At 27.5% G+C, this 72,089-nt stretch overlaps 1 protein-coding gene across 5 annotated transcripts; it reads left to right on the top strand.

Annotated features, from left to right (window-relative positions):
* The first annotated feature begins 20,980 nt into the window (after positions 1-20,980).
* On the top strand, positions 20,981-51,448 carry LOC107070131 (uncharacterized). 5 transcript variants are annotated; one of them, XM_089178766.1, is made up of 4 exons: positions 20,981-21,138; positions 21,874-21,999; positions 23,273-23,424; positions 45,835-51,448. In XM_089178766.1, exons 3-4 carry the CDS (start codon positions 23,320-23,322, stop codon positions 47,218-47,220), a joined length of 1,491 nt encoding a protein of 496 aa, XP_089034892.1. In that variant the 5' UTR covers positions 20,981-21,138; positions 21,874-21,999; positions 23,273-23,319; the 3' UTR covers positions 47,221-51,448. The 5 variants fall into 5 exon arrangements, with proteins under 5 accessions (XP_089034892.1, XP_089034893.1, XP_015183522.1 ...); XM_089178767.1 differs by having other exon boundaries at positions 20,989-21,138; positions 21,868-21,999; XM_015328036.2 differs by having other exon boundaries at positions 21,004-21,138; positions 21,877-21,999.
* Positions 51,449-72,089: the final 20,641 nt, after the last annotated feature.

The following is a 72,089-nucleotide window of genomic DNA, read 5'->3' as shown; positions in this document are numbered from 1 at the left end:
GTGCACAAGTAATGCAACTCGACATATGTGTATATACATGTATGTATGTGTATTTATATGAACTAGTAAGAGTGCAATACATCTATCTCATTCTTTCTACATCCATATATGAGTATATGTGTATATATATGTACACGAGCGGGTAAAAGCGTGTAGAAATGTGCAACTGCATATGTGAACGAGTGTTATGTGAGTGTGAGTACATGTGAGCGAATAAGAGCGTGCAGAAACGTGCAACTCGATTGTCGGTGCATATATCTATCTCTTTCTTTCTGCACACGTGTATGCACATGTGTAGATGTGTGTGTGTGTTTGTGTGTAAACGTGTGAACGAGTAAGAGCATGCACGAGCGTGCAAAAGCGTGCAAGTTGATTGTCGGTACATATATCTATCTCTTTCTCTCTCTTTCTCTTTCTATGTTTCTTTATATATATATATATATGTGTGTGTGTGTGTATATATGTGAGTATGTGATTATGTTAGTACGAGCGTGTAACTCGACGAAGCGAGACGGCACGACTTTGGCGTCGTCTAGTCTGCTGAGATCGCCAAGTCCACCGACCGGATATGCGAGCTTCGCCGATATATTCGCGTTTGTCTCTCGCGATCGCAACTCGCTACGCTTATGTTAGCCTAACGTACGAGAAGAAGACGGCTTCGAGCTGATTCATCATCCATTACACCACACATTCGTACTTAACAGTTTTATTCCTTTTACTTTTTACGTAAATTATAATATATTTGTTATATTTGTGTTTGTTCTCTCTTATATTTTTTATTTTTATTTTTTTTTACATTTAATTTACCAACATTCTCTTCTTCATGCAATATACCTATATATATATATATTATTTGTGTAATATTGTTATATAATAATTATATATTATATGATTATGTATAATTTTTTGTTTTATAAATTTTATAAATTTAGTATAAATAACAAATTATAAGTACTATAAATTAATATAATTTAATAAAAATATAGTATTTAATATATACTATAAAAAATAGTATATATAATATACATATATAATATTGTATTCATATAATTAGCCGTAGTGGGTCTTCAATAATTGTTTAAAAAAATATTTAAAAATATATATAATAAGATTTAATTAAAAAGTAAGACATTTGGTTTTTAACTGACAAGTAAAATTTTTAATTATAATATATTATAGACAAAATTTCTTGTTGTTTTTATTCATATTATGTGTTTCCTTATTTCTATCTAGTTTTTATCTTAACGATTGGTTTTATTTTTTTTTTTACCTGCTCGATGAAACGTAGATTATAGTTCTTAATGATGTTGCGGTTTACCTGAAGAGTTACGTCAATTCTTTACAGGCAATCGATTTTAATCATTCTCAGATATTTGTTTGTAATATTTACCGAGAATTTTAAATGTTACTATTATAATGATAGGATCATTAATTTAATTTATAGTTTTATTTTCTTATTATACAATGGTAATAACAATTTTCATAGTAGCATTTAAAAAGAAAACACACACACACACACACACATACAAACAAATAAGTTTTAAATAATTAAAATAAATATAAATAAGTTTTCGATAATTAAAATAAATATAAAATAATGACATTAATTAATTTTATTTGTTTATTTATATTATATATTCTGTTTATTTGTTATTAGAAATAATCGATAATTTATGTTTTGATATATATATAATATTTTATCTTTCTTTTTCAATCTTATTTATTTTCAAATAAAATAATATTCATCGAATTAATTAATTTAATTTCTACATATGTATATAAATTATAACATAATCAATAATATTTAATTTCTTAATAATGGTCTGTAATAATTTCTCTTAATAATTTATTTGAAATAGCATTAAATATCAGTTCTGTAAACATTAGTAAACACTTTAAACTATCAATCTTTGTTTTCCTTTGATGTATTATTTTTTTTTTTTTTTTAATTGTTTTTTTTCTACTTATTCCTTTATCATTGTAAAAGGCATATTTTTTGTTATAATTTTTCTCTTTTTATCTACATTTCTTTCTCTCTCTCTCTCTCTCTCTCTCTCTCTCTCTGTCTTTCTTCTGCAATGACGACGATGATTCGTCGAGAGTGTTCAGATCGCAGGGTCACGCCTACGCACTTCCAACTATCAACACTATGATAATACTTCAATGATAACGATACGCGAGTTGATTCTAATTGTACCAATGCACGTGCGTCCAAAGTACATATTCCGACATTAGAATGTGTCGTTTGATATAACTGCATTTATAATATGTCATAATCATTTATAACACTGTATAATATTATTATATATTTCTTACTTCATGTAAAAAGAAGAAAAATTATGCAATACTAAAAATTAACGGTAAATTATTATTGATTATTTATATTTATTCAATCATTAAGAATAATTTAAAATAATAAAATTAACTAATTAGACGTACAACGGTATCTCGTATGAAAAACAAAATGTGCACTAATTAAAAAGTATTATAATAGTTAGTTTAGAAAATAATTCACTTATTTTTTAATGGATTCGTTTATTATTTATTATTGATTTGTTATTAAATATAATGTATTAGGTCGTCCCAAAAATTTCTAGCTTTTTTTTTTTTTTTATTTGTGATAAATTAAAAATAAATATATTTTAATTTAATTTAATTACATTATTATATATTTATTTTTATATATTTAATTTTATATTTATATTTAATAATTTGAAATTAAATAATTAAATTAAATTAAATTAAAATATATTTATTTTTAATTTATCACCAAATTAAATTTATTTCAATTTATTATTTTTTATTTATGATTTATTAAAATTTATTTTTTTTCTATTTCTACTTTACATAATTTTACTAAATAATATCAATGCTTTTTCTTACCTTTTTTTTTTATATTTTCAATTATTCAACATACAAAAAAAATATTGTGCCCATATAATACACTAAATCCTAATTAAAAAAAAAACAAAGAAACTTTTAGGATTACCTAATATATCATATATACTCGTATTTCGCATTAAGTTTTCATTTTCTTCATAATTTAAACGAAAAATTATGAAATTATAATAAGTAAAAGAAACCACTGGTGATCTGTCGAAGGCCAAAGTGTGCCCTAAGCGAGGTTAGTACATGGTGTATGAGTGTGTGTGTATATCTTGTAACCGACTGACATTTAATAACGTTAATCGCTGGTAGTAAACGTGCCAGCACACGTTACCCTAAGCAATTAAATCTTTAATGACTATTATTTTACCCGTACCTTATTAAATGTATAACCATATACAATATATATATATATATATATATATATATATATATATATATATATATATATATATATATATATTTATAAATATATAAAAAATGTATGTACGAATACGATGAGATCTCGCACGTAAAGAGAGAACACGAGAAAGAGGAAAAAAAATAATCAAAAGGGGTATAGGAGGAGGAGGAGGAGGAGGAGGAGGAAGAGGAGGTGGTGGTGGTGGTGGAGGAAAGGTTTGGGTGGGGGTAATTTAAAGAGGAGAAACTAGTCGCCAATAAAATAACGCCTTAGGCAAATGGGAAGAATCGATTTTACAAATTGCACGTTTCGCGTTATTCGGCGAAACTAATTTTCCTCTAATTTTAATTTTCCTTTTTTTTAATATTCGTTTTTTCTTTTCCTTTTTAATTTTATTATTATTATTATTATTTTTTTTTTTTTTTAATATTACATCATTATAGAACTAGCTTTTCTCATCTATCGTAGATAACTGAAGTAAAAATATTATCTGTAAATGATAAAGTAACTAAATAAAACTATTATCAATTTGAATGTTTATAAATATGATTGGTCATTTATTTATTTGAAAATTTTATTTTGTTAATTTGTCTTCGATAACCTTGGAAATGTTATCGTGTTTGAATAATATTTGTTCAATGGTTAGTTTATTTTTTTGTTAATCATTGATTACTGTTTAGTAGGAAAATAGATATATTTGATATAAAAATTAAAAGTAGTTCATTTATAATATATTGTAACAAATATATAATGTAATTTAATTTTTAATATATATATATATATATAGAGAGAGAGAACGTATGTAAGTAAATTGTGCAATATACCTTTCCTGATAGGCTGTGACTCAGTCGGGTGAAATGCAGCGCGGGTGTTCCACCGGTTTTAGCCACGTGTATGTATATTTACGTACAATAAACTTACTTATGTACTACTATGTGTATAGTCGTCTAACCACATGATAGAATGTTTCGCAATGATAGAATAGCCTTCTCAACTAGCCCTGAAAAAAAAGATAAAAAAAAAAAAGAAAACAAAATAATGCATTTGCCCGTTTACACGAAATGCATTTTTTTTAATTTTTTTTTTTCTAATAGACATGAGACACGTTTTAAATGTTAACTTTGAAATAAGGACAATATAAACAAAATGTACAATGAATTCCTACTGGTGACTCGATTCATTCAAGTATTACATATTTAAACAAGAGAGTATTATTAAATAGACAGATTTTTAATTATTATAAAAATGTTGGTAGTTATCGAACCGTCAAGCATAATAATAATAATAATAATGTTTGCTTTATTCAAAATTAATTAAAAACATTTATATGAACGATGTTCTTGGATGAAGTTTTAATAATTTAAAAAATCGTGAGAAAGATTCTGAAGATTTTGAAGAAGATTCTGAAGAAGAAGAAGAAGAAGAAATTTAAAAAGGTTGATCGTCTTCCGGTCAAGTATATGTTTTCCTCAGTAACTGTGTACGTGTGTATATATCTCTGTATGTGTGTCCTAACCAAGTGTGCATTTGTATGAGAAAAAAAAGAGAGGACACAGTTTAAGAGAGGAGACAAGAGTCATTTAGAAAGACGTAGATCGTTTGTTGGATAAGATTCTGAGCTTGTGTGCGACTCGTTTTCCCGCTTGCGGGAAAAGTTTATCTTGGCGCGTGGCCAACCCTAACGCGTTGTATTTTACTTTATAGTTAAGCTTCGATGTCTTTTAAGAACACTAATCTGTCTCACAGAATTAATCAACGATCGATTTTTAGATTCCTTATTTTTTTGCTTTAACACAAAATTCCTTTCTTTTTTTTTTTTTTTTATTTTCATTTCAACTTATTAGATTTTGTTTTTGTTTTATCTTTAACTTTGGGCCAATTTAAATAAATTAATTACATTTAATTGGTATATTATAATAAAAATATTAATTTTTGTTTCCATTTATAATTTAATTTAGTTATCTAAAACAAATCAATATATTCGCATATGTGACAAAGGTTAACATTTTAATACACGTTTAAAAAACACATGTGTTCTTTTTTGTCTTCTTATTTTTTTTTTTTTTTTAATATTTCTCGTTCGGATATTTTTCAATTCTTTAATATCAAAATTTTACCTTGAACCCCACCATTTATATAAATAAAATATGATAATGATAAATCCGATACAAATCGTTTAGAATTGTAAAAGATATCTTTTCAAAAATACAAATCTTATTCTTTCTTTTATTTTTTTTCTTTCTTAAGATTCGTAGTTGATTAGTTACAGTTATGATTTAGCATATTTAATGTTTAATCTTACATGTCACAAATTAATTGTAATTTTATCGTGGTAATTAATAAAACCTTCGCAAACGTTTCCACGTACAAACACACACACACAGACACATATACACATACAAGTGAATACGAACAAACGATACATACATAGAAATAAATCTAAATAGATTATCATAATTTATTCGATCGATATCATTTGATGAATCTAATGTATAATTTAAAAAAAGAAAAAAAATAATAAAAGAAAAATCAGTATCAATGATTAACGATTGAAAGTATTAATTAGTATCTCATTATTGTTTTTGTTTTGTTAGATAATTTCTTTACTTAACACACAAATCAAATCTTTTACAATAAAGTTTCGTTTAATATTTCGAATTATTTTCAATAATAATAATAATTATTATTATTATTATCTTCTCTTGAAATCATTTAATTATTATTTTCTCTAATTGTATAATTATTTTCACAGTAAAATTATTTGAAATGAGTTGAAGATAAAATTGAAATTATTTCAAATAGAAATATGTTCGTGAATCTAATAAGTTTTTTTCTACGTTTTTCATGAACACATACAAACACACATATAAATATTGTACTAGAGAGATTTGATATTTAAAATGTAAAAAAAGAAAAATAAAGAAGCAAATGTTTCAACGATTCATACGAAGTTTCTACGTTTCTCGCATTCGTACACATACAGAATTCGCATATACAGAAGATTCATATAATATTTTGGTTCTCTTTTTTTTTTTTTTTTTATATATTCTTTCTTGATATATATTTTCCTTTTTGTTCTAATTTTTAAACAAAAATTCCCGGTGACGACGAGAGAGCAACGGAATCATCACTTTTTCATGAGAAACCGAGTTCGCGTTATTTGCCCGCGGGTATTATTACCTGCCTACTTCGTAGGATATATTCGTGAAAGAGGAATTAGCGTGGGCAAACCTACAATTACCTTTATCAAAAACAAGTGGACGAATAAGAGTGAGCGAGAGAGAGAGAGAGAGAGATAGATAGATAGAGAAAGAATGTGTTTGTATGTGTGTGTTTGTGTGTGTATGTGTGTGCGCGCGAACCAACGAGTAGGTGGATTCGCGGAAAGCAATTACATGTAAATGCTCCGGTCTCGCATGGCAACCCATCTCTTTCTCGTAGTCAGGGCCGAATTAGTATTTGGATTCTCTTTGGTTTTTTTTTAAATTTCTTTTTACATTTTTTTTCTGTTTTTTTTTTTTTCAATATTTTTTTCCCCATTTTTTTTTCTTTTTGCATTTTTTCCTTTCCTTTTTTTTTTTCTTTTCAAATTCTTTTCGATGAATTCACCGACGAATTTGGTTTATTGTCGTTTTTTTTTTTTTGGGGAGAACATCAAAGCTATATACGTTCACTAAATTAATTGAAATATGTAATATTATATTATATCTTTCTTTTTGTTAAGTTGATTAAAAAGATACTAGATGGAATTGTATTTTTTATTTGATTTTTTTTTCATTTTAATGTAAGTGTTTTTTTTCGACTTCATGATTTAATTTTTTCTTATTTAATATTTGTACGAAATTGTGTAAAAGTATTTTAGAATTACTATCGCAGTATTTTAAAGAGAAAATTATACTTGACATAATTTTGTAAAAATATGTAATTTTTGTCTATGCTAAAGATCGTAAATCAAAAGATAAAAATGTCAAAAAGAATAATAGAAGAAAAAGGAAGAAAAAAAAAATATAGAACGATGCAAGAACGTTGTCGCGTATTGGTATTTATAATTTTATTTATGTATGCATAAAGATTTTCATATAATTTGAACTCGTAATTCATCGGAAGACAATCACATTATCCCGTCGTACTTCATTATAACAACGAATGTATATATATATATATATATATTTAAATATAGTAAGCTACTCTCGAAATTACAAATTTCTCAGTGACCTGATCGATAAAACTATTGGTCGGTTGTACTGCAAATATTAATAGCCTTGAATTCAAGGAAATTTCAAACTCGACCAACCGATGATTTGTCGTAATAGTCATCGCAATATTAGCTTCTTTTTTTTCTGTCTACGATATAAAGTGACGTAATTAAAAATCGTCGTATAATAAATCATCATAGTATCAGTTATGTCACTTGCTCCCTATAAAAAAAAAATAAAAAAAAAAAAATTAAATTAAATTATTTCCCAAAAGGCTCTTTTACGAGACTCGTTCACGAGGCCTCTGGAAAATGAAAACTGTATAGCCAAATTTTGTCTCATTCTCTCGCAGGCTCAATCCTTTATGTTTGTCTCTTTTTCTCCTCTTATTTAGTATCTTGGCAATTTCATAGACGTCCGCTGCTTTGTTACACCACCGCCTACCCCTACGTTACATCGCCGTTTACCGCTCCGTTGCATTATTTCAAATCACACCCATTCTAAAGAAGTTTTCACTTTAAAAATAAATAATAAGTGTCATATTAAAAAATATCAATTATTCCATTGCAAATTTGTGAATCGTATCAACATTCGATGTGACATTTTGATCTTTGATTTGATCATCAAAGAAGCGGATTCAAATCAAATCAAATCAAAAACAATTAAATTAAATTAAATTAAATTAAATTAAATATAAAAGTGTAGTAGAAAGAAATAAAAATTAAAATTAAAATCATATAAAAATCACATTGGAAGATGCAATGCATCGTGAAAGAGAATGATGCAGTTCTTTTACTTTCTCTCTCTCTCTCTCTCTCTCTCTCTCTTACTATTTCTTGTATTTTTTATTTATTGTATTTTTTTGGTTCTCTTTCACTGGTTGATCGGCATGAAACGCGATGCCCCATCGCGCGCGCCGATCTTGCCCCTTTTATCGTTAATTAACGACGCGTTACGTTGCACGTCGTAATTCGAAAGGATACGATGCTAAATTAAACGGTCGCTTGGTAATGCCACCTGGAGTAAACCAAAAGAGTAATAGTATGAGTAGAAGTATGAGTATAAGTATGAGGATAAGAAAAGGAAGAAAAAGAGGGTGGGAGGGGTAGGGGGTGAAGGGCTAAGGTATATACACATTCGTCGAACGATTATTTTTATAATATTTGTAATTAAGATATTTATTATATATATATTCCTTACACAAGTATATAGGAATTACTTATATAAGTATTAAATATTATACTCTAGCTAATGTATACATATAATATTATATTAGGTAATTGTATTTTAGAGGTAATATATGTATATATATTATTAATAATTCAGCACCATATAAACGTACAGCAATTACGTGCGTGTACATATATTAACCACGTATATATGTTAGATGCATGTATAGGTAAGTTATGTTTGTCCATGCTTACGTAGGTGAACATTTTTGTCCGTAGAGGATCGCGAATTGCGATGGCGAGTTTCGATTCCGAGTTTCAATTCCGAGAAATTTGTCTGTTAACCACCTGATATTGCACGTCATCAACTCTCTTCACCTCCCCCATTTGTAGTAGCAGCGAAAGATAAGAAGGTCGAATTAAATGTATGTGTGTGTGTGTGTGTGTATGTGTGTGTGGGCATGTATATGTTGATTAAAATAATATATTAATGGTTAATTATAATCTTATCTTTCGTTATTATCTAATATCTCGTTTTATTTTTTTATTTTTTTTTTTATTTTCTTTGGATTATACTTCTAACTTTTTTTTCTTTTTATTTTCTTTTTTTTTTAGGGTTTTGTTTTTTTATACTTTCACCTTTTAGTATTTTCCAATTTTATTTATGAATAATTTTTGCTCTCTTTTTATTTTCAATATTCTCCCTTTCTTTTTTCTATTTTAATAATTTTTTTTTTAATTTTCTTCTACTCCTTTCCCTTTCTACCCTCTATTTCATTTCTCTTTATTATTATTATTAATATTATTATCTTTCATATTCGTCTTTTGCACCCCTCTTCCTCCCTTCCTCTACTTCATTTTCCTTCCCTTTAATACTATTATTATTATTATTATTATTATTATTATTATTATTATTATTATTATTATTATTATTTTTCTACTCGTCTTTCACACGTTTAATTATCTCTATCTGCTTTTTCCTTTGAACATTTCTCTTTTATTAATATTATTAATCTTTCGTTCTCTTTATCATTTTGTTTTGTTTTTGTTGTTGTTGTTGTTTTTTCTTTACGTTTGGTATTTTATCCTTCTCTTTCTTTTTTATTTTGTTACTTTCATACTTACACATTAATCGAACATAATGCGCGTTATCGTCTTGGATAAGCCGATAAAATATTCCCACGGCAATGTGTCTCTCTCTCTCTCTCTCTCTCTCTTTTACTCTTTCTTTTTCTCTTTCTCTCTTTCTGTTTCTTTAACATAAGAGATACCTAATCCGCAAACTGGAAAAACGTTCCTCCTTCGTAGTATAAATGCAGAAGCTTGAGAGAGAAGTATAATTAGAGCCTTGTCGTTACTCTTGCTAGGCTACCACCACCACCACAACTATTCTTAGATAACATAATCGATAGTTTACACGAGTTTACAGTTATCGAACGAGATAAACCTTTACAGATTCCGATTATCAATTATGTTACCTGTCAAGTGATTTTTTCCTTTCTCTTTCTTTCTCTCTTTCTTTCTATGAAAAATGTTTATATATGGAAATATGTTTCTCATTTTATTTCTTATTTTCTTCTCACTCTTACTCACGTTTTAACAAAAAAAAAATAAAAAATAATAATTCGACGATTGTTCGTACACATCGTTAGAAATCTTTGGAATTTTTCTTTAATCACAAGTAAGATTTCATTTCGATCGTACTACACGCTCGGTATTATTGCTTTGATATCGAGGCAGAAATATAAATAATAAATAGTAAAGAAAATATTATGGAAAAAATAGATAAAAAATAAAATCCGGCGTGAGAAAATTCACGAATACTTCTATTACGTTAGATGAGATACTTGAATAATTTCTTTTCTTTTTTTTTCTATGACTACTAAGCATCTATTTTATACATATATATATATATATATTTTTATTATATTTTATATATTATATTTTATTTTTATATATTATTAAATTAAATTATATATTTTATTATATTATATTTTATATATAATATAAAAGATGCTTATATAGTATATTATATGTACTAAATTTAGTATATTTAAAATATTTAGTAGTAGTACTTTTACAAATACTTATTTTATTTTAAGAATTTAGTTTTGGAAATACTGTTATGTTTAAAACAACGCATTCATTCCAGTTATTCTTATTCTTCTTTTACATTTATTTTTTCTTTTTCTTTTTCTTTTTCTTTTCTTATTTCTTCTGCACCATTCTCGAATTTTAGTCAAATCCTTAGAATCCCTTTAGCATAGAATCATACTATAGTAGAAACAAGGATTTGCAAACGACAGGACTGAGATATATTTAGTCGTACATTTGAATTCCGAGTAAGACTCGTGTTGTCAATCGAGCAGGAAGTAGTACATACGTGTTAGAACGTGACCGCATCGTGTATTACGCGTGCCACCACACCATTACCACCATAATCATTCCAATAAAAGAATAAAAATGAAAGAAAATAAAAAATAAAAAAAATTCCAATCCCTTCATTTTACTTTCAATCTTCTAATTTTTTCTTTTTCTATTTTGTATTTTATTATTTTTTTTTTTTATTTATATTTTACTAATCACTCGATTTTCTCACCAAGGTAAAAAAAAAAAAAAGAAAAATAATCAAAAGGAATAAATAATCTAGAAGAAAAATGAACCATTATTTGGCGATAGGAAAATACTGTCGTGTGATGTTAAAATAATAAATTTAGCAAGTTAAATTTTGTTCAAAATTTAAATATATTATTGGAAAATGAAATAAAGAAACATAAGGAATAAAAATAAGTAGCTTACTAATTATCGTACACTTTGTAATTACGTGACTACATTGGCGTAAGCTTGTTCCCTTATCAGACGCATAGATATTTGCTTACTTACCAACTTCGTCATATGTCATAGTATATATATATATAAATGTATACGCGTTGCAAATGTGATAGGTGATTCAACGATTTTGCACATTTATTCGACATTTCTAAAGTAAGAAGAAAAAAAAAAGAAAAAAATATTGTCCCGATAAAAGATGAATCATCATCGTATTTTATTATACTTAATATTATTATTATTATTATTATTTATCGTTGCTTTTTTTTTTATCCAACTATCGATATTATTTTCATAAAAAAAATAATACGTCGTAAAAGATTTTTATTGAATTGTTCGGAAAGTGATTTCATTTTTCTTTTGATGAAAATAAAAACAATTTTTACTTCGAGATAAACGTAGAGGCTTTTCAAGTGGATATATAAACAGTTGAATTTGATAAATTTAAACTTTCAACGCGATTTCACGTGTTGTTATTTACCGGTTTGCATCAACTAATGTCTTTATTGTGTCAGCAAAAAATAAAATTACTTTCCAAACAACCCAATGTATCGATGTGGCGGCCATTTTGGTGTAAAACTTTTTTCAAAGTGAATTACAAACGCGTGTCCATAACTATATGTTCGATTTAAACTGTCCAACCGTTTTCTTTTCTTCTTCTTCTTCTCCTTGTTTTTTTTTTCTTTTCTTACTACCCCCGAACCTCCCACCCCAACCCCTCACCCACGAAACAATTTAAAAGAGACTCTGCGCGTCGGATTCGAAAGACTTTCAAAGTTTAAAGAAACCATCCCTTGAACCACCCCATCCCCCTGAACTACCACCACCATACTAACCGTTAGAAGAAATTCACGCTTAATGCTCGTTCATCGTGTTGCTTTAAAACGAAATCGTTGAGCTGAACGTAAAATGGACTCCTCCACCTAACCCAACCAACCCACCCACCCCCAACTTCCCCCCTTGTTCTACTCACACACACACACACACACCTAATTGCTACTGCCCTTTCAAACACCACCACCATTACTACTACTACTACTACTACTGCATTTCAACATCGTCTACAAACTATTCTTTTCTTTTCTTTTTTCTTTTTTTTCTTTTTGCAACCTGGAGACATTTTAAGGCACGTTTTTCACGCTTGTTCACTAGTCAACCTGGAACCAACTATGGAATCTATTGTGGGTTGTCCGATCGCGTTGTCTACCAAAACGTTTTATACATATATGTATATATTTTACCTGCTATTCTAGGAATACAATATATGTATATATATATATATATATATATATGTATATATTTATACCTGCTATTGTAGAAAATGTAAGTAAATGTTTGTATTCCATGCTTTGCACAATAATTTGACATAATACAAATATAAGATAGACAGAGATAAATATAAAACCTTTAACGCGAGGCATAGAGAGAGAGAGAGAGAGAGAGAGAGAGAGAGAGAGAGAGAGAGAGAGAGATAATATTATTTATATTTAATATAAATAATTATTATATATTATTTAAATAATTATATTTAATTATTAATTAAATAATTTTGATATATTTTATATTATATTTATAATAATATATTGTATATTAATTATTTAATATATATTTATAATTATATAATAAATTATAATTATATATAAATATAATTTTAATTTTTGTTCTAATTTTTTAATGTTCTAATCTGTTAATTAATTAAAATATATATTATAGTAGTATTTTTTAATGAATACTAATAATACTCTATTTATTAGTAGTATTTTATTTTGATTAATCTGTCTATCAAATGGAATCATTTGAGAAACATATAACATAATTATTAATTAATTAAATTAATTTATTTAACTAATCAATGTTTTCATGTATTCAAATATAGGATATTCATCATAAAGCTAAATTAAATTTTCATTTTACTTACAAAGAATTATTATAAGAAAACTCAGATATAATCTTCTTTACTCTCAATTTTATTACGCATATTACTTTATCTAATAATAAAATTCAATATTTGATGTCAAACTATCATAAACTATTTTTTTTCGATATGAATTCAAAGATAATAAAACATGATATGTATATAATATATGCATCTGTATTAAACTTAAAAAAAAAAAAAAAAAAAAAGAAAAGAAAAATACGATTAAAAAAGAAAAAAATAATCAAACAAAAAAAAGAAAAAGAAAGAAATGAAAAAATCGTCAGAGAAAACAGTAGGAAAATGATATTATCGCGTGATTTTTAATTTTGTGTCTTCTTTTTAAATTTTTTTTCTTTTTTTTTGTTGAATATATATAAGGGAACAGTATATACATATATATATTTGAAAATCAATCAATGTTAGAGCAGGGTCAATAGTCATTCTGTACATAACGATAATGATAACACTCAAGATCGTGGGGACTTATCTGGGTTTTGCAGTAAATACGTTTTAATTCCGATATATCGTTTTCTGTTATACTCGAACAAGCGTGCCTATCAAAAACGTGTAAAGTTTCTACTTATATATATATATATATATGTATAGTATATACATATATATTTTCCTTACGTAGGACACCACAAATGACGACGACTACGACAACGACGGAATTATGCACACTCGTAAGAATTATATAACATCGTAAATTATAAAAAAATAAAAATAAAATTAAAAAAAAAAAGAAAAAATAATAAGGAAAAGTAAAGGACAAAAATAATATAAGCAATCGAATAAGAGATACTTTGATTGCAAATGAAAATGTTTTTAAACGGATATCGATGAATCGTGTTAAGCGTGAAATTTTCTTATCGTAAAACCTGAAATGAAATTTGCGAAACTAATCGTTAAATACAATGTAGAATAATAATACGAGAAAAGTAGATACGAGATTATATGCATCTGTATTATATGAGTTGTAAGTTTCAATTTTTTTTTTTTTTTTTTTTTACAATACAGATTATTATACAAATTTTATTTTATTCGTAATACTTTTGTGTAGTAAAATTAATAGTCAAAATAACTTATAGATAGGTAACTGTCCTTAAAAATTAAACCAGTTGTTTTTTATTTTTTTTATCAGAATGCAATTTGAAATAAAAATTATATTTATCGAATATAAAACATGTTAAATCATAAGTTGCATTTATTTTTTATGAAAAAAAAAATCTTTTATATCTCTAACTAAGTAATTTCAAACTTTAGACTGATAGTATACACAGATAAATATTAGATAATTATTAGATAGTAGGAAAAATTTGTGACCATTTTGACATAAGATACAAAATTTGTTTTTTTATAAATCGTTGAGTAATTTTCTTGACCAAACCAATGCTTTAAAATAAAGTGTATGTTACAAATACATACATACACATACATACATACATACATAGGTATATAATATATAGAATAAATATATATGTATATATATGTATTATGCATAACTTGCGTAGTCGACAGGAACGGGGCTTATCATAATTTTGTTGTTTCTTTTTATTTTTTATTTTTCCATTGGACGATAGTTCATGAGTGTCGATGACTAATCGTCGTCGAGAAAGGTTTATACGTTGGTCGAGCAACCCGCCATAACTTCCCGCACGGCACTTTTCCCGCGTTTATATCCATTTATATCGATGACTCTCTAGGAGCATCAAGAAATACACGTATACACACACCCATACATCCAAACATAAACCATGTGTGTTTACTTACTCCTTCCTTAAATTTTTCCACTCTTCTGTTCTATTTTTTTTTTTTTTTTTACCATACATATATATAAAAATACATTTTTATCGAAGACAAATCTAATAACGATATTTGAAATTAGAAAATTACACATAGAAGTTTAATGTGTCAATAGAAAATTAAAGGATTTTAGTAAATATACTTAAAAATTTATTTAACAATCAAAATCCAATGGTTTTTTTTCTATTTCTCAAAATAATTAAATTGAATTTATTTAAAATGAATAATGGATTATTATTTTGATTAAACTTTCTCACGTATTAATTATTTTATTTTTTATTTATCTTATTTAATTATTTCATATAATTATTACATAGATTATTTATTAGATTAATCTATTATTATTATTAAATAAATTAGATAATTATTAATTAAATATTTAATTAATATTTATATAGTAATACTGCTATAAAAATACTACTAATAATAAATATTGTATTATTAATATATTATTATATAAATATTATATATAAATATAAATTTATTTAATAATAATTGTATAATTGTATATAATATAATTCTAATAAATGCAATTGTATTTATGGTAATAATTATAATAAATAATAAGTGTATTTATACAAAATTCTATTCACCTTATAAAACTGTCATAAAAATTCAACCAAAAAACGTTCTCGTAATTTCCTTTACAAAATAGAAAAAAAGAAATATTAAATTACAAACACAAGCTAATAGAAATTTGATCGCGATAAAACTTCTTATCTATATTTCGATTATTATCAACAAAAAAAAATCAAATAATCTTTCGTTTGTGGTAAGTAACTGCATAATATAAATTAAAATAAATAACACAAAACTATCCAATATAAAATAAAATAAAATAAAATAAAATAAAATAAAATAAAATACAAATTCAAATTCAAATATTGAACCGAAAAAGAAGAAAAGAACAAAAAAAAAAAAAATGAGGAAGATGATAAAAAGAACAAACCAAGGGGAAAGATAGAAAAGATAGAAAAAGAGAAACAAGAGATTGAGATGAAAGATAAATAAATAAGATAAAAGATAATGAAAACGAATTCGAAATGGAAAACAAATAGACCACATTTTTGTAGTGTGTGGTTTATCGATAGGACCAAGGTTTTCCCTTCACCCTTATATCACCAACCCCATTAAATAGAAAGAAAAAGAGTGGGTGGGGAGAGGTGAAACTTTGTGGATAATATCGTCAAGAATATATTTTCCGTGTAAAGACACATCGGCACCAAACGTTTAGTATTCTTGTGAGTTGCAGTTAGCATCCGGTCAACCGGTCAACACTGCACTAGTCCCGCTCATCCCCTCGCCTACCCCCTGTACCACCACCCTACGTTACCCATAAACTTCAATACTTTTTCCGTTTGTCTCAATTGGTATTTAACTTTTCTGTTTTTTTTTCTTTTTTATTTCTTTCTCGTATTTTTTTTTTTATTATTTTCTTTTCTTCAAGTTGAATAAGGGAAACCTTGAACGAACGAAATAATTACAGGTAGAGAAGTAAAATATTATACTTATACATTCTTATAATGTACAGTCATCGTTATTCTATTACATATGTATGTATACATGTATGTATATATTATTGGTTAATATGTTGAGTTGAGTGACGCTGATCTAATTATTTAAATATATTTTATGGTTGTTTTGTTTTTTATATTTTATTATCTTTCTTTTTATCGATTATAAGTCATTTTGTTTTTATGACACTGCCAACTGGTGTTAAGTATCTTGTAGAAGATTTTTTGTTATATTTTTCTCTTTCCTATTTGTAATATATAAAAAACAGTTAGAGGATAGTTATTAGATGATTATACATATAGAGTTATATAAGTTTGGTTCGATCGTAAACGCGTCAAACCTTATTTTATAATGATTTATTTGATTTGATGTTTTTATTGTTGTTGTTCTTTTTCTTATATCGTTGTAATTTTTTTTATTTTTTTTTTTATTTTTTATAACATTTAACAAACTTGAAAATATTTCCTTTGAAATATAAATAACAATTTAATACACATGTAACATTACATATTTGTTCGTATTACTTACGATATATTTTTAGTACTGAAAAACTTGCGTAGATGTTCTCACTCTTTCTCTCTCTCTCTCTCTCTCTCTCTCTCTCTCTCTTTCTTTCTTTTTTTCTTTCTTTCTATCGTGAGACCGTCCAAATTTTTTATTTACTTAAACATACACACACTTACACATAGCAAAAAAAATGAAGTAATAGAAGAAGAAGAAGAAGAAGAAGAAGCGGCCTCTTTCAAAGTCGTACAAATATAAAAGTATAAATCATAAATATAAGAAAGAGTAGGGGTAAAGGGGGAGGAAATTTGCTTGAGTGAATTTCTTTGAAAGTACAGAAAAAAAAAAAATAGAAATAAAACAAGAAAAAGAATCTTCTAACATATTTTTCATATTTTTGTTTTGTTGTTTGCATAGATTTGGAAAAATGACGACATCTTGAAAAAATTTATCGAATTCTTATCGAACAAATGATCTTTTTCTTGTTATTTTGTATTTTCTTATTTTCATATTGATTTATAATTAAGATCTTTTAAATATGTACAATAAGTTTCGTTCACGTCTTACATATTCGAGGAAGGACGTAGATTTCTTCTTACGGACATCGATTACCCATGAGAGTGAATCCGGTTTAACCTCGCATTCTCGTCTCGAAGGAATCGACCCTGACGAACTTGAAGGCTCGTTGGCCGATAATCGATAAGGAAAAGGATTAAAACGAGATAGACGATTACTACTGGATTTTATACATCAAAAATAATCTTCAAAACTTTTCTATAATCTTCCAAATCTCATTTTTTTCTAAATGAATTTTGTTCAATCATTAATTTATCATCAAATTATATTAATCAATTTTCCTATTAAAACTTTTTATTAATAATTCGTATTAAAAAGTATGAAAATTTGGAGAAATGGGTTTATAAATATTTATATTAAATAATAAAAAAATTAATATTAAATTTAATTAATATTAAAATGTTTGAAAAATGTGATCATAAATATATTATTATAATTATAATAATATGTAATATATATTTATTTTATTATATTTATTTTAATATATATTAAAATATTATTTATTTTATTTAATTTATAAATATATATATAATATGTTGGAATATGTAACTCGGATTCAAGAACGAAAATCAATCTCTTTGGTTCTCTTCTTTCTGGTCTAAGAGGGCCATAGTTTTCTATTAACACGTCTAAACTTGCATGGTGTGGGGATCGGCTGACGTCATGAATGCCGCCGATGGACTGACCTGACCATATGCCTATTGTGTGTAAGCGTTCGTTCCTTTTTTTTAGTCTATAAGAAACAGCCCTTCGGTAAAGACGTGCCATTCCTTGTGCACTTAAATATTAAAGTTTTCTGGTTATAAAATTATATTTTGTGTTAATATTCATTTAGAAGAACCCAATAATCCTACATAATATATAATATAATTTATATTTTTTTATATTATATATATAATAAATTAAATAATTATAATTATTATAATAATTATAATTCTATTCTATTATAATTCTATTAGATAATAGAAAATAAATATTAAAAAGTTCAAGAAATGTTCATAAATATTTCTTATAACATTTACCTAATTAAATATTGTCATAATTTTGTCATAATTTAAATAATTTATTTATTATAAAAATAATTTGTAAGTAATAATTGATTTCTAATTGATCATTCAAATGAATGAATGTTTCAGGTACGTATGTGTATTCGTGTTGGATAAATCAAAAGTATTTAGAAACAAATTAAAGAAATTTTGTTAAAGAGACAAAAATCGTGTACTCATTTATTTTAAGCTCGTACATGGTTTTCATTGGAGTATAAAAAAAGCAGTGAGAGAGAGAGAGAGAGAGAGAGAGGAGAGAATATTACGAACATTATAAGCTCCAATGCGGTTTCACTATAGGAAAGATTATTTTGACGACAAAACCACGAAGGTGGTCGTGAAAGTTGGTCCATACGCGTAAACTCCCCCACCAATAGAAAACATTCTCACCATTTCCTCCTCCTCCTCCTCCTCCCTCTTTTCTCGTTCACCTCGCAACGTCGATTTTTTTACGAGGTCGTATCTCGAAGTTTAGTATAAGAGAAAAATGCGTGGAAAGAAATCATTTTTACGAGTGGGGGTTGGTGGGTGTGTGGATGTTTGGTTGCTTCGTTCGAGTACTCTTCTTACTTCGTACACTTCAAAAATACGAAAAGGATCCTGCGAAATATGAAAAGAAATGTTGAAATACATACATATATGTGTGTGTGTGTGTTTAATAATACGAATATAAAGATTCATATTGTAAGTAAGAAACATTTATTAATGCAAATGTTTCACAACGACGATAATGTTACAAGTATCTATCTAAACACACATATTTTTATATATTTGCTATACATACATATCTACACACTCAAATATAGATACATACATACATATGTGTAGGTAAGATAACGATAAAACTGTAGATCGTTTAATTTTCATTTCGCACCTGCCAGAATTTGTAATATAATAACACTTTTCTCACGGAATAAAGATCAATCAAATATTTTTTGAAGTAAAAGTTCCAAGTCTCACTCTCTCACTCACTCATTTTCTCTTTCTATGGTGGCACGTGTCGAACGAATTAGCGATAATCGATCAAGCCCTAAAGCAAGAACAATTTGTGATAAACACAGGTGTACAGGTGTTGCGTTTAAAAACAGGAACTAATTTCTTTTTTAAGGGTTATCCTTTTTTTTTTGGTTTGTGTCTTATTCTAATCAAGAAAACGAATGATAAAAAAGAAAAAAATAAATTAAAAATAAAAAAGTAATTAGGGAGTAAAAACTTTAAGGGACTCTTGTCAATCTTTTCGTCCACTCATTAAGGTTACACTCTCCCTTATTCGAAGACTTGCAAACTTAAGAAGATTAAAATGTATTTGCAATTGGTTAATCGGTAGGAACAATTAATATCAAAATAACCAGATTGCATTTGCAAAAAAAATAATTAAAAGGGCTCGTAGGTGTATGTCACACCTTTGATTGATATTAAAAAAAAAAAAAAAAAAAAATAAAGAAATAAGAATAAGAATAAGAATAAGAGTAGAAGAGAAGGTGATTAGCGAGTAGCTTTAAAGGGCTGTCTCTCTCTCACACTCTCAATCCAGCAACCACCCACCTAGGGTGTTCTCAAAGTTCCCCCCACCTTCACCCTTCTCTCTCACTCTTATTCGAAGAACGAGTAGTATAATATACGTAAAGGAGAGAGGGTTTGCGCGCGCGCGTCGATTGGCCGCAGAGAGGAGAAACTGAGCGTGTATATACGTTTGCTTTCGTCCGTGGTGGTGGTGGTGGTGGTGGTGGTGGTGGGAGGAACAAATATATATATATATATATCTATAGGTGTGAAAGTGTGTTAGGAAGATAGAAAGAGAAAGATATAGTTGAACGGACTACGTCACCATCAATGTTGCTGCTGCTGCTGGCTGCTGGTTGCTGGTTGTGTGCTGGTATTGGTTTATTGGTGTTGGTGTTGCTGCTGCTGCCACCGTCATAGTCGTTTCGTTTCCGTCGTCGTCGTCGTACCCACCACCACAACCACCAACCACCACCACCACCACCAGTACCAGAACCACCACTACCCCACCGTCGTAGCCGTCGTCGATCGTCGTCGTCGTCCTCCTCCTCATCGTCGTCGAGAGTAGTAGTAGTAGTCAGTCCGTCGTTTCTGGATTCACGCACCAGCTGATGCGGCGCGTTAGTATACAGTCAGGAGTTCGATCGTGGCACGAGTCAGTAGCACATGAGCGCTCGTAGAGCGAGTATCGTTCCGTTAAGCGAATATCTCGCCCGGGCGATAATGTTATCGAGTGATCGTCGAGCGTATTATACGAGAAGATTTTCGCCTAAAACGTAAAATTTAAAAAGTAAACAAAAAAATAAATTGAAATTATTTTATTTTATTTTTTTTTTTAATTATTATTGTTACGTCGTTTTTTATTTATTTATTATTATTATTTATATACTTATAGTATTTAATAATTTTAATAATGAATAATAATCGGGATTATTAAGATTAATTATACATATTAATATATTATATATAATATATCTATACATATTTATTTATGTATGTACATGTGTTTAACGTATATTTAAATATCGGAGACATTTGATTTGATATTCGAACAAATTTCGTGTGTATAAATATTTATACATTTATTATACGGAATATATATTTTTGTTTGTTTTGATTTTGGTTTTTCTTCTCTTCTCTTCTTCTTCTTCTTTTCTCTCCTCCCTTAGAAGAAAACAAGGAGAATCTCGTGGTTAAAGTTTTGTATTTGTCAAATTTCGTAAACGCGTGCGCGAAGAAGTTACCGCGTGTGTAGAGAAGAAATCAACACATCGGAGGAAAATCTTCTTACGTCGTTTTAGTTTTCGTTTTAGTTTTTATTTTCATCGTTGTGTTGTCGTCGGGAAACTGGGGGAGGAGTTTTTTTTTTTTTACCGTCGATAAGACGAAAATTTTTTACAAGAAGAAGAAGAAGAAGAAGAAGACGAAGAAGAAGAAGAAGATTCATTTCGATTATTAATTTTTTTTAATTTTTTTTTTCTGGGATAATTTATTAATCTACAACGACGATTACGAACAGAAGCAGAAGCAGAAGCAGCAGCAGCAGTAGCAGCAAAAGCAGCAGCAAAAGTTGCAGCAGCAGCAGCAGCAGCAGCAGTAGCAGCAGCAGCTAAAGAAGCAGCAGCAGCAGCAGCAAAAATAACAGTTAAATGTGAGAGAGAACTCTAATTCTCAAAGGATTAATCTAAACTCGTGGTTAAAAATTAATCATCTTAAATGCGTGTGATTTCTTTTACGAAAAAAAAATCATCATCAACAACAACAACTACAACTGCAACTACGACAAACATTTACTTGCCGTGTTTCGCGAGTAACTAGTTCGCTTTTTTTTAATTCCTCGTCGCGAGGAAATTAAAATAGACGAACATAATAAACGAAGAGATTTGTGAAAAAATTGTTTTTTAAGACAATTCGAAAGAAATATAAAGATACACACGGACTATACTAATTGATTGATTGATTGATTGATCGATCGATTGATTGATTGATTGATTGAAAAAAAAAATATATATATAAAAAAACAGAAGAAGAAATTAAAATCATCACGTAAAAAAACAAAAACGAGTCGCGATCGTCGTGTTGGTTTTCGTCGGGTGTTGTTCTACGAATTTCTTTTTTCCCTTTTTCTCAAGTGAAAATATCAAACACAAATTCACCAACCCCCGCCGCACGAAAGAAAAAACGTATACTCAGTTTTGGTGGTGGCAAAAACGCCTAGAAAATAATTTTTTTTTAGGCTTTATTATATTATTTTGTTCTTATTTTTTAATTCGCGAGAGAATTGAAAAAAGGATTAATTTGAAATTTAGGACGAAAAGGGAATCGAAAATCAGTTTTTCTTATCCCAAGAAGTCTTAGATTTTGTGATCTATTGAAAATCCTGTTCTCTTCTTCGCGATTTTTAAAATAAAAAGAACAGATGACCGTATCAACAAAATAAAATTAAATAAAGAAAATAAATAAACGGACTCAATAATAATAACCGCATAATTAAATATAATTTGTTATATTTTTTCTTATTTCGTTAAAAAAAAAAACAATTAAAATTCGCCGAAGGTGTGTGATTTTGTTTTTTTCCTATACGATATATTTAATAGATAAATATCAAGTTATAAATACATTTATATATTATACATATATATACATACTCATATATTATTATCGATCATCGGAGTCACCGAAAGAAGATACGCGAGTATCCGTGCGACGATACTTTGAAAAAACAAAAAAAATAAATAAAAAATAAAACCAGCTACTTAAGTGTGGTGATTAGCGATCGTTGATTTATATAAATTCATTGCTATATTTAAAAAATAAAAACTATAAATAATATAAATTAAAAAAATATAAATAAGAAATAAATAAATAAATAAATAAATAAATAAATAAAGTGAGGATAAACGAAAAATTTATATTTTTTAAAGTGAAAGAGCCTTTTTGCGTCGACTTGTGTTATACGGAAGAACCAAAAATGGTGCCACAACAGCAAGACAGCCCTTCAAGCTCCGGTATTCCGATGTTTGGATCTTTACTTGTGGATCAAAATTCTCCTACACCTTATTCAGATGCTACACAGGTAAATACAATCAAAAAAAAAAAAAAAAAAGAAAGAAACATCAAATTATTATTAAGCGTACTTAAATATTTTTCGTTTTTATAAATTTAATGCTAAAAATCTTCTCTTCACTTCTTCATTTCTTCTTCACGAACAATTCCCCATGTTTTATTAAAAAGAAAAGCGTTAAATTAATTATTTTTCGATGATGAAATTTTCATTTGAGACCACCCGTGTTACGAAAGAGAGAAATAGAAAGATAGAGAGACCTTGGCAATGATTCCTACATGCAGTTTTTCGTTCCGTTCTATGCAAAGAGTGAAAGAAACATTTGTAAACGAAAGTTAGAATAGAAATTGATAATAGTGAATGCAATTTACTCAAAATGAAGATCACTTTTTGATAATAAATATTCAATATTTAATAGAATGTAATTTTAAATGTTATAAAGCCGTATATTTACTTTAGCGAAGGTTTCTTCGGTTGATTTCATTTTTGATCTTTGCGAATATTTTCTTCTTCTTCTTCTTTTCTATTTTTATTTCTTTTTCGTTTTCATTTAATTTTCAATTATAAATTATCTTTATAAATTTTTTCCCCGTGTTTTTTCAATAGTAATTAAGAAACATTGTTTTTAATCTTTCTATCTATCTTTTTCTTACTCTCTCTCTCTCTCTCTCTCTCTCAAATTAAACTTTTCTTAACCCTGAGGATATAAAGAGAGCCGAAAGCCGAGAGAGAAAGGGAGAGGGAGAGGGAGAGAGAAGAGTCAATAAGATTTCTCAAGTTGATCTTAGAAAACTTATGTTAGATTTTAACGCATTAAATCCGGAATAGAAATTCTACGAAAATCTTTCGGAAATCACGTTTACAGGTAGTAGTAATAGAAGTCAAATTGTGTTAAATATTTAATGGTATATTGGTATATCAGTTAGATAGTAGTATTAGTAAATAGTAAGTCTATAATACTTTGACGAAAATCATTCTCTTGGCAACCGATGCCAATCGTCAGTTAAAGAAAGATAGAAAATGAGTAAAAGATACGCGTGGAAAATTATGCTAGTATCGTTCTTCTAATTCTTACGTTACACATATATACAAGTAAATAGTTTATATATATGTATATTTATTTTTAAACACGTTGACAATTCTATTAGATTTAAGTGAGACACACGTACTTACTTCTAACGTTTATAAACTCTATTTTTCGTATGTGTGTTGAGCATGTTGTTATGAAAAAAAAAACTCAGGTATTTATTTATTTTTTTTTTGCTTTATTTTCTTTTATTTTCAACGTGTTATGTGTTGTTATTATTATTGTTGATATTATTCTTTTTTTTTTTAACATAACAAATGTCGTAAGTTCGATCGTTTATTTACTTGTTTCTTATGAAAATTACGCGTGATATTTCGTTGAAAGATTGATGATGCGTTTAGGGTTATTTCGTCAGGGTTGCGTTATAAAAATTATTAAAATAAATTAAATGACCATTATTAAATATATTTAATTAATTCTAAAATTAGATATTACAAAAATTCAATATCCGATAAAATAAATATATATTTTTTATTATTTTTAATATTTAAAATTTTTAATATTTTAATATTTTTTAATATTTTTAATATATTATATTTTTTATTATATTAAGTAATATATATATATACGTGATGATAGTGTGATATAATTTTTTATATAACACCTTTCAAAGATTTGCTCGACGATGACAATTTTTTTTTCTTATTTTTTTTTTCTTTTTGGTCGAGGTATTTCTGACAAGACACATAAAAGTTAAAAAGAAGAGGTAGAAGTAGAAGTAGAAGAAAGATATAAAAAAGTAAAAAAAAAAAAATGGAGTGTTACGAGGTGCGATGTTTATCGCACCGGTAACCTTTCCTCGACTTTTGGAAAGAAGTAGGAGTTCGTTAAGTTTGTTTTTGTCTTTTTCTTCTACTTTTTCTACTTCTTAGGACTCAAAAAGAACTTTTTAAAAGAAAAAGGATAGACGACGAAAGAGCGTGAAGTAACGGGGAGGGCCAGGGGGCCATGGGTTGCAAGGGGGTGTAGAAATGAGGGAAGAGTAGCAAATGGTGTTTGATTTTTATCGAGTGCCAAGTAAAAGTTTCTATTTCGACATGGTGTGTCATTTTTCCTAAGATTTCTTACGTTTTTTTTTTTAGTCCACCCTATTTTTTATTTCTTATCCTTTTTTTTTTTATCTTTTATTTCTCTCATTTTTTTCTCCGTACATTTGTCTATAATATTTTCTTTTAATTTTAATTTGTTAATTTTTCACCTCGTTTTTCTCTGTCAATCGACACGTTGCTGACATGATGTGTAAAAGTTGTAACCAAGAATTTGTTCTTGACGATTAGAAAGAACAAATTGCGTCATTTTAATGACTCTCTTACGAGAATGAAGATAAAAAAAAGATATAGATATATGAGTGTATGTATGTGTGTATCAAAGAATGAAATTCAACGTTGAACGATGATTTATCGTGCAACAAACGACTTAAAGCGATATTACGGATTTCCACTGAACACATTCGAATGAACGAAACGAAACGAATAAGAACACACGTGAAAGACATATTTCCAAATGTCCGTCGTGTATAACATCATCCTCATCATCATCATCATCATCATTATCATCATCATTATCATTTCTCGTATTTTTGCGAATCAATGTGTTTCTTTCTATTCATTTTTTTTTTTTACCTACCGTGCTATTCGATGTATTTTCTTTCCTAGCAAAAATTTTTAAAACGTCAACCTTTTCTATTTTCTAAAGTCATCGATTTATGATTTATTTTTCTCTTTTTACAGTTGTGTGATAAGAAATTAGATTTATAAGAGAAGGAATGTTATTTTCTTTGCATTTCTTTAATATCCTTTTTCTTAAACGGTTTCGTATATTTTTGTTATAAATCTATTTCATAATTAGATTGTAATATTTGTTCTATCTATTTTAATATTTAATTAGTAAATTTATTTTACAAATTAAATAAATATATTTACATATGTAATAATATTTAATTTATAATCCAATGAAAATATAATTTTTAATATATTATTTAAAATATATATAATTTTATAAAATAAATTGAGAGAGATAATCTTTAATAAATCTTTAAATACTATTACATTTCATTTGTAAAATATATCACGTCACTTCTATTAAAATTTAAATATTTACATATATACATATATTCTATCTTAATAAAAAAAATTCCCTACAAAAAGGAAATACCTATCATTTAACAGTAAATCAAATATTTTGTACCAATACTTTAAATTCTAAACGTATATTATATGTTACGTTTACATACTTATACGAATAGTATAACGGTATCGTTTTGGATCGTGTTATTTCGTGATTAGTGTGTTCCATCAAAATTTTATCTTTCTTTTTTTTTTCAAAATACTCTCCTAAAATTTTTTTCTTAAACCATACTCTATAATTATAACGAAAATCTAGAATCCATCCATTTCTCTATCTCTTCATTATTCTCTTATTATTTTTTCTTCTTCTTCTTCTTTTTCTTTTTTTTTTTTTCTTTCGATGTACCCAATATTAAATATTATTCGAGTTAAGTTGATACAACCAGTTGTGTTGCAGTTCCTTTCGAGGATTTTCGACCCTCTCGATTATCCCTTTGGATTTTAATGGTTCCGACTCTAATTCTAGATCTCAACTTATTCCTTTTCTTACTCTCTCTCTCTCTCTCTCTCTTTCTTTCTTTTTCTTTTTTTCTGTTTCTCTTTCGTATCCAGGTAGTCTCAAGGGTCATGTAGCTTTTATCGCCTCGAGGAAAATGCCGGACGACGGTCTTCTTCTCCCTGACTCACCCCTTTAATTCCTCTTCTTTCTTCTTTCTTCTTCTTCTTCTTCTTCTTCTTCTTCTTATTCTTATTCTTATTCTTATTCTTATTCTTCTTATTTTTATTCTTCTATCGTCAAATCTTTTGAAGAATAGCCACAAAATCCTTAAGCTTTTACCGATCTTTATCGATTGATTATTATTTTTCAATCTATTGTGTGTGTGTGTGTGTGTCCCTCTCTAAGATATTTATTTTATTTAAAATATATTCTATGTATTCGATAACATATTTGTGAGTATCATAACTTTTGAATAGAAATATACAGAAGAATGTGTAACAATCTTATTAGTTGTGTTGTCTGATTTTATTTAAAATATATTCTATGTATTCGATAACATATTTGTGAGTATTATAACTTTTGAATAGAAATATACAGAAGAATGTGTAACAATCTTATTGGCTGGGTCGTTTTAAATATTTCCATGAAAATATTAAAATATATTTTTTATATTATAACGATCGAATCGATATGAAAATAAAGATCAAATGATAAACAATAAATAATAAAATAGAAGAAAGAATGAAGAAAGTAGGAAAAAAAAGAAGAGTAGGAGGAGGATGAAGGGGAGGAATAAGAGAGAGAGAGAGGGGGAGGGGAGGGGGTGAAACGTGGGATCGGTAATTTTCGTCTCGATTCCAATTTCTTTTTCTCGCGGGCTTAATCTCGTCGAGCAGCAAATTGGCGGTGGCCCCCTGAACTTCTCTTTGACTGGACTCTCTCTTTCTCTCTCTCTCTCACTCTCTTTTTCTCTCTTTCTTTTTTCTTTTCTTTCTCTATCTTTGTCCGAGGCCTCGCCTCTTCTCCGATAGGTACAATCCCATCAAATTACCTCGATTACCTGCAGCCTTGACGGCATACACGAGCCTCTCTAATAGACGGCACACCGACGTTAACGACGACGAAACTCTGAACGGTGGTTTTTGTTTGTAGTCGTGTAAGCAGCACATACACACACACACACCATTACACACAGTCTATCGATCTTTTTTTTTCTCTATAGATGTTTATGTATACTATATTCCATCTAATCGTATGTGTGTATGTACGTTTGAGTTTCATGTGTCGTGTTTTTGTGCACACCATTGCATATAAGGAAAAACGAGAGTAAAATTCGAGAAGGGTGGGTGGGTGTATGGTGTTAGGTTGAATGGTTATTCTACTCGTTGTTGTCATCGTGTGTTGTAAAAATCGATATATATATAAAGTTATATTGTTTTTTAATTTTTTTTTTTTAACTTTTAAATACATTAATACCAAGATAACATTCTTGCACGTTTCTATGAAGGTATTACCATATTACTTATTTATATATATATTTTTAAAGCTATACGATAAATATAGTGTGATTATTTTTTGATGTATGCAAATAACGCACAGATCATAATTCGATCTTAATTTTAATTATTTAAATAATAGTATTAGAATATTCTTTTTAGATAATATTTATGATATGAAACTTAAATTAGGGTTGTTAAAAAAAATCAATTGTCCAGTTTCCATAATACCACTAAACCTCTAACTATATTATCGATCAAAATGACCGGTTTTTATTGGAGATTTCAACGAGGGATAAGAACACTTGAAGGTTTTAACGTTGAATGGAAAAAAAATTCTGTTCCACTTTCACACGAGACACGAAATTTTATTTTATTTAAAAAAAAAACGTATAAATTTTTAGAATATTTCACATAATGTAAAAAAATAATATTATATAATAAATTATAAATTTAATCGTAGAATAAAACCAACTTTCCGTTGAGTCACCTTTTATATACGTGTGTAAACATATTGAAACATGTGTATATTATATACATATATATATATGTGTGTTTATAGGATAGGTAAACAGTATACCAATACACGAGGTTGACTTAAATGTTAAACTGTTTTGCGCATGAGCTTTAGAGAGAGAGAGAGAGAGAGAGAGAGAGAGAGAAATAGAAAGAGAGAGTGAGAAAGACACCGTTATCGTTTGAAATAAAAACAAAACAAAAAGAAACCAAAAAATGTTTTTCACTCGAGGATTGTTTATAATCGCGTTTATTATATTTCGACTCGACTTTCAAGGTTTGTTGCGTTTCTATTTTCTCTTCTACTACTTCTTCTTCTTCTTCTTCTTCTTCTTCTTCTTCTTCTTCTTCGTCAGTTAATTTTTCTTAAACCCACCATACCCGTGGTGTGTATGTGTGTATATATGGTGGTGATCTTGTATCCGTGACGATAATCGTGACTCGTTTTTGACGACAACGACGACATTGACGAGCATGTGTGTGTGTGTGTGTGTGTGTGATTGTGTATATAGTGTGCAACGTGTGTTCTTCATTGCATCGCGTTTAGTTCCTTGAACTTTCTTGGAATTCAAGCGAAACGCGATGCAACGAGCAGAGAACAGCAGCCACCACGTTATCCGGTTATGAAATTTCCAGGAGGAAGAACAGGAGGAGATGGTTAGGTGGGGGTGGGTCAGAAGGGTGAGGTGGTGAAGATGGTGGGTGGGTTGTTCGTTTGTAAAACTTTGATGAAATTCGTTCGTTGGTTAATTAATTAATTCGTTCGTATATTTCATTTTTTTTTTGTTTTTTCACTCTCTCTCTCTCATTATAAAATTAATTTTTATGTATTTTATATTTAAATTATGAATTATTTTTATTATTAAAAAGAGACATGATTTTTCAGTTAATCGATTTGGAGTAAACAGTTTTGGAAATTTTTATTTTATTTTTTTTTTTTTAGATTTGCATTGCATTGCAAGATTTGTTTCTTCTTCTTTTTCTTTGATTACAAGCTTAATTATTATTCAAAATTTATATTAATTCGATTATTTTATTTATATAAGGTTTAAGATTATTAGGTTGTTGTATATTTTTTTTTTTTTTTGGTTTTGTTTTTATCACCGACAAAAATTAATCATTTCTGTTTTCTTGATACGGATTAAACAGATATAAATAAAATATTATTTGCTCGCGAATAAATACGATAAGAAGGTTCTAATTTGACCGATTATAAATAAGAATTATGGATACTAAAATTAGTATAGTCTACAAAAACTTTCCTAATCGCGTTGACCTACGAACTTCTCAATTAGTTTGATTAATTACAATTAACTTGTTTACATTTTTAATTTGCTTTTTATTATCGATTCTTTTGGAAAAAAAAAATTTGTTTCATCAAGTTTCTTGCATAAATTTGGATGATAATTAAAATAAAATATAATAATAATTACATTAACTTATATATGAGCAACTTTGTGTATAAGGGAAAGAAGAAAAAAAAGAATAGAAAAGAAATAAAATTATTGATAAAGAGAGAGCGAGAGGTAATTCCCTTTCGCGCGAAGTTTATAGTTGTTGTGTTGCGCGAGGTTTGCTTTGAGTATTGCAACACGTGGAAAACTACTCGTAATTATTGCGGTTCAACCTTCGAGCAAGTTCGCAACACAACACTGTCACTGACGGAACTGAAGGAGAACGAACGATCGTTGCAATATGTAGTTATAAAGTTGAGTTTCACAAAGTTGAACTCGTTCGATTAACAAACCACAACCACAGAATCAAATACACTCACACACACATACATACACACACAAACGAATTAAACATTCGAAATATTTCTCGGTAGTGTTGTACACGGGATTATAACACAAATTATTCTTCATCGTCATCGTAATTTATTTATTTTTTTTTTTTTTTTCTATTGAATTTTGTTTGAACAAATTCACGTATACCTATGATAATGATTTTTTTCTATCCTCCTGTCATCATAATCATCATAATCATCACCGTTCATTGTGATTATGATCATGATCGTTTAACATGCGTTATACACGATAGATTCAAACATCCGGTAGATAGTTTACATCAGACCATGATTCAGCATCGATCGGATCGATCGGATCCGATGATATTATACCCTAACTCTGGTTATCATTTTGATATTCAACTCGCATCTTTTTACTATTCGAAACTTACGATATTCTTTTTCTCTTTCTATCGTATTCCTGTATTCTTGGTAAAAGTCGGACGTGAAATAATAGTGAAAGACGAGTATTCCGAGAGACTCAGGACTTTGATGATGACGATGATGATGATGACGATGATAATGATCGTAGCCATCGATCGTTGTGTTCGTGTCTTTTTAAGAAGAAGAAGAAACTCGTCTACCGTTTTTCGAACGTGCCCAGAATGGAATATTCAATTGGATAATAAGTTAATACTATGCGATTGCTATGAAAGATATCAAATATTCGCATTTCAAATCGTCAATTTTTTTTTCTTTAAACATTTGTAATAGTGTTGAGTTATTTGTTTATTTTTTTCTTTCTTCATTCACATGTTGTTGTTGATTTGTTATAAAATGTTGATTTCTGAATTCAGTAATTTCGAAGTTTATTGGAAACCAACATTGTGGCACTGAATTACTTATATATAAAGTTTTTCTATATGTTTGATTCGTAAAAATATTGATTGAAATAAATGAACGAACAAACAAACGAGATGCAAAATAAAAATGGATTGAATAATTAGCACAATCACAATTGAATCAATGCATTTGTTAATTTAATAATATATTATTTATTATATTAATAATTAATTAGAAAAAAATATGTATTCGTAATAACCAACGTTTAGATCGATCCATTTGTTTTTTTTTTAATTTTCATAAATTATTTGATGAATAATTTAACAAACATATATGTATATACATTTAAACAAAATAAAAGGAAAAGTAGAATAAGAAAGTTGATGGATGCACTTGTTGTTCCATAGCTTTTTTCCATTAAATTATTTGAATGAATTAGATGGATAGAAAAATTATCTGTAAAGAAAAAGAAAAAAAAGAGAGTAAAAAAATAGAAATTGAATAATAACTTTGATCGATGTACTTGTATCGATAGGACTCGCAATGTCACGAAGATTAGATCGTTTGCATGATTTTTTTTTATCTGTGCATGTACATATATGTATGTGTTTTTCTTTCCCACTCTTTCGATAAAATCCACTTATGTTAGACGTCTCTAACCATTTAATCTTCTCACGGTCATTCGTGATTTATCTATTCGAGATCGATGGATAGATCTTTGGATCGATCGATCGATCTCGAAGAGACACGATCCTCTTCGTTGTCGTAAGAAAAAAAAAGGTCATTCGCTGTTTGCTTATTATCGTTTATATGCTGTTTGCTTTTCTCGAGATCGATGCACTTGGTCGAGTATGTGGACGCTCACAAAGTCATTGAGATTAGATTTCTTCTTAGATATACAATATTAACTTATATATATTAATAATAATAATAATAATTTTTTTATTTTTTTTTCGAGATAAGTGGGTACGAAAGAAAAAAACTTGAGGTAGTCCAAGAAATTCCCTTCCGAAAAAAAATTTATCAAAATTTAGATTACGGATACGGTCTTCCTAAATTCTTTTTCTTCCCACTTCAAACTTTCCCCTTTTTTCATATCATTTCATTTAAATTCTACACCTAATGTTTTTTTATCTATTAATCAACACTCCTAACACACGTTACAAGCATAGATTTATTTGTTATAACGTTTCATTATTATATTTGAATCAATTCAAGACCACTTGCTGCTGCACACTGTGTGTGCAATCATACTTAACTATTATCAGTTATTTTTGAGTTAAGTATTCGTCGAGATAAGATTTTTTTTTTTTATATAAATAGTATCTTTAAAGTATAGAAAAAACAATTTATCATTATAAAATTGGCAATATAATAAAAAAAAGAAATGGTTTTTTGAACCGTGTTCGAAAAATGTGTCGTGATCTCAAATGGATTAACCTGTTAACCGGGGAATTTTGACTTATTTTACGTCCCACCTAGTAAACAGAGTATAATTGGTAATTAAATATTATAAATAAATTATTAACTATATTAACTATAATATTAATTATATATAAAAATAAATTGTACTATATTCGTAAGAGACATTATTTTTCTACGAGAACAAAAAAATAAGTTCATTTGATAGTTTAAAGTTGAACAAATAAAAAGATTACGATGATACGAAAAAAATAAAATGAATGATAATAATAATGATGATGATGATGAATAAATTCTTTCATATATTATTTTATTCTATTTCCTAAACCCTTTAACAAATAAATGATCAAACAATTTCTAACCAAATGGTTAGAAACAATTGTTTCTCTTTTAAATTGTGCGCTCGTGCGCACTGATATATACACGTGAGTCGTCACGTACCGTTATTATTACGTTATTCCATCTATCCATCTATCCATCTATCTATCTATTTATCTATCTATCTATCTATCTATCTATCTATCTCTGTCTATCTTTCTAGTATTCTGTTACGCGAGTTCTAGCATAATATGTGTGTATATATATAAGTATGTAAGTATGTAAGGATGTATGTATGTGCGTGCGGGCACGAGCGCTCACGCTATGGCACGTGTGTACAAATACACACATACGCTTATATGTATATATATATATATTTACTTATATACACATATATGTTCCCATATAAGCGCGCATCGCTTTCAACGAGTGAAACTGACCGCTTCGTCTCGCCATTTCACTGTCACTTTTGTAATACCGTTACGCCCGCTTACGCGGCCGTTACGGCACCGAGCTTATCCGCATATCGTTTCATAATCGGAACCTCCGGAGTTATTCCGTGTACTGAGAGAACTGCAAACTCTCCCTAAAGATATATGTATGTACATGTATATATTTATTTATTATTTTCTTCCACACATGGTTTCTATCCTTAATTTTTTCTTTTGTTCCTTTCTTAATTTTTCACTCGTTTTTTTTATTTTGTCTATTTATAAATGCGTCAATAATTTTAGAATGACCAATTATGTTGTTGAAACCTACCGAGTTACGAACTCTTTCTAATATATTTAAAATTGATTAAATTATTTAATATTTCAATATCTATTATCTTTTTCCACACATGTGTGGTTGGTTTTATTTTTAACTTTTTTTCTTTTTTTTCCTTTCTTAATTTTTCACTCGTTTTTTTTTTCTTCCTACTTAAAAATGCATCAATAATTATTTTAGGACGACCAATTATATATCTTCAAGTTGGTTTGCGAGTTTAACATAATTATTATCAGTCAACAACGCAATTACGCGTTACATTTTTCGCGTTATATATACATATGTTGAGTAATATCATACCTAGATTATTTATCGTTATCGTAGAAGATAGATTAATCGTTTTTAACGGTGGTACACAATACTACTACTCAAGTGTGGGTGGTAGATTTGAATTTTTTTTTTTTCGTTGCTCCTATCATCTTTTTACAAAATTTTTTTTTTTTTGGTTTGCTTCTGCCTATTGCGAAAGAGGAAAATAACAAATGTTCAAAGTTACGACGGTGGCCCAGTTTCTTTCTCTCTCTTTCTCTATCCTTCTCTTCACACACATACACACACACACACACAAATTAAAATAAAAATAAAATGAAAAAAAAGTGAGAATTTATCGCAGTCGGTCAGGATGTCGCTCGTCAGCTGACCGCCGCATGCGTGCATGCAAACATTTTTCTTCGTGTGCGTGCATATGCGTGTCTTCCCATCCCCCTCCCCCTCCCCCAAACTTCCTTCTCTTCCTCTTTCTCTTTCTCAGGGTCCTTTTCACTAGTACACACCACTCATTTCACCCTTCTTCCGTTTCGCCTTGAATTACTTTGGCCAGTGCAACGAGCGTAACTACCTTGCCAACCTGTTTCAATTCCTTATTTTCTCTTTTTTTTTTTTTTTGACTTTGGTGTATATCTTATTTTTTGTTTTAATATTATTCTACATTTTTAATGGAACAAAACCAATTTCTAAATTTTTCTTTCGAGATGTGTATCACAGTTTATGATTGTTAGTGTGAGACTGTTTGTATTTTATTGGTGGTACATACATAAAATATTAATTATAAATTAATTTAATTTTAAAATCTGTATCGTTTGATTACAAAAAGTAACTGTAAATAATAGAATAACATGATACAAAAATTTCTATCTCAAAAATGGTGTGTTAAATCATTAGTATCTTGCTTAGAAATCGTTTAGAAATCTAATTGTAAATTTAAATTAGAAATCAAACATACTGATAGAAATTATAATCGTTGGGTCGTAGTTAAATGATAATTATTTTTTTAGAATATTATTAATGAATATACGAATGTATAAACGATTAGCAAAATTGAATGACTTCGAAATAAAAAAAAATAAAAAGAAAAAGTTATACGAGTAAACATAATTTTTTATTTTAAATTTTATCTAATACTATAACTAGGTTTTTTTTTTATTAAATATTATTTTTATTTTTTTTTAGATTATAATTTTTATTTTATAATAAAAATATTATAAATTTTTTCCTAATTATATTTATATATTTGTAATATATATTTATTAATTTATTATATTAATTATATTATAAGATAAGGAATATATAAAAAAAACTATAAATATATTTATATTATAAAAATTTAATAAATATTATTTAAATATATTTTTTAAAGAAACCTAATGGTTTAAAAACTAAAACTATTTTATGCAAAATCAATTTTGCGCTAGAACCAATACCAATAGTTCAAAAAATTGTCTCTAAATTAAAAAAAGAAAAATATATATATATATTAGGTTGTGTATCACAAAACAATCCTCATTCAGCCGTTCAATTATAGAACTATAATCGTTTATACTGCGAATGACCCGTAAGTATATCGTATACATACATATTAATATATGATGCACAGATATACACACGCACATATATATATTTATTAAGTATCTATAAAAGAAAATTAATGATAGAAGCTGCTAACAAGTTAATTTTATACCATTTACCAATCAGTACCATATTTGTTATATATAATTTCATAATCGAGAATACGGATATGTGACGTTATGTATTTTTAATACAAATAACAATAATTATCAGAAGAAAGAGACACAGAGAGAGTTACTTTCTCCTGGACGACAAAATATTACTCACACACACACTCTTCTCATGCACTTATCTTAGATAGACGAACGAATACATGAAAGTCCAGGCACGCGAGTTTCATCGTCATCCAACTCATGCTTGTGCCCTATCTCTCACTCACTTACTCATTCATTTAATCAACTTTCATTGGATACAAAAAAAGAACAAAAATTAAATTAAATTAAATTAAAATAAAATAAAATAAAATAACATTTCGATTTAATCGTTATCGATTCGTGGCTTATCTTTCGATCAATCATGTTTTTTTTTCTTCGTCTTTGGGCTCAACCAGCATAAGTTAATTTTTGTCCATTTTTGATCAAGGACGTTTTAAAACTGTGTGCATAATACTATTTGCACATGCTTACGTGTACAGTCAAGGGCAACAGCTGCACTCTTCTCGAGAAAGTGTGTACATCCTTTTTTTCTTGCACTTCTCCCCCTTGCACCACCCCAATCCACTTTCCAACACGAAGCACCCTCTTCTTATTTTTCTACTGACAATCCTCCCCTCCCCTACCCTACCCTCAACACCCCGACCCGTGTTCGTCTTACTTTTTCTTGCATTTTGTATTCTTTTAATATTAAACAACCGAACAAAACCACTTTGTTGCACGCCACGAAAGTTACGCACTGTCGAACAATGCACGCGAGTGTGTTAAAGCTCTCTTCTTTTTCTTCTTTTTTATTTTCTTATGGTCTTTTAGTCGCGTGCAACAAAATACGATAAAAAAAAAGTCTCTCTATCCTTTTCTTACTGTCTTTTACTCCGATGAATTATCGAATATGTCGATGACGATAATGGACAACGAACGAATATGTCGCTTTTTCGAGATATTCAGGTGTGTGCATGCAATACTCATTTTTTATTTCTATTTTATGCAATGACTATCCTATATATGTATATACGTGTGTGTTTGTATGAGGGATTATCTTCGTTGTGTACGTAGCAATGCAGTTTTAAAAAGGATCGATTGAAATGTAAACGATCGTTGGAAATTGGTATTCGACTCGTTATGGGTTATATATAATCGTGTATAGTAATTTTTTACATGTCAGGTTGAATTGAATTTATTTTTTTTTTCACTTGGTTATTTTTGCAGATATATTATCCTTCCTTTTTTCTTTCATTTATTTCTATCTTCTTTTATTATTTTAAATTTAATATTATGTCAATAATTAAATTGAGAGAGATAATTTTAAGATATAGTATTCAAAAATTATATAGGAACAATCCAAAATATTAACATACGTCTAATAAAATATTAAAAGAATTTGAAAAGGAATATTTTTTAATTTTATATTAATTTAATAAATATATTTTATGTAGTAATTTAATTACAACTTTTTTTATAATTAAATTCATATATTAATTGTTTTATATCTGTTATCTTTTACTCTTTAATTTTTTTGTTCTCTTCTTGTTTTCCACGGTAACCCACATTTGGAAAGCGGATCTCCTCCTCTCCTTCCTTACAAGCATCGAACCACGTCGACATATAAAACTATAATACACGGTGTTGGTCGTCGACATTAACATACACCGCCATGTAATAAGAAACGCAAATCGCGATCAGATCGCTATGCTATGCCCATTCCTTTAAGTTTCCCCTCCCCTGACCCTCCTCCCACATATCACTCTTATTTTTTTTCATCTTCTTCTTCTTCTTCTTCTACTTTTTTGTTCTTCAATATACTCATACGAACTCATCACTTGTCATATATAATAAATATTAATACACTTTCCCATATCTATGGGGGTTTTCCTTTCACGTAATTCCACTTTTTAAATATATTCGATATTTTTCTATTAGTTAATAATTTTTCTCTTTTAAATTAAAATACGGAAGAGAAATAGAAAGAGAGAGAGAGAGAGAGAGAGAGAGAGAGAGAGAGGTTAGCAGAAATCGTTAGAATAAATTGTTAACTTTGATGGTGGTCGTGGTGGTGGTGGTGATGGTGGTAGATCGCCAAGCTCTCTCAGTCTCCGTGATTAATTTCGACGTTGATTTCAATCTTTCGTAAGAAAACCGGTCTTTTGATACCCATACAATCATAACTCCGTTCTCGATAAAATATACACACAAAAGTATGTACATTTATATATACATATATATATGTAATTGTACATATGTGAGAATATATGTTTCAAAGTGTTTAGATTTCACTCGTAGATTTTACATTTTTAATTATATTTTATATTTATATTCTATTTTATTTATTTTATTTCGTTTCATTTCCGTTGCATATTTGCATTGGGCCTCTGCGTTCTCACGTATATACACGCGGCTCGTTTAATCATAACTTTTTTTTTCTTTCTAAAAGATTATTTTTCCTTAACACTATCTATTTCTGTCTTTTTCTTTCTTTTTATTTATAAAATACAAAAAAAAATTAAATCAAATAAAAACGTCGTAGTTAAAGAGAAAGATAGAGAAACATACTCGCGTTTCGAGTTCCAATACGTTCACAAATAAATATTTCAATGATTAATCTTGAAATATGAGAAATCTACGATGTTATGGTGTTAGTGATGGTAATGGTAAGATTACTATTACCAAAATTTGTATAGGTATGCAAAATTGCAATTTTTGTATATTCTAGATGATTAGAATTATTAAAACCTTTAACTTAGTTAACAATTTTATTTGATTTTTTTTCTTCATTCTGAGAGATACACAGCCAGACTGACACATATATATGAATACTACACATTTGGTTTCTTCCTTTCCTCGGTCAACATGTTTTTCTTTAATCCCGAACCTTTTTTGACCATATTGACCGTATCCTTTAAACCGTCTACGTATGCTTTTGAAATAGGAGCACCTAACATATGCCATAAGGTGGTTGGTCATCATTTTCTTCTTCGTTATTTTTTTTCCTAGAATATTTTTTTCAAACTTCGTAGCTGTAACTTTATTCTATTTCTATATTTTTTTTCCCCTAAAATATCTGCCTTCTTTTAAAAAAAAAAATATATATACCATATATATATATATAACCAATTGTTATTAGTAGTATTATTAGTATTACTATATATTAGTATAATATATAGTAATATATATTATTTTATAATATATATTTATTTTTATTATTTTTATTTTATTTTAATTTAATTATATTATATTTTGTAATATATATATATATATATATATATATTTATTATAGTATAATTTAATAAATACTAATAATAGTATTATTATATATTAGTAATACTATATATATTAGTATTACTATATATATATTCGATATTTTTCTAGTGGTTAATAATATTTTTCTCGTTTAAATTAAAATACGAAAGAGAGAGATATATTATATGTTATATTATATGTTATATGTGAGAGTAAATATGTGATATAAAATATATATATATATATATATATATATATATATATGTGTTGTGTTAGCCTTTTTTGGGATCTACGATTTTTTCTTTTTCTTTTTTTTTTTTCATCGTCACGGTCGATCAGTACTCGTCTGAACATTTTCCACTAACACACACGAACACACAAAATACAACCTTTTCTACTGCATCTTTCTCACCCCATCCATGATCCTTACGATTTTCACGGGTCGCAGGTAAATGCTGTTTCGCCTTGCAGGCTAATGATTTACGGGACCATCTAAGAAAGAGAACCGAACCCATCTATCCATCCATCCAACCATCCATCCATCCAATCCATTCGTCCATTCGTCCATCCATTTGTTCCCTTTCTTCATTTCCCATCCTTCGTTTTTCTTCTCTTCTACTTTTGTTGCTGGTGCTACTACTACTACTACCACCAACCTAACCCAACCCAACCCTCTTTATACCTTTTTGCCAGAGAATTTCTTTATGACTAACCATAAGCCCATACATCATTAACGTTTTCGTTGGGTAGGTATAAATATATACTACCATGATCTCTCACTGTGATATTATTATTTAACATTTTTATTATTTTTTTTTATTTCCCTTTTATTTCTTTTTTTTTATGAGAAAAATATGGGAGGTTTGGTTATTGATCTAGGATAGATTTTATGAATATTTTTTTCTTTGTATTTTTGTAGTTGATTGGTTTTTATAATTTGCGTCTGTGATGTTATTTTTATACTTTATATTTTATATTTGGTAATATTTTAATATTTAACAATATTTTTATTTTATATTTGTTACCATATATTTAATAATACTTTTATAATAATTTTATAATTGATAATTATATTCTATTACATTTAAAATTTATTCAATTTGATTTTAATCGTAATTTATTTTTAAAAGTAATATTTATATATAAAAATTTATATATAAAACAAACTTATTTTATCTCCTAATAATAAATAATTTGATAAAATATTTTTTGATTTATTTAAATATTACCTTGTAATTTTTTTATATTCGATCAATCAAGATGATTCTATAATAATTTATTTTAACAATTTATTTATACTTTTTGAACAATCTTAACCAAGAATAATACTATTTAAATTCATGATAAAAATATTTCTATTTCCTTCATTCTAAATTACAATTCTGTAAACGTAACGAAGAATCAATTAGTATTCTGTTTAAATGTACCTCAAAGATTAAAGTTCAGTGTAAAAAAAAAAGAGAGAAAATAGATAGGAAAAACAGAAAAGAAAAAAAAGAAAAAGAGAATTAGTTTAGAAGGAAATGTTCGAAAGATAATGTTAACGTGTTTAACAAAAAGAACAAAAAAAAGAAAAGAATCAACTCGTCACACCGATGGAAAACGGAAATTATACTAGAAAGGACAAAAGTTTAGAATCGACCATGAAAGTGATATGTTGGCCAGATAGATTGAGAGGTTCGGGAGGAGGGGAAACTCAGAGTGTATGATGTGGTGGGTGGTTATGGCTAAACGTAGTTATGTTGGTAGTCGATCTATTTGAAAGTTTCTCACGTTCGCGAAGGCAAATGACAATTCCATGTTTCACGGATGCGAGTTACGAAGGTAACTAGGAAATGAATGACCAACATTAAGAATTAAGAGGAAAGGTGACAAGGGGAAAAGGTGGGGAGAAAGAAAAAAGGACAAAAATAATAATAAAAATAGAAGAAATAATAATAATTTATATATAAATAAAATAGGAAAAAAATAATAATTTATACAGAAATAATAATAATAATTTATATAGAGAAATAAAAATAGAAGAAAAGATTTTTTTGTTCTTATGCACAAATATACTCTGACATCTTTTTCTTTTTACTACACCTCCACTAATCCCCCATTCCCTATTTCCCCTCGACACCAAACACCACCTACAATTTTCCTTTTTTCACACGTCACGTTCTTTTATTTTTTTTTAATTTTTTTTTTTTTTTTTTATCTTCTACCTTTGTTTCACCAACATTATTATCATCTTACCAAACGTGATATTTTTTTCTTTGGTTTTGTTTTATTGTTATTTATTTTTTTTTTTTTTTTAATTCTTTTTCTTTTAACACACCAATGTCTTGTCTTTCTTGTGTCTCCTTTCTCGCGTGGGATGAATACGTCTGTTGAGAAGAATTGTCGTTGCATCCGGGATGAGAGAGTGCATTCTGCGAGTTACGTTTTCGACTTTCTCTTGGTTGGTAATTCTTATGGAAAATAAAAAAAAGGGTTGGGCATTTGTGTTCGATGAGTTTGTTACGTTTAAGTACATGGAAGAGAGATTTTTAATGGATATATTATTAATAGATATATTTAATTTATATGTCGTTTATAATATTTAATTTAACGATTAGGTTGCATTTGTTTAAAGTGCATCGTAAGATGAAGAAAAAAAAATATATATATAAACTGATCACATCGTATAGATAAACATGAGAGATGCATAGATAGCTTATTAAACGTTGTAGAACTACTAGAGAATATTACATGTCGGATATATATTATACAAATATTATTCTATCTCATGTTAACATTATATTTATGATACTTGTCATTTTGACGGATTAGAAATTGTCGAGGAAGCGTAAGTATTATTTAATAGAAATTTTATTTAACGACATTGATCGATGTTATAATATATACATTCAAGTTTTTTTTTATTATTTTTTTATTGTCTTTTATTATATCATATTCAGTCTCGTTGTTATTACGCATCATTAAAAATAAATCATAGTTAAGATCTAAAAAAAAAAAAAAAACAGTAAAAAAATATTCAATACAATCTGAAACATTGGTAGACTTACTAACATTGGTGAACATAAAAAATGCAAATATATTATTACATATACTCATTAAAATTCATACTTATCTCTACACATGGGTACATTATAATCATAGTTGAGATCTAAGAAAAAAAAATTGTTCAATACAATCCTGAAAAATTGGTAGACTAGTTAAACATAAAAAATAAGAAATATATTCTTACATATATTCATTAAAATTCATAGTTAACTGTACGTATGGTTACATTATAATATTTACACCTATCAACTTATGTTAAATATAAAAAAGGGATGGATAGGATTGCGAAAACACACATGATCTCGTTAAACGTGCAACTTTTACAAAGTATTGTTACAAATAATACGTGAAACTATAATAACACAAAACGTGCGTGTACATAGATGCATAATAACAACATAAGATGATACACATACATATAAATATATAATAATAATAATAATGATAAGAATAAAAATAAAAAAAAGAATAATAATAATATAATAATAATAATAATAATAATAATAATAAGGAAAGCGTGCGGAATTGATGAAGGCCAACGAGTGTGGCCAAAGACGAGATTGAGATGCGACAGAGCGCTTATGTACGAGCACGACCTTAAAGTATCTTGGTACTTCCGTCAGCTAAGAGACGTCTAATCGTGAATAACAACCAACAAACAATATATATATTCATTACTAAAGAGAGAGTTTGTTTTTTGCTGCGCTCATATTAAAAGACAGATCTTGTTTTACTAGGAAGAGGAAGGAGGAGGAGCAGGAGGAGGAGGAACACACGTGTCCTCGAAATTTAGCGCGTACGGAAATTAAAATAACATTGATTTATTTTTTTTCTCTTTTAAATTACATACATATATATGTGCATGAAATAATAGTTGAAATAATAATAATAACTAATTATTATTCATTGTGTAGTAGTAATGGTAATTAGATGTTGTAATAATTTGTATTTGTAAGATTGTATCATTAAATGATATTCGTATTGAGATAGATCATTTTCTTTTTTATATTTATTTTTACAGAAATTAATAATAATGCAATCTTAAAGTAAACTAAAAATGCATATATATATATATATATAATATATTTATAATTATAAGTATAAATATAAATAAAATAATAAAATTAATAAATATTATATATAAAATAATACAAACAATATTAATAATATTAAAAATTTAATATTAAAACATTAAAAAAAAATGTATATAAAAATTAATAATAGATATTAAATATTATTATTAAATTTAAATAATATTAAAATTAATAAATAAAAAATATTTAAATCAAAACTTGGGATAAACATAAAGCAATCTTAAAATAATTCTAATGCAAATTCTTGTAAAAACCTTAAATTAATAAAACTGTAATTATTAAACACCAAATTTCTAACAACTTTGATAAAAATGAGAAACTATTCGAATAATTATAACATTAAATTATTACTTGGAAGATTTTTTACGAATTTTAAGAAAAAATATAAATCAAATATATATATACATTAATTGGTATGAACTTTCAGAACAACCCAATAATACCAGTAGCAATGTAGTAAAAGTTCTTAATTGTAATTACAGTAGTGTAATTACTATAGTTGTTTTTGTTGTTGCGTTTCGATAGAGTGACTCCTAAGTAAAGATCGTGAAAATCCCGTTACGTTGTTGTAAGATTCTGTAAACGTGAGTTTTGTTTCGTATCGATGCTTATACCGGAAAATCCTCGAACGTTCCCACGGAATGGATTCCTCATCAATTTTTTTTTTTTTTATTTAACTTATCTTCAGTTCAATAGTGTTAGGGTTGCGTCAGAATGAATCGTTCGAATTAAATCTCATCAATTACTTCTTAGTAAGATCAAATAATTAATTGCACGTACTTTTAATATGTACACGTATGTATGTGTGAGTGGAGGGTCACGTACTTGTGTTTATTTTATACTTAGAAATATACGTGCAAAATATTACACATGATATACATATGTATGATATACATTAAATGCATTACTAATATTTAAATACGTGTGTGTAATAAATTTATAATAGAAACTTTAACAACATGCATTTGAAATATTTAATATAATTCATAATTACACAATATTTAATACAATATTAACACTAGATTTACGGATGTTTTGTTCAATATTTTTTAATGACTTACAAACATTGTTTAAATGAAAGATTTTGAATAGAGGGTAGAATTAATATTTAAATATATTTCATTAGGTAACTTAAGAACAACATGTATTTTAAAAAAATAATATGTAAGTTTTGTATATATGTATTAAAAAAAATTGGAGATGAGTCAAATTGGCTCAGTTCGTAAATCTAGTGTTAAATATTTAATATTTAATAAATTAAATAAAATTTAAATATAATAAATATATAAATATATAATTACAATTACAAAAGGTACAATTACAAGGTATTATAAATTAAATTTTATATATAATTTATAATATTTATTTAATACAGTCTATTTTAATTTAATTTAATACATGTTTTTAATACATTCTAATTTAATTATTTAATTTATTAAATATTTAATAAAAATATTTAATATAGATATTATAACTATATAAATATACTCCGTTAAAAGAGTACTTTTCTTTTCTTTTCTTTTCTTTTCTTTTCTTTTTTTTTTTTTTTTAAGAATACAAATGTTAAACGAGATATTGGTGAATAATATATGTGTATATAAAAGATAAAAAAGGAGTGGAAAATAATTCTTTTTAGCGTCTTTACCGTCCTTTAGCAACTCTCGACCCAATTGCTAAGCAAAGCTAATACTTTTGCCTTTGAATATGCATTAGGCGCGTGCTCGAACAATGAGCAGGCTTAGTGCGCTCGCGCGTGCTATCGGTAAAGATCGCCGTAATTGCAACCCAACTACAAACAACAACGACAACGACAATGACAAACTCTGAGTTGTACCAAGCTTTAAACTTCGTTGCGTTGCATAGCGTTGCATTGCGTTGCGTTGTATTTTACGCAATACTCGTTTAAAGGTTTATCGAAGCCTTCGTAAAATATCAACACACAGAGAGAGAGAGAGAGAGAGAGAGAGAGAGAGAGAGAGAGAGAGAGAGAGAGAGAGAGAGAGAGAGAGAGAGAGAGAGAGAGAGAGAGGTGACTATGTAAAGCATGTTAGTGTTACGTGGATTATAACATCGAACGAGTTTTTAATTGGACTAAGCGCGTGACGAGTAGTTTACAAGTCAAACAAATTATTGCATATTTAGCACAAAAGGGGTGCGCCAAGTAACAAAAACAAATTAATCATTCATAATCAATTTTTTTTCGTTTATTTTTCTTTTTTTTTTTTGTTAACAAGCGATGATAATGATAATAATGATGAATAATTAATAATACTAAACGTTGTTTTCTTTGTTTTATTTGTTACAGACAAAAAAGAACAATCCGAATCACATTAAACGGCCAATGAACGCGTTCATGGTCTGGTCACAGATTGAACGCAGGAAGATTTGTGAGGTACAACCTGATATGCACAATGCAGAAATCAGTAAAAGACTTGGTAAAGAATGGAAAACATTGAACGAGAGCCAGAGAAGACCATTCATCGAGGAGGCTGAAAGATTAAGACAATTACATTTAAAGGAATATCCAAATTACAAATATAGGCCACGAAAAAAGACGAGCAAACCAACGCCCTCACCAAAAACAAAAGAATCTTTGCCAAATAAAAGATCGAGGAAATCATCCAGTAATAATAATACGTCGTTAACAGAGTCATTTATGCCAACTTCTCATACAAAATCGCGAAACGATTCCGTCAGACAGTCACAACCGTTCAAGAGGTTGCAGTCAAATACATCCACCACGAAGCCTATATCAAGGATAAAGGTCAAACTTGCATTGGATAAAATGTCACTCGATTATACTCCAACGCCACCAATTGTCACAGCTAAAGTACCAAGCAGTCCGTCCTGCGACACGCCAGATTCACCGGAATCTGCCAGTTTTTACGATGACATTTATATCGACAGTGGTTCAACCACGGCTGCTGTCGGTGATAGTGATGTTGTAGGAGCAGCAGCAGCTGCAGGCATCTTAGGTGTTCGTGATCGTAGTGTTGGAAATAGTGGTTTATCAGGACCGCTACCACCAACCAGTTCAATCTTAACAAATAAAATCACACAAGAGACAACAAATATGATGGATTTGGATTACAATACGTCTGAAACGACGAGTAATACGACGAAAACCACCACCCCTACAAATACCAGTTACGGCATGGACAGATTTCTCACATCGGTCAAAACCGAATCATTTTCTAACAATTTGCCCTTAATTACCAACACATTGAGTTCATTGTCTACCTCTTTAACGAATTGTGACGTAGACAGTCTCGGTAGGAGCAGCATCGGCAGCACCACCGGTATCATCAGAGCATCGACACCGTGCCATCTAGAAACAACTAGCTTTTCCATAAAAGAGGAACCATTCGATTCTGTATTAACAACGACACCTTCGTCAATTGATGGTGGTACGAGTATTAACAACCTATCTTCTTCGAGCCCCTCTCATTTGTCAACGAATATCAAACTAGAGGACCAACCTAATATTGCTCCTTTAATGGAATTATATTCCATTACTGATTTCTTACACATACAACAGTCAGATTTCAAGATCGATATCGATATTGACTCGTTCGAAACTGCCAGCTCTAGAAGTGGATCAGACTTTGAGTTTTCCTGCACGCCCGATGTCACCGATATGTTATCGAACATCGATAGCAGTACCGTATGGACGGAAAACGACGGCTTTTGAGTAGTGAGCTACGACTACCTCAAGATCGCACCGCGTCGATCAATTAGTTTCTTCTTATTTTTCTATTCCTTATCTTAAGTTCATTATTTTTTTTCCTAAACCTTCGCGTCAACCAACCAACCAACCAACAAACCAATCAATCAACCAGCCAAGCAACCAACCAATCAACAACCAACCAACCGAGCAAGCGACTCTACGATCTCGATTTCTTCAAACTACGAGTCCCCCTCGGACACCTTTTTCTATCCCTCCAATACTACTACCCTTCCTTTCTTTTCCCCATCATCAATGGCACCACTGTAAACGACGTTCCTTATATCCTTTGAACCTTGTCATCGTTACGGTTTAAAGGGAACACATCAAGATGATTAAAAGCTAAAGCTACAGCCAACAACAACAACAACCGTTAAGTTTTTACCAAACCAATTTGATCATCAACTGCTTCGTTCTCATGCTTCGAGAGGCCTTTGCTCGAAAAGAAGAAAAAGTACGAGAAGAAGGAGGAGGAGGAGGAGGAGGAGGAGGATATACACGCCTTAAACCCGACCGGAAATAGCCATCGAGTGTGTTGTTACATGTGTATGTGTGTATAGGGTGTCTCGAAAGAACAGGCACCAGCTGTGTGTTATATACCTCTCCTTCCGGTACCCCTTCGATTTATCCTAATTTTCTCTCAAACCCCAGGCTAGTCCTCCCCTTTTCCACCCCTCATTCTCCTCCTCCTTCTCCTTCTCCTTCTCCTTGTACTCTTTATTCGTGGAATTCTTTGTGTTACCCTCGTCATGTACGACCGACTTTAAACCCACGGTCAGCTGATCGCCAGCTGGTGCCTGGAGAATACTCGAATTCCTTCTTTTCAAGTCCCTCGATGGAAAAACTTGATCGTGAGATTGAAAAAAAAAAAAGAAAAAAGAAAGAAAGAGAGAGAGAGAGAGAGTGTATATGTATGTGTAAGTGTATGTATAAACATGAAAAATAAGATTTTTATCTTTATATTATTCTTCCTCTCTTCTTTCTCTTTTTCTCGTAAATTAGATTTAACATCCGGCAATGTAGGTGGTGATGGTGGTGATGATAGTTGGTGATGGTGGTGGTGGTGTTTTTTCCCCACTTTAAACTCCTATTCCATCTACTGCTTCTTCTATTTTTTTTTTTTTTAATTATCTACCATCATCATCATCATCATCATCATTTTTATTATTCGTCGACGCGGACGATCATCCAAACTGCCGTCACACACCATAAAAAAATCCTCACCTTTTTCTTTTAACCCCTTCTCCTATTCCTTCTGTTTCATCATCCCCCCCGCTCTATTTTTCTCATCGTCGTTGCTTACTCTCGTTTAAATCGAGAAAAGGTAATAATAATAATAATAATAATAAATATAATTAATTATCTGCTTATTGCATGATAATATTACATAGGACGCGTTAGTAACTATAATTTCTTTTTTATTTTATTATTTTATTATTATATTTAATATACATATATATTTTTAATATTAAAAAAAAAAAAGTATATATATATATATTTTTTTTCTTTCTTTATATTTTGTATATTGTATTGTAGTATATTAGAAAGTAAGTGAAATATTTCTTTTCCTTTTTTTTGAATAGATGATAAGCAAATGATAAAGAAAATGACTATTATTAATATTATAACTTTTATTATTATTATTTTTATTTTTATTGTATTGCGAAAAAGAAGAACAGTTGCATGTGATTTTTTTTTTTTTTTTGTCAAGAGCCAACCGAGAAAAAGAACTTAACACGATCTTCACGAAAATAGGATTTTTTTGATGACTATTATAATAATCATCCACAATTCTGATAAATCGAATGACTTTGATAAAAATCGAAAACTTTGTCTTTTATATTTTTCTTTTTATGTGAATTAGTGAATTATATGTAGTATATATATATATATTATTTTCTTTTCATTTTTTATCTTTTTATATTTTCAACTAAAATGATTTTTTCTTATTAATATAATAAAAAAAAAAAAAAAGAAAAAAAAATTGAAAAAAAGAAAAAAACAAAAAAAATACGGAAAAGAAAGAAAACAAAAGAAAAAGAAGTTTAATTAATTTTTTGGTATTCTTACTTTATTATTATTTTCATTTTTGTTTTTATTTTTATTCTTATTTTTATTTTAATTTTAATTTTAAATTTAAATTTAAATTTTAATTTAAATTTAAATTTAAACACAATATTTATTCTTTTCCTTAATCATTTTCTCCTAAAGTTTCGTGATGATTGTGCTAGGACGGTCTGAACTTCCGTTGTTTTGTATCACTTTTATAAGATACAAATTTATATATATATATATACATACCTTTATGTATAAATATATATATATATATAACTGAGATAAATGGTATGTTTTATATATAAATATATATTTAGTAATATTGTATTATTTAGTAAATATTGTATTTTTCTTTTATTAATAAGTGTGTATAAAACATTAGAACTGAGAGAGAGAAAACGACCGATGATTTTGGTTGAGACAGTTCAATTATTTCTAATTTTTCAAATTTGGTCATAATGAATATTTACAAAATATGAAAACTTGTATCGAACATCAGTTCGACAAATGTTTTCTTTTTTTTTTTTTTAAATTCTTATATATTATTCATCTTATTACTACTATTACGAATATTATTATTATTATTAATAATAATATTATTATTATTATTATTTTATTTTATTCGAGTTAATTTTTTTTATATTAACGCGTTTGATGTTGCCAAAATGGCAACAATAACAATAATAATATAAAATAAAATAATAATTATAGTTGAAATAGTAATAACTATAATTATAATAACTTTAATTATAATTATATTATAATATATGTTTTTATAATACATATTATAATATATTATATATAAATACATATATATAATATATTATAAAATCGTCGCGCAGCGCGCGTGAGTAAAACAAAAAAAAACAGAAAAAAACAGAAAAAAATAAAAAAAAAAATAAAAAAAAAAACAAAAAATAATAAAAATCAAAATATAAAAAGAAATAAGAAACAAACAAACATATATTATATATATCAATTATAATTAAAATTATAATAATAATAATAATAATAATAATAATAGTAATAATAATAATAATAGTAATAATAATAGTAATAATAATAATAATAATAATAATAATAAAAAGAAAAAGCAGATTAAACAAAATTTGAGAATTACTTGTTTGCTATAGAAATTATTGTTTATTAAAATAACTAATTTGTTTATTAAAAATAATTTTAAAAATCTGACTCGTTTTCTCTCTCTCTCTTTCTCTATCTCTCCTTCTCTCTCTCTATTTTTTCTCTCTCTCTCTCTCTTTTTCTATCCTATACTTTTTATCTTTATTTGCTTTGTTTTTTTTTTTAATTTGTATATTTTAATTTCTATTCAAATTTTTTTTTCTTTTTATTGTAAATTCGATTAATTTATTTTCTTTTTAATATTGGCAATTAGATTAATAACTCATAGTTTATCGCATATCGTACGATTATTATCATTATTATATGTTATTTTGTAGGAAAAATTTTCTACTGATTTTTATTTTGTTCTCTCTTTTTTATTCTTTATTTTTTTTTTTTCTATTAGAATAAAATGTTCTAGTTTTAATAGTTTCAATTTCAATTTTATTTTATTTTTTTTTTCAAATTATTGTTTCTTTTTTTGTTTTCATTTTTCCATTTCGATATTTATGAGGTTCTGTTTTTTTTTCCATTGTTTTTTCTATTTCTTTTTGTAGTTTTCGTTGTTTAATTACAGAATAATAGTAATATATAAATGCGTGCTTTATCTCTCTGTCTCTTTTTTCATTTCATAAGCAAACAGAGACACACATATAAAGCAAGATATATATATATATAGAGAGAGAGAGACAAAAAAGAAACTAAGAAAAAAGTTTTTTGGGATTTTTCTTTCATTTTGTTTTTGAATTTAAATTTCATTAAAATTTTTTTTATATATTTTTTGTCTTTCTCTCTACGCCCGGTTGATTTTTTTTGGTATAGTTTTTTTTCCTCATTTTTTATTTTTATTATTTTACTTCCACGAAATCCTTGCGCAGCGTGTAATGTTAAGCGTGTAAATGTTAAAAAAAAAGATTTAGAAAAAAAAACACAAAGAAGCACGCTAATCAAAACATTGATCTCACATTTCAACTTTCTTCTCATATTTAAACTCAATTATTATAACAATATTATTTCTTGCTTACTTTTGCGACATTTTAGCTTTCATTTCTTTATTGATTGTGTTTATTGATTATTGTACTCTAGTTATCTCTCTCTTTCTTTTTTTTTTTTAATTTATTTGATTAGACTTATTAATTTAATGAAAGGATAATACACGACTCTCTTCTACTCTCAGTTTCTTTTCTCACTTCTTTTCTTTTTCTTCTTTTCTTTTTCTTCTTTCAAATAAATAAGATGATGATGATGATTATATGATCGACAAATTTATTATCGATCATTATATGTATATATATATACATATATAAATATTATTAAATATATATGTATATATGTATATATATACATATATCTATATATAATAAAATATAATATATATAAATATATATAATAATAATATAATTATAATGAAAAAGAATGTAATATTATTCATAAGTCATTATTATTATTATTATTTTATATTAATTATATTATTAATATAATTATTATTGCTAATATTTAATATTAATATTACTATCACTATTAATATTAATATTATTATTATTATTATTATTATTAATATAAAAAATGTTTATCTTTATCTCTCGTTATTTTGATGATTAATTGAATAAAAAGTATAAACAATTTATCATCAATGTGACGTTTTAGAAAAAAAAATATTAATAATAAATAATGTTGGAAAAGAATTATTTAAAACTACAAAAAGAAATATAGTTACATTTTTACAAATAAACAAATGATTACAATTATTGTTTATTACATTCACACACAATCACAATTTATTTTTCTATTCTTCGTATTCGTCGTCGTCGTCGTCGTCGTCTCTTTATTCCAAAATTTCGTTTCAATATTATTAATAAATCTACAAATATTTTCTTGTTTTGTTCTATTTGTTTCTGTTTTCTTTTTTCTTTTTATTTTGTTTATTATAAAAAGAAGAAAAAAACTGTGAGAGAAGAAAAAGAAATGCAACAAATGTGAAGATAGAAAAATAATACAATGAAACGGAAAAGCTTAAGAGATAAATAATTAAATAAAGTAAATAAATAAGATTTAAAAATAAAAAATAAAAAACTTTGAACAAAAAAATAAAAGGGAACACAGTGCCTACCACAACTCCGGTCTCGAAACTCTCGTACAAAATTTTCATACAGGGCAAAAGAAGAATATTAAAAAAAAAAATAAATAAATAAAAAATAAAAAATAAAAAATAAAAAAATAAAAATAAAAAAGAACAAAGTGGAAAGTATAATAGGAAAGAGAGATATGAATTTTTAGAGCTTATAAAATTTTAAACAAAAATGCATTCTCAAGCGGATTGTTTTTCACGACGGGGGGAGGGGGGGGAAAGCACGTCACGGGTCTTTAAAAAATTCATTTTTAATCAATTTTAAAATACAAAAATAAGAAAAAAAAACGAGCAAGTTTGCTTTTTCGTTTTCTTTTTTTTTTTTTTTTTTTTTTTTTTTAAGGGGATGAAAGCAGGAACGAAATAAAATTGCAAAGAAAAATAATTCGATCTACAATAACGAGTAAACAAAAAAGATTACAGGTAGGTGGACGGGATAAAAGATGAAAATAATAAATATTAAATAATAAAATAATAGTGAACAGGTAAACAAAAAAGAAAAAAGAGCGAGAAATAAACAAATCACATTTTACTAATGCTGCAGGCTGTGATGACGCGATGCTTACTAGAAAGAAAGAAAAAAAGAATACAGGCGTACCTGTAAAATGGAACAAAAAATGAAAAGCACAAAGAAAAATAAATAATAAAATAAAATAAAAAGAAATAAGAAAGAAAGAAAGAAAGAAAGAAAGAAAGAAAGAAGGAGAAATAGAAGGAATGGGCGTAACCAATGGGCGAATCGTTCGAGATGAGTGTGACAAAATTAACTCCTGCCTTTTTCGGTGTCTTCAAAAAATAATAATAATAACATTAATAATAATAATAAATATTAATATAATATTAAATACTAAATGCTAATAAAAATAAAAATAATATTATAAAAATAATAATAATAATAAATGCTAATAATAATAATGATGATAATTTAATAATAAAAAAAACGTAATATAAAATAATAATAATAATAATAATAAAAAAAAATTAATTAAAAAAAAGTTACCAAAATTAGCCGACGCGTATTAAAGCTTCGTGTTAGCCTTCAGTTTTCTCGGCGATTCGTTGGAGGGGTTGCGTGCAAAAATAACAGCAACACAATAATAAAATTAATAAAAATAAAAAATAAAATGAAGTATAATAATTAAATAAAAAATATAAAAAGTAAAGAGGATAATTAAAATGATTAACAGAAAATCTACTGCCAGTGTATAATAGTAATAATGATATTAATTATTATAATAATACTATAAATAATTACTATAATCATTATGGTAATAATAATAATAATAATCTTTGGTAATGTGGTAAAGAAAAATATATATTGCGAGCTGGGTAAAAAATTTTGCAACGATCGCACCGACATATCACAGAGAAAGATTAAAGGAAGAGAATTAAAAAAAAAAAAAATGATTAAAATGATCCTTCAATGTTTTTTGATGATGATGATGATGACGATGATGGTGATGGTGATGATGATGATTGATATCCTTCGTCGGTTTGTTGAGATTCGAGATTTGATGATCGATTGAGATTTTTTGGGAATATTTAAAATATAAAATTTTGATCTAACATGTTGTCGTATAATTCGTATTAATTGTTATTTAAAAAACGGGTTAATAATTTAGCGTTAAAAATAAAAGTAAAATAAAATAAAATAAAAAATAAATGTGAACATACATTAGAAAATTGAGAAGGAGAGAGAAGATAAAAATGTTTTGAAATTAATAGAAAAATTATTGAAAAAAAAAACGTTTTTTACTATTATTATTATTATTATTATTATTATTATTATTATTATTATTATTATTATTGTTCATGAATATTCTCGGTCGGTCAAAATTTATCAACGAAAAATAATGCTCGCTCGTTTTTTCCGTACGACGAACACATAAATAAAACATAACATAAAAAAGAAAAAACTAAGTGTTTTTAAAAATTATAAAAAGAAAGATAAAAAGTGGTGAAGGTGGTGAAGGATAAGAGGGAGGGTTGGAAGTGGTTAAGGTTCTTAATTTAGGATTGACGAGTTTCGTATATTTTTAAACTTTATCGACTTGCCAATAGAAAACAATTTAATTTACTTTCCACTGCTCAAAATTTCGTTTCCAATTTTTGCCCTATTTTTTAAATAATGGTTTATTAAAAATCAAAGTATGAAAAGTTATTAACAATTATTTCGTATAAAGATGAAAAGATTTATAAAGTGATGGATGTGTTTAATTTTTCATGATTTAATTTTTCTCTTTGTTTTCTTTTTAATTTATTTATTCTTTTATCTGTTTTTTATTTATTTATTTATTTTTTTTTTTGAAGTATATTTCTTCAATCGTATGATCATAGTTCTTTTTTTTTTTTTATCTCTCTTCATGGTTTTCATTTGTCATAATAATAATGATAAAATATTATATTCAATATATTTATTATTATTAATTATAACGCGTCTAAATTTTCTTTTTTCTTTTTTGCGTGACAAGTGACAAAGTTAGAGGAAACAATTTTTAACGATTAAAACAAATAAAAAAGAAACATATATATACATATATTATAACGATGATTACGATCGAAGTCTGTAAGTTTTATTATAGTTGTAATGTGTATCTACATATTTGTCTAAATTAATAAAGAAATAAAATAAAATAAAATAAAAATAATTATAATTAAATAAAATAAATAAGGATTAAAAGTAAAGAAAGAGAGAAAGAAAAAAACAAACAAACAAGGAGAAAGAATTTAACGTATTCACTTATGACAACTACACCCCCCTATTGAGAAACGAATAAGAGAAACGATAAAGAAAAAAATAAAATAAAAATTAAACAAAAAAATAAAGAAGGAAAGCAAAAAAATAGATGGACGAAAGGAATGAAAAAAAATGATTTTTTTTTCCTTACATACATGCATGCTTGTATGTATGTATGTATGTATGTATGTATGTATGAGGGTATGTTTGTATGTTCTCTTTTGTGTGGCATGCATGAATTGTGTGGACGACAACAAAAAATTAATTTAAATAAAAATTAAATGTTGCAAACAAAAGATATAATATATATATATTATTAAAAATATATAATTAAACAAATAAAACAAGACAAAAGAAAATAAGATAAAATAAAAATGGACTATTGAAAAATTTAGGTGTGCTGAAGAGACGTGCGTTTTCAACGAAGCGAAAAATGAGAGTCATTGACGAAGTATTATTATTTTTTTTTTTATTTTGGTATACGATGATAACGAAAAACATCTTTGCAAAAATAAAAACTTGCTTTTTCGTGCTTCCAGTCTTAAAAATTCGTCCGTTGAATAATATTAAACAAATAAAATAAAATACACTTTAATAGTCTTTAGATTTTCGATATTATTCGTCCGTGAATAAAAAGAAAATTGTAGAAAAATGAGATATAGGAGATGAGGAATAAGAAAAAAGAAAAATGAATAGAAATGCGAATTTAAAAAAAAAAAAAATGCAAAAAAGAAAAAAATTAAAAAAAAAAAAAGAAATCGTTCACGACTCTCACAAAAATTCCTTTGATGATAATTCGCGCGTCATCTCTGCTATTTATAATAAGCGCATTTGTTACGATTATGAGATCAAGTTCGTTTTATATATATATGTATTTAAAAGATAAAACATACAATTAAAAGAAAAAAGAAAATCTCATTTTGATTTGTAAAACAACGCGCTAACGTCCTTTAAATAAAACGAACGGTAGATTAATTGTGACAACAAACGCTTGATATGTTACAATTAGGATTTTGCAATTTATAATAAAAAAAAAAAAAAAAAAAAAAAAACGTGGGAAAAAAACAAAAAATACAAAAAAGAAAATACAAAAAACATTGTAAGTTTTCATTGAAGGCAACAACAACAAAAATATTACATATACATAACAAACAAAAAATATAATTCAAGAGATATATATATATATATAAATGTGTAGTAGTTTTTAAACAAATTTCTAGCGTGTATATATGTCCAATTTGACGGAGTTGTGTGGTGCGTTGATTGAAATGTGTTGAAATGATAATGATGATGATAATGATGATGAGAAATTTATGAGAATGAAAAGAAAAGGGTTGGTGTAATCTGGAATTAATGGAAAATGTAAAAGTAACGGAAGTTGGAAAAAAATTAGGTTGTAACGTGAAACGTTATTTTCGATTATTCCTTTTTTTTTCTTTTTTCATTGAAATGTTTATTTATTACAAAAAAAAAAAAAAAAGAAAATAAAAACACTTAGAGAGATTTTCTTTTTATTATTACACTTTATAAAGTGTCGTACCGTAACTTTGCATTTGGTGTACGTAATAGAATTTTATTTTTTTGTTTTTGTTTTTCTTTTTTCTTTTTGTCAACGACGAAAAAATATGCAAATTAAATTAAATATAAATTAAATAGAATATTCTAAAGAGAATATATTAATACGAAACTTATCATTTTGATGTAACTTAGAGTGTGTGTATGTTGTATCGTCGAGTGAAACGAGAACTGTTCGTTTCTTGAGCTGAGCTTATGCAATATGAAGAAAGATTAGAAATAAAAAAAAATAGAGAAAGAAAAAGAGAGAGAGAGAGAGCAAGAGAGATAGTTGAGATTCTTAAAATGCTGTCAAAAGTGGTTCTACGAATCGTATGAAGGATAATTACATTCAAATTGTAGTCAACGAACATGTTTTAAACAAATTCATCTCATCAACTTTGTGTTATTGATTATTTGTATTTTTAATTTTGAGAAAGGTATTTTCAAAAACATATTTAAATATCGTATCTTTTGTTAAAAGGAATATTTAATATTAAAATTCCACAATAATTATATTTTAATATTTAATATTAAAATATTAAAAATAATGAAGGTATTATTAATATAAAATGAAAATTGAAATTCCTTTGAAAGAGAGAGAGAGATAGAGATAGAAAGAGATGTCACTCAAAGATTTTATTCCCCATAGAATTATTATATTTTCTTTGACAAATTAAAATTTTCTATTTTTTCCTTTTTTGGTGAAGTCCAAGATAATTGAAAAATTTTATTTGATTCGAGATTGATAAAAGAATAGACGGTAAAAAGCGTACGTTCGTAAAATAATTATAAAGCAGTTTACACCGAAGTGCAATAATTACAATACTTTCGCAATGGTAAAATGGCCAATCTCATAAATAAAACCACTTTATCGCGATACTTAATGCAAAGAAATAATTAAAAAAAAATAAATAAATAAAAAATAACATCCAATCTCGATCTCACGAATGAATCTATTTTTCATTGGGTCTATTGTCAAATAATATTATAATATGACAAACAAATGATAAAGAGAGAGAGAGAGAGAGAGAGAAAGAGTAAGAGTCATTACAAATAAAACCAGGTGATTAAAAAAAGAGAAAGAGAGAGAGAGAGAGAGAGAGAAAGAACAAGTAAATAAAAATTGAGAAAGCATAAAATAATGGAATATTTTTACACAAATTCAATTAAAAACAAATTATTTTCTCGTCGTGTATTATTTTACTTTGTTAATATTTTTATTACTTTTACTATAATAATTAATAGGTTAAGAGAGATATGAGAGAGTAAGAGAGAGAGAGAGAGAGAGAGAAAGAAGAAATGAATAATTTTTTATTTTACATGGTCCTCATTAATAAGAACCCTTAATTATTTCTTTTTTCTTACAATTATTAATTTATCCTAAATACAGAAAAAAAGTGAGAGACAAAGAGAGAGAAAGAGAGAGAGAGAGAGAGAGAGAGAGAGAGAGAAATAATAGAGAAAGAGAGAGTTCGAAAAGTTGTGTTTAAAAAAGAAAAAAAATTGTATCTCAACTTTTCGTGTTCTCATTTTTCTTTTTTTCGTTTGTTCATATATTACATACGAAAATAATTAATTAAATGTAAAAAAATGATTTTTCTTGTTCTCTCCTTTTACGTTCGTTTCTTTTCTTTTTTATCAATCGATATTTCTATGGACATATAAATATATAAATATATATTATGTATGCATGTATGCGTTTTATATGTGTATCGAAAACCATGCTAAGATCGTCCAAGATTAATATGCGTTTTTCTTTGTTCTTCTTTTTTTTTTTTTTGATAATTATTGTTAAGGATAAATAATTAATATATGATAATCGTAAGAACGTAAAATGAAATGGTAAATGAAAGAAAATGAAAATGAAAATGAGAAAGTAGAAGAAAGGGTTACAAGCTTCTGTAAGTTTATCTATCGTAGTAGCTCTTTAAGTTTTTCTCAACAACAAAATAAAAAATTATTATACATAAATGATAAATGATAAATGATAAATGATAAATGATAAATGATAATAAAAGAATGGAAAGGAAAAGAAGCAGGGAAATAGAAAAAGAGAATGCTAAAAATGCGAAAAATGTGTGAGGGAATAAAGAGAAAGTGAATGAAGAAGAAAAGAGTTGCGTCTTAATGACACTAACTTTTTAAAGAAAAAGAAAAAGAAAAAGAAAAAAAATGATAAAAAAAAAAAAGATATAATAAGAAACAAACCCAAACTTGTACATTTGTATTTAGTCCCCTTGTTTATAATACTTATTATCTTGTTATTAAGTACCCGATTTATATCATTTTTTATGGAAATTATTAAAAAATGATTTAAAAATAACCGATCGTGTTTGTGTGTGTTCATTCTTTTTTTTTTTTTTCAATGAATTCTGATTCCTATAAATCACCTCTTTATCCTCGTTTCATTTTTCAGGTTTAAATTAAGTATTTTAGAGTTAGTTGTTTTTCCATTTGGATTAACGTGAAATTGAAATAATGAAAGAGTATATGTACGTACGTGTAATAAATTACATGTATGATGTGTGCAAATAAAAATGTAAGTATTATTTATTTAATTACTGTTATTAGGAAAATATTTACTCATTTTATAATGAATTTTTTATTAGTATTTTTTAATTTATATATATATATTAGAGTATTAAATTATTATATTATATATAATAATATAATATATTTTAGTATTTTTTAAATATTTCTATATTAAATTAAACCAAAAAATAATTATATTATTATTGAAATGTATATTAAATGATATTAAAAAATAATTAATTTTAAATTATATTATTAATATTAAATAAATAATAGAATATTTAACTGTACTTAACTTTATTATTATTTAACTGTATTTAACATTACTATTATTTAACTTTATTTAACTTTATGATAACTTAAGTAGTAACGATTAGAATAAGATTAGTTGATCACGAAGAAAAAAGACTTTAAAAATGTATTATGAAACGACTATCATTGAAGAAAGGGAGGTTTGTTGTGGGTGGTGAATAAAGAGCAGGGGAAATAAGATTGGTGGATGGGTGGGGGGATTATTAGCTTCTCAGCTTCGATGATTGCATCGTCGACACGCATCAACGATAATAAAATCGAGCATCATTGGGCTCTATTAATAACTTCTCGGCTACAAGTTCGTATTTGTTCGTGAAAATTCGCCATTACGTTTTATAAAATGATGAACAAGTAGAAAAATATGAACAAGTAGTTGAACTAAAAGAAGAAGAAGAAGAAGAAGTACTTCATTCGTTTAATCGATATAACGAAAAGTTTGTCAACGTTTTTTTAACCCACACACACATCCACATCCACATCCATATACAATATACACACACATATATACAGAAAAGGAATACGACTTGCGTGACTAAAACTGTCGAACTTTGAAAAGAGAGTTCGATTTTTGCGTAATTTCTAATTCTCCGACGATCGTGAAATTTTTTTTTCTTTCTTCTTTTTCTTCTTCTTCTTCTTCTTCTTTTCATTTCTTTTTTTTATTCTTCTTTTTTATTTATTTTTTCTTCTTTTTCTACTTCATCGAAGCTCGCACACACGTCACGCCACGTTACCACGGTCGCGCGTGCTCGCCTATCTGTACGTGTTTTGAATACATTACAAAGTGTAAATGTTTGTTTTAATATGTGTAAGGATGTGTGTCTGTGTGTGTGTGTGTGTGTATTTAGTATGGAAAAAAAAAGAAAAAAAAAATTAAAGATAAATTATTTATTAAGGACGGTAGACGGATCTCTATAAAACAATCGATTTTATGTATTCGGTTTATTAATTTATTTCGATTAATTATTTAATCGTTCATTTGTCGAACGGTTTAAATAAATGTTTAACTTTATTTTTTTATGCGTGGTTCTGAAAATAAAAGTATTTTTATTATTTTCTTCTTTTTTTTCTTTCTTTCTTTCGTTTTTTTTTTTTTTCGTTAAAATAAAAAGGGTGGAAACAATAATGGTAGGAAAAACTCGAGATGCATATAAACATATTTGTTTTGTTAAATCTGATTTGTACACTTGAACTGAGTAATTTGAGTTTTTAGTTTGCACAACGTTTTCACTTTGGGATCTAAAAATAATACGAAATAAAATAAATCAAAGATGGTTGTTTGCAACGAAACGCGGTACCATACGGTAGACCAAAGGTTACATATACTTATATAGATATATATGTATAAAAAAATATATTTGAATTAGAGTTTAATTAAACGACGAATTTCAAAATCTATCTAGAGAATATTTTATTACGATGTAAGAAAAAAAAAAACAAATTGTTTTTACCTAAAATTAAGTCAACGGTTGGTTAGATTACATTTTAAATGAATTTCTTTTCTTTTCTTCTTTTGTCAACTGTGGTTGAATCGGTTAACTATGCTTAAACGAAAAAAAAAAAAAAAACAAACGGAAAGGAAGGACCAGGAGGGAGGGTGAGAGGGAGGGGAAGGGGCAAAGGGGAAGGGGGGGATTATAATTTTTCAAAGAGTTGTTAGCACAACGCAACTTGTGCTAAAATTTAAATACATTACATTCGTTGTAATCCAAAGAGGAATACGAAGTACGATTAAAAAAAAGAAAAAAATGCGCCTGACCTTCCGCAATGAATTATCGATGACAACGTCGTGTATAATTGATTAATACATTCTTTGTCAAAGTCGAATTCAATTCGTGACGACTTACGAAGCTTCGATGATTTTTAATTTAAAACGCAAAAGGCAAAAATAAAAAATACACACGATGTTTCATGACAAAGTGGTCTTATAACGATCCTTTCAATGTCAATTAATTGCAAGTGTTGCGCTTTAAAGTGTTACACTTTTGTTTTGTTGTTTTTTGTTTTTTTTTTTGTAAAAAGTAACAATTGAAAAAGATGATTAAACATTTTACTTGATTTGTTATAAATATTTCAACGATGAGAAAAATTAACAGGTCACAAAACTATCACGTGTTGTCTGTCAAATGCATCAGGATTGCAAAGAAAATGCATAAAATGTAAAATTATTTATTAGTAAATTTAAATATAATCAAATATTGTATTATACAAATATATAATAATATATAATAAAAATATTATTTAATTATATTTAAATTTATAATTTTAATAATATATAAATATCAATGATATAAAAAAAACAATTAAATTTAATTATAATTAGATTTACTAATTTAATATTTATATTTATAATATTATTGCACGAGAATACAATTAGTTGATGATTAAAAATAAAAAAAGGTAACCAACGTCTAAATAGTTTTTATTTTTTTTTTTTTCTTATTTTCCATCACGAGATGCTCAATGCTCGAATAGAAAAAAAAAGCATGGTTTTGTGCTTTCGTTTTTAACTCGTGCGTCGCGCTTGCGTACGATAAATATTTTCCAAGTCCAAGATTTCTTTTTCGATCGGTGCCGTGGTGTTCAGACCGTAGATGATTGAAATAACACGAATCGCGGCTGTGTTTGCCTTAGTTTTCAATCGATACGTCACCGGTACGACCAGTTAGATATTTTTAGCGATTCGCGATCGAGAACACGCGGAATCTGATGATGGTCGATCAGTTCCAATCATTTTTTTATTTCCCCTACCATTTTTATTTTATTCTTTTTTTTTCCAATCTTTCCTCTTATCGAAATTATTCAACTTCACGGTACGAATCATTTTCAATGTTACATACGAACAATTATTTTTTTTACAATTTTTTTCTATAAGAAGAATTTTGACACAAAAAATTATTAAATTGATTATTAATTATATAAATAATATAATAATTAATTAGTATAAATAATATAATTAATATAAATTAGAAATATTATTATATATAGTATTAATATATAAATATAAAATAATAAATTTAATTTGTAATACTCTTTCTTTAAATTTTTGTTCAATTAATTTTCTTTATATTTCTCTGAATAATAAAATTATAAATTTAATATATAAGATTGTAATGTTAAAGTATGTATTTTGAAAATTTTGGGAAATAAGTTGGATATTTTTAAAATCATCTACAAAATTTTGGTCCATTCACTGTTATAAAACGAGTAAGTTAATGAATGTATGTATGGTCAATGATCTCATTGGTCGAGGTCATAATAAGACGAACAAAATAACAACACACCATTGACGTATATACGTATATACATACGTAGAAAGAATAAGAAAAATTTTAAAATGTACATACATACTTATAATATTGATATTAGTTTTCTTACACGCGCGTGCAATATATACTTTTACGTAAACATTTATTTTCATCATTTTGTTTATACTACGTCTCTGCTTTGTAATGCACGTACGTAAGCACATTAAATACATATATGCATAATTTATTTATACTTTGACATAATTTATTGTATATAATATATTATTAATGAAATCAAATGAAAAAAGAAATACACACAGACACACAAAGAGTTTAGAAATGAGAAGGAACAAAAAATAGATTTAAAAAATAGATTCTAAAACATAGAATATGGATCGAAGTACAAATCTCATTCAAAGATAAATCAGAATTATACGATATACAATATTAATGAAAATAAAATATAAATGTAATCGCGTGGAAGTATGGAAATGAGATGATAATGAAATAATAAATAATAAATTATCATTAGAAATTATATATTAATTATTATCGATCAATGTAGATACCATAATAAGATCTGATATTAGATTGTACAAGTATATAAAATAATAATATTAATAAAATAAAATAAAATAAAACGAGAAGAAAAAAGAACACAATAATTTATAATAAAATAAGATAAAGATAAAAGTAAAAAACAAATAATTGGTAAAAGAAAATAAAATAATACACACACATATATTAACTTAATAGATAGATCAAAGATTATAAACATAATTTAAATTAATTAATTTAAATTATAATTAAAGTAATCAAAACACCTGAGTAATAAGAAATTAATAATATAATAAAAGTGACGAAATAAAAAAGAAAAAGAAAGATCTATGATTAAGTGGTAATAGAAAATACAATAAATATATAACGATCATAGAGATACATCAATAAATAAATAAATAAAGAATGATAAAGAAAAAGATCGAGAATCCTTCGATTCACGAATGAAAGGAACGCCGATGACGTTGAATCAGGGTCGATGAAAACGAGTGTGGTACGTTTTAATGCTGCAGTACCAACCGCACAACAACCGGTTACAACAATTTTTCCGATTCAATCGGTTTCTTTCATTTTTATTTTTTCTTCTTTTCTTTTTTTTTTAAAAGCCATCGTCGTTGATCGAAGCTTACGATATATCACGATCGAGTTTGGAATTGACTATATTTACTTAAACATTCTTGATAAAAGCGAGCACGGAATAGTAGTTTCTGCTGCTCACGCAGGATTCTCGTTTCGAGATCCTTTCGTATACGGGACGTCGATCTTTCTCTTTCTCTCTCTTTCTCAACACGATCGAAGAGACGATGGTGTTGGTTGATGGTATTGGTAGTGGTGGTGGTAGAGGTACACGGTCGTTAGCCTCTCGACCGTCGAACTTTTCCGCCGTCTCGTCGGGAGCTGCGTAAAATCCGCGTTATTTACCTCTCGGGATGAACGTTCCCTTTCCACCTACACTCCACACCCCTCCTCATCACCCCTATCCTCTCCTCTTTCTCTTCATCTTTCTCAAGAACCCTACCTCTCATCCTGATTTCTTCCACAACCACCACCACCACCTTTTCTTTCCTCTTCTTCTACTTTTTAAAAATATCATTCACTTATTCTTATTATTTTTTAAAATAATTTTTTGTTTGTTCGTCTTTTTATTTTTTTATTTCGTAGATTCTATCTATAATACATCAAAGCATCAGCATGCATCATCATAACGATGATTAACCAGTTAACTGTGGTGCTGCTCCGTTTTTAAAGTGTGTACCTTTGTGTGTCGTGAAAATCGACAGTTTAAAATTGTTCATTTTAAGAATAAAATGAACTACAAATAAAAAAATAAAATAGTAATTATATCGTATAGACACACGAAACATAAACATATTATAAAAGATAACAAATATAATATAAATTAATTTTGTAGCTTGCATTTGTTTCATTTTTTAAATTTTATTTTTCTTTAAATTCTATCTACCTTGAAATCCTACAATTTTTGTGTTCCTAACTTAGGTAACTAGGAACTTAGGAAAATTCTTTTTTTCTTTTCTATAATAATAATAATAATAATAGTAAAATATAATACTTATACGTTCGTAAACAATACCAGCTTATCATACAGAGGGATGCAAATTATTTTTCATAATTTTGGAAAAGCTTCTATCAAAATTTCTTTGTACTTACACCAGACAAAATTAGATTTAAAAGATTGAAATTAGAATTCTTGTAATAACGTAAGGTTAAATATAAGATTCAAGTATGTAATAATACATAGGTGCATATACATGAGAAAAAATAAATCCAACTAAAATAGTGATTTAAAATATACCGATTTTCTATCACAGAATATATTCATAAAATTACCTTAAAATATCTCATAAGATTTCCAATTACGATAATGGTCTTAAAAGTCACTTCTATCTAAAGATTATAAACTGAAAAAAGAAAAGAAAAATAAGAATAGAAAAACGTGATAATAATCTAAAAAACAAGAAAAACGATCGAAGATTCTAATCTCAATCAGACGGTTAAAATAATGTTGTCTACGATGTTATCCTAATCTTATCGGGATAATCCCATTCTCCTGAACGACATGCTAATGTCCGATAAGCTATTTTTCAACCATGTAGAATGAAAAATCTGTAACGTGAAATAGGAATAAATGAATTGGAATGTTACATTTGCATATGTAAAATAAAAAAAAAAATATATATATACATATCTTTTGTAAAAAGATTTTGAGATGAGACCACTGGTTGGATTTAATATTTGCAGCAATGAACTTTCGAGTTCTTAATGCCAATTAATTATTATTATATTAATAATAATATATAATATTTAATAATATATATTACATTATAATATAATATAAAATTAATAAAATAATAATTTAATAACTTATAATTAATTATTATTATTATTACAATTATAAAAAGATTTGTATATTGCATTTTATTATTTATTATTATTATTATTTATTTATTATTTATATATTAAATATTTATATATCGCATATATAAATATATTTATCTTTTGTAAAAAAAAATCATTCAAAGAAGGATGCTTTTAAAAATGTTAAGAAAAATATTTTCCTACGTGTCTGGAATGGAAAAAAAAAAAGATGTCTAACGAATAAAAGGGAGAGAAAAATAAACAATGCAACAATAACCAAATAAATCGTAAATGAAGAGACGAAAGGATGTGGATGAAAATAAAAAAAAAAAAAAAAAAAAAAGGAATAAAACAAAAAGAGAAAAGGAATAGGTGTTTGTAATAGAAAGAAGAATCTTAGAAGTTTGTCGACACTGTTGGTCGTCTTCCTCGATCAAGAGGAGGATGAGGATGAGGAGGATGAGGAGGAGGATCGTGTGCCGGAAAGTTACACGGTGGTGGTGGTGTTGGTGGAGGTGTGTGTGGGCGCACGAGCCACTCGCGAATGCAATGCACGTAAAACGGAGCTGCCGAGTGACTGAACTAAAGAGAAAGAAAGAGAAAGAGAAAGAAAAAGAGAAAGAGAAAGAGAGAAGTCGAGTTCACAGTAAAATAATCGCTCAAGGTCCGCGGTGGCGTTGCACCCAGCAGAAGAAACAGGGCTGCCAACAACCGCACTGTTTACATCCCATGTACACGTTTATTTTTCATCCCCCTCTTTCTTTTTTTTCTTTTTTTTACTTTTGTTCCTTCTTCTTCTTCTTCTTCTTCTTCTTCATACTTGTAATGGTATCGAACGTCGGTTTATTACCTTAGGTATACCATAGTTTCTTCGTTTATCGATCATTATCATCAAATTAGAAAAAAAAAGTATAAAAAAAGTTTATTGGATGGATCTAAGAAAGTTATTTGTTTGAGTACAATTTTTCAAATTAGAAAGATCTGTATCTATATTTTAACATTTAACACTAGATTTACCACACCAGTCATTTTGATTAGTTTATCAACTTTGATATTCTTGATACCAAATATTCTTCATTATTGTACTTATTGTTATTATATAGTTTTTAAAATCTCAGAACATGGAGTACCTTTTTTAAAATAATAATAAATCAATAAATATAAAAATATACTACTTCTACGTTTTTTTTAAAGACTAATCATTTTAACTGGTTTTGGTAAAGATAGCCACGTTTCAACTGTCGGTAGTTCTAGTGTTAAGGTTAGAAGATGCATTTTTGGTTAATTCGATGAGTAGCAGATATAACTAATACAATATAACACGTAGGTAGAGAAAAAGCAGGTAGATTCTCTGATGTTGGGTTGTAGGTAGGCAACCCAGTAAGTTTCTTGAGATAGCTTAGGACTACTACTCGTTGGTAGGTAGGTAGTTTGGTAGGTAGGTAGGTAGGTAGATAGGTAGGTAGGTAGTTGAATAGATAAAAGAGATAGATGACGACGACTGGTGTGTTGTCTGTCTGTATGTCTGTCTGTTAGTTTCGGTTAATCTCTTATCTAATTTTGTCTACTATTTTTATCTCCATACATTTTATTTTATATCAGACTTTTATTATATATATATAAAAACACAAATAAATATACGTGATATATAACGAAACGTACATTGAACTCGATTTGATAATCAAACGGGTGGAAACGAATTGGTGGGAGGAAGAAATAAGTTTAGGAAGAAAGAAAAGTATAAAAAGAAAAGAAAAAAACAAACAAAAGCAAATATTTCGTAAAAATTTCATCTCCGCGTGGGGTAAAGAAAATGTTGCCCCTACTGTTCGAGGTGATCCCCATTGGATTCTCTAAATATAACTGGCTTGCTCGTCTTTTACGCGTCTCTTTCCGCCGATATTACCCACTACTACTATTATTACAAATCACTACTACAAATACTACAACTACCAGCAGCATTTAAACATGCTGTTGGTTGTGCTTATGGTTAGATAGTGACACACGGTGATGGTGGTGTTACTTTTGCTTTTCTACGTTATATTCCAATACTAACTAACAACATGTGAGACTTGTTCTCTCTTACTCTCTCTCTCTCTCTTTCTATCCTTCTTTACTTGATTTTTTTCTATTTTCATCTCCTTTTCCTCTCCTTCCATCTATTCCGTTGTACCTAGGGAAAAACGTTTACGCTTGTTTGTGTATGTATGAGTTTTAATACGACACAACGATTCGCAACTTTTCTTCTTCTGCCCTTCCAAAAGATTTGCATGCCGAACTGCCATTAAACCCGTTGCGCCGTGTCGAGGTGATTTTTGCACGAGGATATTTTTAGTGTTTCTTCGTCCTTCGTCCCGCATCGGGGTTCAAGGCCTTCCTACCTACCGATTCCTCTCTTTTCCTCACGTTTCATTTCACCTCTCTCTCTCTCATCGTGTGATTTTCTCTTCCCAATCACTTTCGTGCTGCGAGAGAATCGTTTTCATCGTGTACATTCTGAAAAAACCCCGAGAAAAAGATTTCATATTTTTTTTTTGCACTCTTTCATCTTCCAAGTAATACCCCATAAGATAACTGTTTATGAAACAGCTGATGTTAATAGCTTATAAGAATGTAATATAATTGTTTTCATATTGTAATATGTCAAAATATGAGCGTATATATTTATTTATCAAATTTATGGGGGAACCAAATTTTCATATACATACGGTCATATTCAAATACACTAATTTTCAATTTTCATTTAGTTTTTTACAATTGTAAAAGGTGAATAGGCTTTGGTCACCAACGACACCGTGACGTCTCAGGAGAAACTGTGGCAGGTCATATATGATCAACATGCCAGTCAAACTGATAGTAATCCTATAAATTTTCTTTTTTCTCCTTTATATGATTAAATTGTCTAACAAATCTTGATTAGAAATTCTCCTCATCTCCTCTATAATGTGTAATAATTAATTAATTAATTAATAAAAGAATAATATGAGAAGAACGCGTTAGATATTATCGTTGAAAACTTGTCGAATGAAAAAATGATGGGAAGAAAAAAAATGAAAAGAACAGAACAGAACAGAACAGAACAGAACAGAACAGAAAAGAAAAGGAAAAAGAAAACAGAAAAAGTAAAATAGTTAAAAGAAGGTAGGGTAAATTGTAATAAGACGGAAAAGGGACTTCCACATCGGTGGGTTCTACTTAACGCTTAGGTTGAAATAGAAAGAAAAGAGAGTTTTAAAACTGCGATAAAGTTCGACTTAATATACGTGTGTGTATACACACATAAATACATATATATATATATATATATATATATATATATATATATATATATATATATATATATATATGTATACATAGAAAGAGAGTGTGAGAGAGAGAGAGAGAAAGAGAGAGATATCTACACATACACATATGCAAGTTCAAAAACAATAAGGGGCAGACCGTGGTAGCATAATAAAATCGTCGGACCGTGATATTTCGCCAGCGGCTGAGCGGACGAGTCCGTACCCAGATAATAAAAACTGATTGGTCTTAATGAACAAGGTGAATTATGGTGGCTGACACTATAAACGGCCGACTTTACGTATGGCGGTGCCTGTTTATTGCGGTGCCAATTGAAAGATAATTAGTCCACTTTATTAACGATTACACGACCATACTATGCGACATAACCGAACGAATTAAACTTATATTTACGATATCTTTCGTCGATATTAAGAAATTTTCTAAAATGATCTTTAAACTGATGTCTTCATAAGTAATTACGCGTGTTCTTTCTTTTTTTTTAGATCTTTATTCGCGTTTAATTTCTTATTTTATTTGGGTATCATTATTTACCTGTAATTATAACAGTTTCATTTAAAATTAATCAAAAGGATATAGATACAATTAAATATGCAGTTTGAAAATATCTTATTGATTTATAAATATAATTACAATTATAATTTAAATATAATTATAATTATAATAATTAAAATTAAATATAAAATAATTATAATTTATAAATATTTATAAATATAATTATTAATTAAATAAATAATAATAGTTTTCATTTATATATATTTCAATATAGGATATCTCAGATCATAGATTTATCTCTAAAAATATTCATTCTCATAATATAAAATATTGCATTAATAATTCATTTTATATATTCAATTTTTGTGTTATTTTTTTATCTATCAATTAATTGGTCTTTATCGTAAAATTAATTATACATGACATATTTTCTATTACAATAATTAATATTGTAAAATCAAATTGATTTTATTTCATTGTCTAAAATAAAAGATTATACGTGATTATTACAGTTGTTGTGTTAATAATAACAGTCACGTATTTCTCGCGTGATTTTCTCGACTAACGAAGAATCGTGTCGTCCTGAAGAATCGTTCATTTCATGGAATAAAAAGGCTGTCGTAATAATCGTTTATGGAGTATGCAGTATGCCCATCGATATCAGAGTATAAAATAAGAAGTTTGCGTTGTTAGTGCCGCGCCTGTTTTCTACAAACTTACACAAGAGCAACAACACATCAGATCGGTGGTGGTATTAACATTTTTTATCTTATAAAATAAAACCTTTGTGATATAATATAATATATAAAATAATAATAAACAAAATAACATGTAGTATAAAAAATATATATCAATAATGGATATAATATTATTTTATGTTATATATAATTAAATATAATATAATATTATTTAGTAATAAGTAATAAGTAATTTTTATAATCAATAATATTATAATATTTAATACTATATTTAAAATTTTATATTATTTATATTTAAATATTATATTTTAAATTTAAATAATAATAATATTTCAAAGTAATTTTCAAATAAATGTATACCCAAAGGTTTAAATATGTTTTCTATCATCGATAGCAATCGAATTATTCAGGTAGCTTCTTTTAAATGTCTTATTTTGTATATATATATTTGTAGACACATGTGTTTGAGTTCTTTTACACACAGTAATAGTCGATCGTGTCGCGCCTACGTAGAAAAAGAGAGAAAGAGTATTGTATCGTGTATGCTGGAAGGCAAAACGTCTCGTTGCGGGAGGTCAGGAACGATAGTTTTTTATAGGACAGCTTGCTCGACTTCTTTCTCTTTTTTTTTCCTTTCTCACATACTCACATACTAATATATATATATATATATATATATATAATATTTTTTCTCCTTTTTATTTTCGACAGAAAAAGATTACTCGTCTGTTTCTTGTCCGAGAAACACCGACTGACGAAATTGATGACTTAGACAAAAACAAAACAAAACAAAAAGAAAAAAAATAATAAAAATTCAACATCGATGACACGTCAAATTATTTTTCGCGTGATCAACAAAATCTCATCTCTCGAAACATTCATCGAAAATCTACGACGTTTTCTATATCTACGTCTAGAATAAATAATCGTATTAAAATGACAACAACAACAACAACAACAAAATAATACAATTAAAAATGATAATAAAATTAAATGAAAAAAGCACACACACAGACACACACACACACACATAGTCTAGCAACGATATCGCAACGATTATTATTAACGATGAGAGAGAATGTGTGTGAGAGAAAGAGAGAGTAAATGGTGATAAATATGAGAACACGATTGGAATAGGAACGATCGGACGACGTTACGAGCCCGCGAAACGTGACTCGTTGACATTTGCGTATACGCAAAACGAAAGAAAGAGAGAGAGAGAGAGAGAGAGAGAGAGAGAGAGCAAAAGAAAAAAATAAGAGATAGAAATATATGAAATACATGTATGTGTGTATGTAAGTGCGTGTGTGTCGCGTTAGTCGTAGGAAAGAGACGAGTCGTCGGTATCTCTTTCATCCTTACATTTATTTTCGACGTACGTGTACAAATACATATACATATACCAACATTCAGGCACATATGTAAAATATTTATACACGTACGTAACATATACGTACACGTAAATGAATTTCAAGGAGATACATACGTGGACGAGGAACTCGCGCCCTTCTCAATCTCAATTATATTTCGAAGTTCCTACGTAATCCTTAAAGTAGTAGTAGTAGTAGTAGTAGTAGTAGATGTGGTAAGAGTGGGAGGAGAACGAGAGAAATAAACGGAGACGAAACTACGGAATAAAAAAAAAAAGAGAGAAAAAAAGAAGAAAATAAAAAAGAAATGGATGTGTCAATTCAAGTGAGAGAAAGAAAGAAAAC

The sequence above is a fragment of the Polistes dominula genome, unplaced genomic scaffold, assembly GCF_049000335.1.
Source record: "Polistes dominula isolate Pdom_NZ unplaced genomic scaffold, Pdom_raw_medaka contig_18, whole genome shotgun sequence".
Classification (NCBI taxonomy): Eukaryota; Metazoa; Arthropoda; class Insecta; order Hymenoptera; family Vespidae; genus Polistes; species Polistes dominula.
Note: the sequence above shows the minus strand (reverse complement) of the source record. Positions and strands in the feature narration are given on the sequence as shown.

Bases quoted from the DNA above. Each gene is read 5' to 3' on its own strand.
- LOC107070131 (XM_089178766.1), top strand. From the start codon at position 23,320: ATGGTGCCACAACAGCAAGACAGCCCTTCAAGCTCCGGTATTCCGATG. The intron at 23,425-45,834 runs GTAAATACAATC...TATTTGTTACAG, and splicing joins CTTATTCAGATGCTACACAG to ACAAAAAAGAACAATCCGAA.